The sequence below is a fragment of the Leucopleurus acutus genome (genome assembly GCF_964270905.1).
Source record: "Leucopleurus acutus genome assembly, chromosome: 1".
NCBI classification, from domain to species: Eukaryota; Metazoa; Chordata; class Mammalia; order Artiodactyla; family Delphinidae; genus Leucopleurus; species Leucopleurus acutus.
This window is the reverse complement of record NC_139142.1, coordinates 102,471,582-102,543,670: the sequence shown is the minus strand read 5'-3', so window position 1 is coordinate 102,543,670 and position 72,089 is coordinate 102,471,582.

Sequence of the window (72,089 nt, the reverse complement as noted above, 5' to 3'; positions counted from 1 at the left end):
ACAGCTATTGTCCAAAAATATATTGAAGTAAGGCTGCCAAGAGGACTTGAAAGCGGGGCAGAATTGCAGGAAACCGATTTCAGGAGGTAGACGGGAATTGCATGTAAAGCATAGGAAAAGAGGCAGAACGTCCACAATGATGCACTTGGCCAAAAAGGGTGTATGTGTTCTTTCTTGAATATATTCAGGAAAAAACGCATACGCACTTTTTGGCCAACCAAGCAGGCTTGCAAAGGAAATCTACACTACAATGAAGTCTCACTGCCCCCCGGTCAAAAGGGCCATCTGAAAAAAGTGTAATATCCAGAAAGGCAGGACAGGACATGGAGAACTGGGAGCCTTGTTATGCTGATGGGCGGGATGTAAATTGCCAACAGCCACTCTGGAGAAGTGTATGGTGTTTCCTGAAACATCTAAAAAAAAAAGCAACACAGCCTAGGGCACTTCCACTTATGGTCCTATAGCTTAGGGAAATTAAAATCAAAAAGACACAGCCTCCCCAAACTTTGGGACGGCTCTGTTTACAAGAACCTCGTTTACGGTACAAGTTCAATATCACAGAAAGCGAAAAATGGATACAGAAGTTGTGGTACTTACGTACAATGCAATATCACTCAGCAATGAAATCTATGTCATCAGGCCCGTAGCAGCATAATGAGTGGATTCAGGTATGATGATTCTAAGTGAAATAAGTCACACAGAAAAAGAAACATCATAAGATATCAGTACTACACGGAATGTAAACTTGGCTACACAGGAACTGAATTACAAAACAGAACAGGGTGTCAAATGTAGAAAACCAACTTATGCTTGCTTAAGGGGAAAGGTGAGTTGGGGTGCTGCATGAAACCAGAGATTGAAATTAGCACAGATACCGCTCCATAAGCCAAATATGTAATAGACAACAGCTACACCTTGCTCAACGAAGTGGACTCAACACCCCATATTAAACGCCTAAGAATATACCTGACTAGAAATAATCTTAAAACCTACGGATTTATATGTCTCCGAAAGAGAATCAAGCGTGTGTACAGCGGCATAAACACAGCAGTGATAGGATTGGTGAGGTTCGGTGAGCAAATGCAGACCCTTTGAAGTCATATTGCATGGTACCCATTCCATGGGTCTCAACTCTCCAAGTTTAAGGGATTCTTCCTTCAGCTAAAACATGCATGTGGAACACAGAGTATGATCCACCGTGTGATCAGGAAACGTGTTCAAATATGTCTCAGTTTTCGTCCCCTGGTACTCGGGTGCAACACTCCAGACGCTTTACTAACACTCTCTCCACTTGGAGAGTCAGTGCCTTTAACCTCCTGTATGGCCCAGTTTGCAATTTCTGCGGAAAATGTACAGGAATAGGGAGAACCAATGATAAACTAGCTGGAGGTGTCTGGACTGGCAAATTTAACTCTCATTTCCCACCAGGAAGAGGAATTAACCAAAGGCTCAGCGTGCCGTGCCGGATCCACACTAGGGCCTGAAGCAATCCTGCGGTGTTGCGGCCAGCTCACAAAAAAGCGAGTTGAAGAAAGGAGCTCAGGGGCACTGTAATTCACAAACCTGCAGAGTTATAAATGACAGCTATCGTCCAAAAATATATTGAAGTAAGGCTGCCAAGAGGACTTGAAAGTGGTGCAGAATTGCACGAAACCGATTTCAGGAGGTAGACAGGAATTGCATGTAAAGCATAGGAAAAGAGGCAGAACGTCCACAACGATGCACTTGGCCAAAAAGGGCGTATGCGTTTTTTCCTGAATATATTCAGGAAAAAACGCATATGCCCTTTTTGGCGAACCAAGAAAGCTTGCAAAGGAAATCTGCACTACAATGAAGTCTCACTGCCGCCCAGTCAAAAGGGCCATCTGAAAAATGTGTAAAATCCAGAAAGGCAGGACAGGCCATGGACAACTGGGAGCCTTGTTATGCTGATGGGCGGGATGTAAATTGCCAACAGCCACTCTGGAGAAGTGTATGGTGTTTCCTGAAACATCTAAAAAACAAAGCAACAGAGCCTAGGGCACTTCCACTTATGGTCCGATAGCTTAGGGAAATTAAAATAAAAAAGACACAGCCACCCCAAAGTTTGGGACGGCTCTGTTTACAAGAACCTCGTTTATGGTACAAGTTCAATATCACAGAAAGCGAAAAATGGATAAAGAAGTTGTGGTACTTACGTACAATGCAATATCACTCAGCAATGAAATCTATGTCATCAGGCCCGTAGCAGCATAATGAGTGGATTCAGGTATGATGATTCTAAGTGAAATAAGTCACACAGAAAAAGAAACATCATAAGATATCACCAATACACGGAATGTAAACTTGGCTACACAGGAACTGAATTACAAAACAGAACAGGGTCTCAAATGTAGAAAACCAACTTATGCTTGCTTAAGGGGAAAGGTGAGTTGGGGTGCTGCATGAAACCAGAGATTGAAATTAGCACAGATACCGTTCCATAAGCCAAATATGCAATAGACAAGAGCTACTCCTTGCTGAACGAAGTGGACTCAACACCCCATATTAAACGCCTAAGAATATACCTGACTAGAAATAATCTTAAAACCTACGGATTTATATGTCTCCGAAAGAGAATCAAGCGTGTGTACAGCGGCATAAACGCAGCAGTGATAGGATTGGTGAGGTTCGGTGAGCAAATGCAGACCCTTTGAAGTCATATTGCATGGTACCCATTCCATGGGTCTCAACTCTCCAGGTTTAAGGGATTCTTCCTTCAGCTAAAACATGCATGTGGAACCCAGAGTATGATCCACCGTGTGATCGGGAAACGTGTTCAAATGTGTCTCGTTTTCGTCCCCTGGTACTCGGGTGCAACATTCCAGATGCTTTACTAACACTCTCCCCACTTGGAGAGTCAGTGCCTTTAACCTCCTGTTTGGCCCAGTTTGTAATTTCTGTGGAAAATGAACAGGAATAGGCAGAACGAAAGAGAGACTAGCTGGAGGTGTCTGGACGGGCAAATTTAACTCTCATTTCCCACCAGGAAGAGGAATTAACCAAAGGCTCAGCGTGCCGTGCCGGAACTACACTAGGGCCTGAAGCAATCCTGCGGTGTTGCGGCCAGCTCACAAGAAAGCGAGTTGAAGAAACGAGCTCAGGGGCAGTGTAATTCACAAACCTGCAGAGTTATAAAAGACAGCTATCGTCCAAAAATATATTGAAGTAAGGCTGCCAAGAGGACTTGAAAGCGGGGCAGAATTGCAGGAAACCGATTTCAGGAGGTAGACGGGAATTGCATGTAAAGCATAGGAAAAGAGGCAGAACGTCCACAATGATGCACTTGGCCAAAAAGGGTGTATGTGTTCTTTCTTGAATATATTCAGGAAAAAACGCATACGCCCTTTTTGGCCAACCAAGCAGGCTTGCAAAGGAAATCTACACTACAATGAAGTCTCACTGCCCCCCGGTCAAAAGGGCCATCTGAAAAAAGTGTAATATCCAGAAAGGCAGGACAGGGCATGGAGAACTGGGAGCCTTGTTATGCTGATGGGCGGGATGTAAATTGCCAACAGCCACTCTGGAGAAGTGTATGGTGTTTCCTGAAACATCTAAAAAACAAAGCAACACAGCCTAGGACACTTCCACTTATGGTCCTATAGCTTAGGGAAATTAAAATCAAAAAGACACAGCCTCCCCAAACTTTGGGACGGCTCTGTTTACAAGAACCTCGTTTACGGTACAAGTTCAATATCACAGAAAGCGAAAAATGGATACAGAAGTTGTGGTACTTACGTACAATGCAATATCACTCAGCAATGAAATCTATGTCATCAGGCCCGTAGCAGCATAATGAGTGGATTCAGGTATGATGATTCTAAGTGAAATAAGTCACACAGAAAAAGAAACATCATAAGATATCAGTACTACACGGAATGTAAACTTGGCTACACAGGAACTGAATTACAAAACAGAACAGGGTGTCAAATGTAGAAAACCAACTTATGCTTGCTTAAGGGGAAAGGTGAGTTGGGGTGCTGCATGAAACCAGAGATTGAAATTAGCACAGATACCGCTCCATAAGCCAAATATGTAATAGACAACAGCTACACCTTGCTCAACGAAGTGGACTCAACACCCCATATTAAACGCCTAAGAATATACCTGACTAGAAATAATCTTAAAACCTACGGATTTATATATCTCCGAAAGAGAATCAAGCGTGTGTACAGCGGCATAAACACAGCAGTGATAGGATTGGTGAGGTTCGGTGAGCAAATGCAGACCCTTTGAAGTCATATTGCATGGTACCCATTCCATGGGTCTCAACTCTCCAAGTTTAAGGGATTCTTCCTTCAGCTAAAACATGCATGTGGAACACAGAGTATGATCCACCGTGTGATCAGGAAACGTGTTCAAATATGTCTCAGTTTTCGTCCCCTGGTACTCGGGTGCAACACTCCAGACGCTTTACTAACACTCTCTCCACTTGGAGAGTCAGTGCCTTTAACCTCCTGTATGGCCCAGTTTGCAATTTCTGCGGAAAATGTACAGGAATAGGGAGAACCAATGATAAACTAGCTGGAGGTGTCTGGACGGGCAAATTTAACTCTCATTTCCCACCAGGAAGAGGAATTAACCAAAGGCTCAGCGTGCCGTGCCGGATCCACACTAGGGCCTGAAGCAATCCTGCGGTGTTGCGGCCAGCTCACAAAAAAGCGAGTTGAAGAAAGGAGCTCAGGGGCACTGTAATTCACAAACCTGCAGAGTTATAAATGACAGCTATCGTCCAAAAATATATTGAAGTAAGGCTGCCAAGAGGACTTGAAAGTGGTGCAGAATTGCACGAAACCGATTTCAGGAGGTAGACAGGAATTGCATGTAAAGCATAGGAAAAGAGGCAGAACGTCCACAACGATGCACTTGGCCAAAAAGGGCGTATGCGTTTTTTCCTGAATATATTCAGGAAAAAACGCATACGCCCTTTTTGGCCAACCAAGAAAGCTTGCAAAGGAAATCTGCACTACAATGAAGTCTCACTGCCGCCCAGTCAAAAGGGCCATCTGAAAAATGTGTAAAATCCAGAAAGGCAGGACAGGCCATGGACAACTGGGAGCCTTGTTATGCTGATGGGCGGGATGTAAATTGCCAACAGCCACTCTGGAGAAGTGTATGGTGTTTCCTGAAACATCTAAAAAACAAAGCAACAGAGCCTAGGGCACTTCCACTTATGGTCCGATAGCTTAGGGAAATTAAAATAAAAAAGACACAGCCACCCCAAAGTTTGGGACGGCTCTGTTTACAAGAACCTCGTTTATGGTACAAGTTCAATATCGCAGAAAGCGAAAAATGGATAAAGAAGTTGTGGTACTTACGTACAATGCAATATCACTCAGCAATGAAATCTATGTCATCAGGCCCGTAGCAGCATAATGAGTGGATTCAGGTATGATGATTCTAAGTGAAATAAGTCACACAGAAAAAGAAACATCATAAGATATCACCAATACACGGAATGTAAACTTGGCTACACAGGAACTGAATTACAAAACAGAACAGGGTCTCAAATGTAGAAAACCAACTTATGCTTGCTTAAGGGGAAAGGTGAGTTGGGGTGCTGCATGAAACCAGAGATTGAAATTAGCACAGATACCGTTCCATAAGCCAAATATGCAATAGACAAGAGCTACTCCTTGCTGAACGAAGTGGACTCAACACCCCATATTAAACGCCTAAGAATATACCTGACTAGAAATAATCTTAAAACCTACGGATTTATATGTCTCCGAAAGAGAATCAAGCGTGTGTACAGCGGCATAAACGCAGCAGTGATAGGATTGGTGAGGTTCGGTGAGCAAATGCAGACCCTTTGAAGTCATATTGCATGGTACCCATTCCATGGGTCTCAACTCTCCAGGTTTAAGGGATTCTTCCTTCAGCTAAAACATGCATGTGGAACCCAGAGTATGATCCACCGTGTGATCGGGAAACGTGTTCAAATGTGTCTCGTTTTCGTCCCCTGGTACTCGGGTGCAACATTCCAGATGCTTTACTAACACTCTCCCCACTTGGAGAGTCAGTGCCTTTAACCTCCTGTTTGGCCCAGTTTGTAATTTCTGTGGAAAATGAACAGGAATAGGCAGAACGAAAGAGAGACTAGCTGGAGGTGTCTGGACGGGCAAATTTAACTCTCATTTCCCACCAGGAAGAGGAATTAACCAAAGGCTCAGCGTGCCGTGCCGGAACTACACTAGGGCCTGAAGCAATCCTGCGGTGTTGCGGCCAGCTCACAAGAAAGCGAGTTGAAGAAACGAGCTCAGGGGCAGTGTAATTCACAAACCTGCAGAGTTATAAAAGACAGCTATCGTCCAAAAATATATTGAAGTAAGGCTGCCAAGAGGACTTGAAAGCGGGGCAGAATTGCAGGAAACCGATTTCAGGAGGTAGACGGGAATTGCATGTAAAGCATAGGAAAAGAGGCAGAACGTCCACAATGATGCACTTGGCCAAAAAGGGTGTATGTGTTCTTTCTTGAATATATTCAGGAAAAAACGCATACGCCCTTTTTGGCCAACCAAGCAGGCTTGCAAAGGAAATCTACACTACAATGAAGTCTCACTGCCCCCCGGTCAAAAGGGCCATCTGAAAAAAGTGTAATATCCAGAAAGGCAGGACAGGGCATGGAGAACTGGGAGCCTTGTTATGCTGATGGGCGGGATGTAAATTGCCAACAGCCACTCTGGAGAAGTGTATGGTGTTTCCTGAAACATCTAAAAAACAAAGCAACACAGCCTAGGGCACTTCCACTTATGGTCCTATAGCTTAGGGAAATTAAAATCAAAAAGACACAGCCTCCCCAAACTTTGGGACGGCTCTGTTTACAAGAACCTCGTTTACGGTACAAGTTCAATATCACAGAAAGCGAAAAATGGATACAGAAGTTGTGGTACTTACGTACAATGCAATATCACTCAGCAATGAAATCTATGTCATCAGGCCCGTAGCAGCATAATGAGTGGATTCAGGTATGATTATTCTAAGTGAAATAAGTCACACAGAAAAAGAAACATCATAAGATATCACTACTACACGGAATGTAAACTTGGCTATACAGGAACTGAATTACAAAACAGAACAGGGTGTCAAATGTAGAAAACCAACTTATGCTTGCTTAAGGGGAAAGGTGAGTTGGGGTGCTGCATGAAACCAGAGATTGAAATTAGCACAGATACCGCTCCATAAGCCAAATATGTAATAGACAACAGCTACACCTTGCTCAACGAAGTGGACTCAACACCCCATATTAAACGCCTAAGAATATACCTGACTAGAAATAATCTTAAAACCTACGGATTTATATGTCTCCGAAAGAGAATCAAGCGTGTGTACAGCGGCATAAACGCAGCAGTGATAGGATTGGTGAGGTTCGGTGAGCAAATGCAGACCCTTTGAAGTCATATTGCATGGTACCCATTCCATGGGTCTCAACTCTCCAAGTTTAAGGGATTCTTCCTTCAGCTAAAACATGCATGTGGAACACAGAGTATGATCCACCGTGTGATCAGGAAACGTGTTCAAATGTGTCTCAGTTTTCGTCCCCTGGTACTCGGGTGCAACACTCCAGACGCTTTACTAACACTCTCTCCACTTGGAGAGTCAGTGCCTTTAACCTCCTGTATGGCCCAGTTTGCAATTTCTGGGGAAAATGTACAGGAATAGGGAGAACCAATGATAAACTAGCTGGAGGTGTCTGGACGGGCAAATTTAACTCTCATTTCCCACCAGGAAGAGGAATTAACCAAAGGCTCAGCGTGCCGTGCCGGATCCACACTAGGGCCTGAAGCAATCCTGCGGTGTTGCGGCCAGCTCACAAAAAAGCGAGTTGAAGAAAGGAGCTCAGGGGCACTGTAATTCACAAACCTGCAGAGTTATAAATGACAGCTATCGTCCAAAAATATATTGAAGTAAGGCTGCCAAGAGGACTTGAAAGTGGTGCAGAATTGCACGAAACCGATTTCAGGAGGTAGACAGGAATTGCATGTAAAGCATAGGAAAAGAGGCAGAACGTCCACAACGATGCACTTGGCCAAAAAGGGCGTATGCGTTTTTTCCTGAATATATTCAGGAAAAAACGCATACGCACTTTTTGGCCAACCAAGAAAGCTTGCAAAGGAAATCTGCACTACAATGAAGTCTCACTGCCACCCAGTCAAAAGGGCCATCTGAAAAATGTGTAAAATCCAGAAAGGCAGGACAGGCCATGGACAACTGGGAGCCTTGTTATGCTGATGGGCGGGATGTAAATTGCCAACAGCCACTCTGGAGAAGTGTATGGTGTTTCCTGAAACATCTAAAAAACAAAGCAACAGAGCCTAGGGCACTTCCACTTATGGTCCGATAGCTTAGGGAAATTAAAATAAAAAAGACACAGCCACCCCAAAGTTTGGGACGGCTCTGTTTACAAGAACCTCGTTTATGGTACAAGTTCAATATCACAGAAAGCGAAAAATGGATAAAGAAGTTTTGGTACTTACGTACAATGCAATATCACTCAGCAATGAAATCTATGTCATCAGGCCCGTAGCAGCATAATGAGTGGATTCAGGTATGATGATTCTAAGTGAAATAAGTCACACAGAAAAAGAAACATCATAAGATATCACCAATACACGGAATGTAAACTTGGCTACACAGGAACTGAATTACAAAACAGAACAGGGTCTCAAATGTAGAAAACCAACTTATGCTTGCTTAAGGGGAAAGGTGAGTTGGGGTGCTGCATGAAACCAGAGATTGAAATTAGCACAGATACCGTTCCATAAGCCAAATATGCAATAGACAAGAGCTACTCCTTGCTGAACGAAGTGGACTCAACACCCCATATTAAACGCCTAAGAATATACCTGACTAGAAATAATCTTAAAACCTACGGATTTATATGTCTCTGAAAGAGAATCAAGCGTGTGTACAGCGGCATAAACGCAGCAGTGATAGGATTGGTGAGGTTCGGTGAGCAAATGCAGACCCTTTGAAGTCATATTGCATGGTACCCATTCCATGGGTCTCAACTCTCCAGGTTTAAGGGATTCTTCCTTCAGCTAAAACATGCATGTGGAACCCAGAGTATGATCCACCGTGTGATCGGGAAACGTGTTCAAATGTGTCTCGTTTTCGTCCCCTGGTACTCGGGTGCAACATTCCAGATGCTTTACTAACACTCTCCCCACTTGGAGAGTCAGTGCCTTTAACCTCCTGTTTGGCCCAGTTTGTAATTTCTGTGGAAAATGAACAGGAATAGGCAGAACGAAAGAGAGACTAGCTGGAGGTGTCTGGACGGGCAAATTTAACTCTCATTTCCCACCAGGAAGAGGAATTAACCAAAGGCTCAGCGTGCCGTGCCGGAACTACACTAGGGCCTGAAGCAATCCTGCGGTGTTGCGGCCAGCTCACAAGAAAGCGAGTTGAAGAAACGAGCTCAGGGGCAGTGTAATTCACAAACCTGCAGAGTTATAAAAGACAGCTATCGTCCAAAAATATATTGAAGTAAGGCTGCCAAGAGGACTTGAAAGCGGGGCAGAATTGCAGGAAACCGATTTCAGGAGGTAGACGGGAATTGCATGTAAAGCATAGGAAAAGAGGCAGAACGTCCACAATGATGCACTTGGCCAAAAAGGGTGTATGTGTTCTTTCTTGAATATATTCAGGAAAAAACGCATACGCCCTTTTTGGCCAACCAAGCAGGCTTGCAAAGGAAATCTACACTACAATGAAGTCTCACTGCCCCCCGGTCAAAAGGGCCATCTGAAAAAAGTGTAATATCCAGAAAGGCAGGACAGGGCATGGAGAACTGGGAGCCTTGTTATGCTGATGGGCGGGATGTAAATTGCCAACAGCCACTCTGGAGAAGTGTATGGTGTTTCCTGAAACATCTAAAAAACAAAGCAACAGAGCCTAGGGCACTTCCACTTATGGTCCGATAGCTTAGGGAAATTAAAATAAAAAAGACACAGCCACCCCAAAGTTTGGGACGGCTCTGTTTACAAGAACCTCGTTTATGGTACAAGTTCAATATCACTGAAAGCGAAAAATGGATAAAGAAGTTGTGGTACTTACGTACAATGCAATATCACTCAGCAATGAAATCTATGTCATCAGGCCCGTAGCAGCATAATGAGTGGATTCAGGTATGATGATTCTAAGTGAAATAAGTCACACAGAAAAAGAAACATCATAAGATATCACCAATACACGGAATGTAAACTTGGCTACACAGGAACTGAATTACAAAACAGAACAGGGTCTCAAATGTAGAAAACCAACTTATGCTTGCTTAAGGGGAAAGGTGAGTTGGGGTGCTGCATGAAACCAGAGATTGAAATTAGCACAGATACCGTTCCATAAGCCAAATATGCAATAGACAAGAGCTACTCCTTGCTGAACGAAGTGGACTCAACACCCCATATTAAACGCCTAAGAATATACCTGACTAGAAATAATCTTAAAACCTACGGATTTATATGTCTCCGAAAGAGAATCAAGCGTGTGTACAGCGGCATAAACGCAGCAGTGATAGGATTGGTGAGGTTCGGTGAGCAAATGCAGACCCTTTGAAGTCATATTGCATGGTACCCATTCCATGGGTCTCAACTCTCCAGGTTTAAGGGATTCTTCCTTCAGCTAAAACATGCATGTGGAACCCAGAGTATGATCCACCGTGTGATCGGGAAACGTGTTCAAATGTGTCTCGTTTTCGTCCCCTGGTACTCGGGTGCAACATTCCAGATGCTTTACTAACACTCTCCCCACTTGGAGAGTCAGTGCCTTTAACCTCCTGTTTGGCCCAGTTTGTAATTTCTGTGGAAAATGAACAGGAATAGGCAGAACGAAAGAGAGACTAGCTGGAGGTGTCTGGACGGGCAAATTTAACTCTCATTTCCCACCAGGAAGAGGAATTAACCAAAGGCTCAGCGTGCCGTGCCAGAACTACACTAGGGCCTGAAGCAATCCTGCGGTGTTGCGGCCAGCTCACAAGAAAGCGAGTTGAAGAAACGAGCTCAGGGGCAGTGTAATTCACAAACCTGCAGAGTTATAAAAGACAGCTATCGTCCAAAAATATATTGAAGTAAGGCTGCCAAGAGGACTTGAAAGCGGGGCAGAATTGCAGGAAACCGATTTCAGGAGGTAGACGGGAATTGCATGTAAGCATAGGAAAAGAGGCAGAACGTCCACAATGATGCACTTGGCCAAAAAGGGTGTATGTGTTCTTTCTTGAATATATTCAGGAAAAAACGCATACGCCCTTTTTGGCCAACCAAGCAGGCTTGCAAAGGAAATCTACACTACAATGAAGTCTCACTGCCCCCCGGTCAAAAGGGCCATCTGAAAAAAGTGTAATATCCAGAAAGGCAGGACAGGGCATGGAGAACTGGGAGCCTTGTTATGCTGATGGGCGGGATGTAAATTGCCAACAGCCACTCTGGAGAAGTGTATGGTGTTTCCTGAAACATCTAAAAAACAAAGCAACACAGCCTAGGGCACTTCCACTTATGGTCCTATAGCTTAGGGAAATTAAAATCAAAAAGACACAGCCTCCCCAAACTTTGGGACGGCTCTGTTTACAAGAACCTCGTTTACGGTACAAGTTCAATATCACAGAAAGCGAAAAATGGATACAGAAGTTGTGGTACTTACGTACAATGCAATATCACTCAGCAATGAAATCTATGTCATCAGGCCCGTAGCAGCATAATGAGTGGATTCAGGTATGATTATTCTAAGTGAAATAAGTCACACAGAAAAAGAAACATCATAAGATATCACTACTACACGGAATGTAAACTTGGCTATACAGGAACTGAATTACAAAACAGAACAGGGTGTCAAATGTAGAAAACCAACTTATGCTTGCTTAAGGGGAAAGGTGAGTTGGGGTGCTGCATGAAACCAGAGATTGAAATTAGCACAGATACCGCTCCATAAGCCAAATATGTAATAGACAACAGCTACACCTTGCTCAACGAAGTGGACTCAACACCCCATATTAAACGCCTAAGAATATACCTGACTAGAAATAATCTTAAAACCTACGGATTTATATGTCTCCGAAAGAGAATCAAGCGTGTGTACAGCGGCATAAACGCAGCAGTGATAGGATTGGTGAGGTTCGGTGAGCAAATGCAGACCCTTTGAAGTCATATTGCATGGTACCCATTCCATGGGTCTCAACTCTCCAAGTTTAAGGGATTCTTCCTTCAGCTAAAACATGCATGTGGAACACAGAGTATGATCCACCGTGTGATCAGGAAACGTGTTCAAATGTGTCTCAGTTTTCGTCCCCTGGTACTCGGGTGCAACACTCCAGACGCTTTACTAACACTCTCTCCACTTGGAGAGTCAGTGCCTTTAACCTCCTGTATGGCCCAGTTTGCAATTTCTGCGGAAAATGTACAGGAATAGGGAGAACCAATGATAAACTAGCTGGAGGTGTCTGGACGGGCAAATTTAACTCTCATTTCCCACCAGGAAGAGGAATTAACCAAAGGCTCAGCGTGCCGTGCCGGATCCACACTAGGGCCTGAAGCAATCCTGCGGTGTTGCGGCCAGCTCACAAAAAAGCGAGTTGAAGAAAGGAGCTCAGGGGCACTGTAATTCACAAACCTGCAGAGTTATAAATGACAGCTATCGTCCAAAAATATATTGAAGTAAGGCTGCCAAGAGGACTTGAAAGTGGTGCAGAATTGCACGAAACCGATTTCAGGAGGTAGACAGGAATTGCATGTAAAGCATAGGAAAAGAGGCAGAACGTCCACAACGATGCACTTGGCCAAAAAGGGCGTATGCGTTTTTTCCTGAATATATTCAGGAAAAAACGCATACGCACTTTTTGGCCAACCAAGAAAGCTTGCAAAGGAAATCTGCACTACAATGAAGTCTCACTGCCACCCAGTCAAAAGGGCCATCTGAAAAATGTGTAAAATCCAGAAAGGCAGGACAGGCCATGGACAACTGGGAGCCTTGTTATGCTGATGGGCGGGATGTAAATTGCCAACAGCCACTCTGGAGAAGTGTATGGTGTTTCCTGAAACATCTAAAAAACAAAGCAACAGAGCCTAGGGCACTTCCACTTATGGTCCGATAGCTTAGGGAAATTAAAATAAAAAAGACACAGCCACCCCAAAGTTTGGGACGGCTCTGTTTACAAGAACCTCGTTTATGGTACAAGTTCAATATCACAGAAAGCGAAAAATGGATAAAGAAGTTGTGGTACTTACGTACAATGCAATATCACTCAGCAATGAAATCTATGTCATCAGGCCCGTAGCAGCATAATGAGTGGATTCAGGTATGATGATTCTAAGTGAAATAAGTCACACAGAAAAAGAAACATCATAAGATATCACCAATACACGGAATGTAAACTTGGCTACACAGGAACTGAATTACAAAACAGAACAGGGTCTCAAATGTAGAAAACCAACTTATGCTTGCTTAAGGGGAAAGGTGAGTTGGGGTGCTGCATGAAACCAGAGATTGAAATTAGCACAGATACCGTTCCATAAACCAAATATGCAATAGACAAGAGCTACTCCTTTCTGAACGAAGTGGACTCAACACCCCATATTAAACGCCTAAGAATATACCTGACTAGAAATAATCTTAAAACCTACGGATTTATATGTCTCCGAAAGAGAATCAAGCGTGTGTACAGCGGCATAAACGCAGCAGTGATAGGATTGGTGAGGTTCGGTGAGCAAATGCAGACCCTTTGAAGTCATATTGCATGGTACCCATTCCATGGGTCTCAACTCTCCAGGTTTAAGGGATTCTTCCTTGAGCTAAAACATGCATGTGGAACCCAGAGTATGATCCACCGTGTGATCGGGAAACGTGTTCAAATGTGTATCGTTTTCGTCCCCTGGTACTCGGGTGCAACATTCCAGATGCTTTACTAACACTCTCCCCACTTGGAGAGTCAGTGCCTTTAACCTCCTGTTTGGCCCAGTTTGTAATTTCTGTGGAAAATGAACAGGAATAGGCAGAACGAAAGAGAGACTAGCTGGAGGTGTCTGGACGGTCAAATTTAACTCTCATTTCCCACCAGGAAGAGGAATTAACCAAAGGCTCAGCGTGCCGTGCCGGAACTACACTAGGGCCTGAAGCAATCCTGCGGTGTTGCGGCCAGCTCACAAGAAAGCGAGTTGAAGAAACGAGCTCAGGGGCAGTGTAATTCACAAACCTGCAGAGTTATAAAAGACAGCTATCGTCCAAAAATATATTGAAGTAAGGCTGCCAAGAGGACTTGAAAGCGGGGCAGAATTGCAGGAAACCGATTTCAGGAGGTAGACGGGAATTGCATGTAAAGCATAGGAAAAGAGGCAGAACGTCCACAATGATGCACTTGGCCAAAAAGGGTGTATGTGTTCTTTCTTGAATATATTCAGGAAAAAACGCATACGCCCTTTTTGGCCAACCAAGCAGGCTTGCAAAGGAAATCTACACTACAATGAAGTCTCACTGCCCCCCGGTCAAAAGGGCCATCTGAAAAAAGTGTAATATCCAGAAAGGCAGGACAGGCCATGGACAACTGGGAGCCTTGTTATGCTGATGGGCGGGATGTAAATTGCCAACAGCCACTCTGGAGAAGTGTATGGTGTTTCCTGAAACATCTAAAAAACAAAGCAACAGAGCCTAGGGCACTTCCACTTATGGTCCGATAGCTTAGGGAAATTAAAATAAAAAAGACACAGCCACCCCAAAGTTTGGGACGGCTCTGTTTACAAGAACCTCGTTTATGGTACAAGTTCAATATCACAGAAAGCGAAAAATGGATAAAGAAGTTGTGGTACTTACGTACAATGCAATATCACTCAGCAATGAAATCTATGTCATCAGGCCCGTAGCAGCATAATGAGTGGATTCAGGTATGATGATTCTAAGTGAAATAAGTCACACAGAAAAAGAAACATCATAAGATATCACCAATACACGGAATGTAAACTTGGCTACACAGGAACTGAATTACAAAACAGAACAGGGTCTCAAATGTAGAAAACCAACTTATGCTTGCTTAAGGGGAAAGGTGAGTTGGGGTGCTGCATGAAACCAGAGATTGAAATTAGCACAGATACCGTTCCATAAACCAAATATGCAATAGACAAGAGCTACTCCTTTCTGAACGAAGTGGACTCAACACCCCATATTAAACGCCTAAGAATATACCTGACTAGAAATAATCTTAAAACCTACGGATTTATATGTCTCCGAAAGAGAATCAAGCGTGTGTACAGCGGCATAAACGCAGCAGTGATAGGATTGGTGAGGTTCGGTGAGCAAATGCAGACCCTTTGAAGTCATATTGCATGGTACCCATTCCATGGGTCTCAACTCTCCAGGTTTAAGGGATTCTTCCTTGAGCTAAAACATGCATGTGGAACCCAGAGTATGATCCACCGTGTGATCGGGAAACGTGTTCAAATGTGTATCGTTTTCGTCCCCTGGTACTCGGGTGCAACATTCCAGATGCTTTACTAACACTCTCCCCACTTGGAGAGTCAGTGCCTTTAACCTCCTGTTTGGCCCAGTTTGTAATTTCTGTGGAAAATGAACAGGAATAGGCAGAACGAAAGAGAGACTAGCTGGAGGTGTCTGGACGGGCAAATTTAACTCTCATTTCCCACCAGGAAGAGGAATTAACCAAAGGCTCAGCGTGCCGTGCCGGAACTACACTAGGGCCTGAAGCAATCCTGCGGTGTTGCGGCCAGCTCACAAGAAAGCGAGTTGAAGAAACGAGCTCAGGGGCAGTGTAATTCACAAACCTGCAGAGTTATAAAAGACAGCTATCGTCCAAAAATATATTGAAGTAAGGCTGCCAAGAGGACTTGAAAGCGGGGCAGAATTGCAGGAAACCGATTTCAGGAGGTAGACGGGAATTGCATGTAAAGCATAGGAAAAGAGGCAGAACGTCCACAATGATGCACTTGGCCAAAAAGGGTGTATGTGTTCTTTCTTGAATATATTCAGGAAAAAACGCATACGCCCTTTTTGGCCAACCAAGCAGGCTTGCAAAGGAAATCTACACTACAATGAAGTCTCACTGCCCCCCGGTCAAAAGGGCCATCTGAAAAAAGTGTAATATCCAGAAAGGCAGGACAGGGCATGGAGAACTGGGAGCCTTGTTATGCTGATGGGCGGGATGTAAATTGCCAACAGCCACTCTGGAGAAGTGTATGGTGTTTCCTGAAACATCTAAAAAACAAAGCAACAGAGCCTAGGGCACTTCCACTTATGGTCCGATAGCTTAGGGAAATTAAAATAAAAAAGACACAGCCACCCCAAAGTTTGGGACGGCTCTGTTTACAAGAACCTCGTTTATGGTACAAGTTTAATATCACAGAAAGCGAAAAATGGATAAAGAAGTTGTGGTACTTACGTACAATGCAATATCACTCAGCAATGAAATCTATGTCATCAGGCCCGTAGCAGCATAATGAGTGGATTCAGGTATGATGATTCTAAGTGAAATAAGTCACACAGAAAAAGAAACATCATAAGATATCACCAATACACGGAATGTAAACTTGGCTACACAGGAACTGAATTACAAAACAGAACAGGGTCTCAAATGTAGAAAACCAACTTATGCTTGCTTAAGGGGAAAGGTGAGTTGGGGTGCTGCATGAAACCAGAGATTGAAATTAGCACAGATACCGTTCCATAAGCCAAATATGCAATAGACAAGAGCTACTCCTTGCTGAACGAAGTGGACTCAACACCCCATATTAAACGCCTAAGAATATACCTGACTAGAAATAATCTTAAAACCTACGGATTTATATGTCTCCGAAAGAGAATCAAGCGTGTGTACAGCGGCATAAACGCAGCAGTGATAGGATTGGTGAGGTTCGGTGAGCAAATGCAGACCCTTTGAAGTCATATTGCATGGTACCCATTCCATGGGTCTCAACTCTCCAGGTTTAAGGGATTCTTCCTTGAGCTAAAACATGCATGTGGAACCCAGAGTATGATCCACCGTGTGATCGGGAAACGTGTTCAAATGTGTCTCGTTTTCGTCCCCTGGTACTCGGGTGCAACATTCCAGATGCTTTACTAACACTCTCCCCACTTGGAGAGTCAGTGCCTTTAACCTCCTGTTTGGCCCAGTTTGTAATTTGTGTGGAAAATGAACAGGAATAGGCAGAACGAAAGAGAGACTAGCTGGAGGTGTCTGGACGGGCAAATTTAACTCTCATTTCCCACCAGGAAGAGGAATTAACCAAAGGCTCAGCGTGCCGTGCCGGAACTACACTAGGGCCTGAAGCAATCCTGCGGTGTTGCGGCCAGCTCACAAGAAAGCGAGTTGAAGAAACGAGCTCAGGGGCACTGTAATTCACAAACCTGCAGAGTTATAAATGACAGCTATCGTCCAAAAATATATTGAAGTAAGGCTGCCAAGAGGACTTGAAAGCGGGGCAGAATTGCAGGAAATCGATTTCAGGAGGTAGACGGGAATTGCATGTAAAGCATTGGAAAAGAGGCAGAACGTCCACAATGATGCACTTGGCCAAAAAGGGCGTATGCATTTTTTCCAGAATATATTCAGGAAAAAACGCATACGCCCTTTTTGGCCAACCAAGCAAGCTTGCAAAGGATATCTGCACTACAATGAAGTCTCACTGCCGCCCGGTTAAAAGGGCCATCTGAAAAAAGTGTAAAATCCAGAAAGGCAGGACAGGCCATGGAGAACTGGGAGCCTTGTTATGCTGATGGGCGGGATGTAAATTGCCAACAGCCACTCTGGAGAAGTGTATGGTGTTTCCTGAAACATCTAAAAAACAAAGCAACAGAGCCTAGGGCACTTCCACTTATGGTCCTATAGCTTAGGGAAATTAAAATCAAAAAGACACAGCCACCCCAAAGTTTGGGACGGCTCTGTTTACAAGAATCTTGTTTACGGTACAAGTTCAATAGCACAAAAGCGAAAAATGGATAAAGAAGTTGTGGTACTTAAGTACAATGCAATATCACTCAGCAAAGAAATCTTGTCATCAGGCCCGTAGCAGCATAATGAGTGGATTCAGGTACGATGATTCTAAGTGAAATAAGTCACACAGAAAAAGAAACATCATAAGATATCACTACTACACGGAATATAAACTTGGCTACACAGGAACTGAATTACAAAACAGAACAGGGTCTCAAATGTAGAACACCAACTTATGCTTGCTTAAGGGGAAAGGTGAGTTGGGGTGCTGCATGAAACCAGTGATTGAAATTAGCACAGATACCGTTCTATAAGCCAAATATGCAATAGACAATAGCTACTCCTTGCTGAACGAAGTGGACTCAACACCCCATATTAAACGCCTAAGAATATACCTGTCTAGAAATAATCCTAAAACCTACGGATTTATGTGTCTCTGAAAGAGAATCAAGCGTGTGTACGGCGGCATAAACGCAGCAGTGATAGGATTGGGGAGGTTTGGTGAGCAAATGCAGATCCTTTGAAGTCATATTGCATGGTACCCATTCCATGGGTCTCAACTCTCCAGGTTTAAGGGATTCTTCCTTCAGCTAAAACATGCATGTGGAACCCAGAGTATGATCCACCGTGTGATCAGGCAACGTGTTAAAATGTGTCTCAGTTTTCGTCCCCTGGTACTCGGGTGCAACATTCAAGACGCTTTACTAACACTCTCCCCACTTGGAGAGTCATTGCCTTTAAACTCCTGTTTGGCCCAGTTTGCAATTTCTGCGGAAAATGTACAGGAATAGGGAGAACCAATGAGAGACTAGCTGGAGGTGTGTGGACAGGCAAATTTAACTCTCATTTCCCACCAGGAAGAGGAATTAACCAAAGGCTCAGCGTGCCGTGCCGGAACCACACTAGGGCCTGAAGCAATCCTGCGGTGTTGCGGCCAGCTCACAAGAAAGCGAGTTGAAGAAAGGAGCTCAGGGGCACTGTAATTCACAAACCTGCAGAGTTATAAATGACAGCTATCGTCCAAAAATATATTGAAATAAGGCTGCCAAGAGGACTTGAAAGTGGTGCAGAATTGCACGAAACCGATTTCAGGAGGTAGACTGGAATTGCATGTAAAGCATAGGAAAAGAGGCAGAACGTCCACAACGATGCACTTGGCCAAAAAGGGCGTATGCGTTTTTTCCTGAATATATTCAGGAAAAAACGCATACGCCCTTTTTGGCCAACCAAGAAAGCTTGCAAAGGAAATCTGCACTACAATGAAGTCTCATTGCCCCCCGGTCAAAAGGGCCATCTGAAAAAAGTGTAAAATCCAGAAAGGCAGGACAGGCCATGGAGAACTGGGAGCCTTGTTATGCTGATGGGCGGGATGTAAATTGCCAACAGCCACTCTGGAGAAGTGTATGGTGTTTCCTGAAACATCTAAAAAACAAAGCAACAGAGCCTAGGGCACTTCCACTTATGGTCCTATAGCTTAGGGAAATTAAAATCAAAAAGACACAGCCACCCCAAAGTTTGGGACGGCTCTGTTTACAAGAACCTCGTTTACGGTACAAGTTCAATATCACAGAAAGCGAAAAATGGATAAAGAAGTTGTGGTACTTACGTACAATGCAATATCACTCAGCAATGAAATCTGTGTCATCTGGCCCGTCGCAGCATAATGAGTGGATTCAGGTACGATGATTCTAAGTGAAATAAGTCACACAGAAAAAGAAACATCATAAGATATCACCAATACACGGAATGTAAACTTGGCTACACAGGAACTGAATTACAAAACAGAACAGGGTCTCAAATGTAAAAAACCAACTTATGCTTGCTTAAGGGGAAAGGTGAGTTGGGGTGCTGCATGAAACCAGAGATTGAAATTAGCACAGATACCGTTCCATAAGCCAAATATGCAATAGACAAGAGCTACTCCTTGCTGAACGAAGTGGACTCAACACCCCATATTAAACGCCTAAGAATATACCTGACTAGAAATAATCTTAAAACCTACGGATTTATATGTCTCTGAAAGAGAATCAAGCGTGTGTACAGCGGCATAAACGCAGCAGTGATAGGATTGGTGAGGTTCGGTGAACAAATGCAGACCCTTTGAAGTCATATTGCATGGTACCCATTCCATGGGTCTTAACTCTCCAGGTTTAAGGGATTCTTCCTTCAGGTAAAACATGCATGTGGAACCCAGAGTATGATCCACCTTGTGATCGGGAAACGTGTTCAAATGTGTCTCGTTTTCGTCCCCTGGTACTCGGGTGCAACATTCCAGAGGCTTTACTAACACTCTCCCCACTTGGAGAGTCAGTGCCTTTAACCTCCTGTTTGGCCCAGTTTGTAATTTCTGTGGAAAATGAACAGGAATAGGGAGAACGAAAGAGAGACTAGCTGGAGGTGTCTGGACGGGCAAATTTAACTCTCATTTCCCACCAGGAAGAGGAATTAACCAAAGGCTCAGCGTGCCGTGCCGGAACTACACTAGTGCCTGAAGCAATCCTGCGGTATTGCGGCCAGCTCACAAGAAAGCGAGTTGAAGAAACAAGCTCAAGGACACTGTAATTCACAAACCTGCAGAGTTATAAATGACAGCTATCGTCCAAAAATATATTGAAGTAAGGCTGCCAAGAGGACTTGAAAGCGGGGCAGAATTGCAGGAAATCGATTTCAGGAGGTACACTGGAATTGCATGTAAAGCATAGGAAAAGAGGCAGAACGTCCACAATGATGCACTTGGCCAAAAAGGGCGTATGCGTTTTTTCCTGAATATATTCAGGAAAAAACGCATACGCCCTTTTTGGCCAAACAAGCAAGCTTTCAAATGAAATCTGCACTACAATGAAGTCTCACTGCTGCCCAGTCAAAAGGGCCATCTGAAAAATGTGTAAAATCCAGAAAGGCAGGACAGGCCATGGAGAACTGGGAGCCTTGTTATGCTGATGGGCGGGATGTAAATTGCCAACAGCCACTCTGGAGAAGTGTATGGTGTTTCCTGAAACATCTAAAAAACAAAGCAACAGAGCCTAGGGCACTTCCACGTATGGTCCTATAGCTTTGGGAAATTAAAATCAAAAAGACAGAGCCACCCAAAAGTTTGGGACGGCTCTGTTTACAAGAACCTCGTTTATGGTACAAGTTCAATATCACAGAAAGCGAAAAATGGATAAAGAAGTTGTGGTACTTACGTACAATGCAATATCACTCAGCAATGAAATCTATGTCATCAGGCCCGTAGCAGCATAATGAGTGGATTCAGGTACGATGATTCTAAGTGAAATAAGTCACACAGAAAAAGAAACATCATAAGATATCACTACTACACGGAATGTAAACTTGGCTACACAGGAACTGAATTACAAAACAGAACAGGGTGTCAAATGTAGAAAACCAACTTATGCTTGCTTAAGGGGAAAGGTGAGTTGGGGTGCTGCATGAAACCAGAGATTGAAATTAGCACAGATACCGCTCCATAAGACAAATATGTAATAGACAACAGCTACACCTTGCTCAACGAAGTGGACTCAACACCCCATATTAAACGCCTAAGAATATACCTGACTAGAAATAATCTTAAAACCTACGGATTTATATGTCTCCGAAAGAGAATCAAGCGTGTGTACAGCGGCATAAACGCAGCAGTGATAGGATTGGTGAGGTTCGGTGAGCAAATGCAGACCCTTTGAAGTCATATTGCATGGTACCCATTCCATGGGTCTCAACTCTCCAAGTTTAAGGGATTCTTCCTTCAGCTAAAACATGCATGTGGAACACAGAGTATGATCCACCGTGTGATCAGGAAACGTGTTCAAATGTGTCTCAGTTTTCGTCCCCTGGTACTCGGGTGCAACACTCCAGACGCTTTACTAACACTCTCTCCACTTGGAGAGTCAGTGCCTTTAACCTCCTGTATGGCCCAGTTTGCAATTTCTGGGGAAAATGTACAGGAATAGGGAGAACCAATGATAAACTAGCTGGAGGTGTCTGGACGGGCAAATTTAACTCTCATTTCCCACCAGGAAGAGGAATTAACCAAAGGTTCAGCGTGCCGTGCTGGATCCACACTAGGGCCTGAAGCAATCCTGCGGTGTTGCGGCCAGCTCACAAAAAAGCGAGTTGAAGAAAGGAGCTCAGGGGCACTGTAATTCACAAACCTGCAGAGTTATAAATGACAGCTATCGTCCAAAAATATATTGAAGTAAGGCTGCCAAGAGGACTTGAAAGTGGTGCAGAATTGCAGGAAACCGATTTCAGGAGGTAGACTGGAATTGCATGTAAAGCATAGGAAAAGAGGCAGAACGTCCACAACGATGCACTTGGCCAAAAAGGGCGTATGCGTTTTTTCCTGAATATATTCAGGAAAAAACGCATACGCCCTTTTTGGCCAACCAAGCAAGCTTGCAAAGGAAATCTGCACTACAATGAAGTCTCACTGCCGCCCAGTCAAAAGGGCCATCTGAAAAATGTGTAAAATCCAGAAAGGCTGGACAGGCCATGGACAACTGGGAGCCTTGTTATGCTGATGGGCGGGATGTAAATTGCCAACAGCCACTCTGGAGAAGTGTATGGTGTTTCCTGAAACATCTAAAAAACAAAGCAACAGAGCCTAGGGCACTTCCACTTATGGTCCTATAGCTTAGGGAAATTAAAATCAAAAAGACACAGCCACCCCAAAGTTTGGGATGGCTCTGTTTACAAGAACCTCGTTTATGGTACAAGTTCAATATCACAGAAAGCGAAAAATGGATAAAGAAGTTGTGGTACTTACGTACAATGCAATATCACTCAGCAATGAAATCTATGTCATCAGGCCCGTAGCAGCATAATGAGTGGATTCAGGTACGATGATTCTAAGTGAAATAAGTCACACAGAAAAAGAAACATCATAAGATATCACCAATACACGGAATGTAAACTTGGCTACACAGGAACTGAATTACAAAACAGAACAGGGTCTCAAATGTAGAAAACCAACTTATGCTTGCTTAAGGGGAAAGGTGAGTTGGGGTGCTGCATGAAACCAGAGATTGAAATTAGCACAGATACCGTTCCATAAGCCAAATATGCAATAGACAAGAGCTACTCCTTGCTGAACGAAGTGGACTCAACACCCCATATTAAACGCCTAAGAATATACCTGACTAGAAATAATCTTAAAACCTACGGATTTATATGTCTCCAAAAGAGAATCAATCGTGTGTACAGCGACATAAACGCAGCAGTGATAGGACTGGTGAGGTTCGGTGAGCAAATGCAGACCCTTTGAAGTCATATTGCATGGTACCCATTCCATGGGTCTCAACTCTCCAGGTTTAAGGGATTCTTCCTTCAGCTAAAACATGCATGTGGAACCCAGAGTATGATCCACCGTGTGATCGGGAAACGTGTTCAAATGTGTCTCGTTTTCATCCCCTGGTACTCGGGTGCAACATTCCAGATGCTTTACTAACACTCTCCCCACTTGGAGAGTCAGTGCCTTTAACCTCCTGTTTGGCCCAGTTTGTAATTTCTGTGGAAAATGAACAGGAATAGGGAGAACGAAAGAGAGACTAGCTGGAGGTGTCTGGACGGGCAAATTTAACTCTCATTTCCCACCAGGAAGAGGAATTAACCAAAGGCTCAGCGTGCCGTGCTGGAACTACACTAGGGCCTGAAGCAATCCTGCGGTGTTGCGGCCAGCTCACAAGAAAGCGAGTTGAAGAAACGAGCTCAGGGGCAGTGTAATTCACAAACCTGCAGAGTTATAAATGACAGCGATCGTCCAAAAATATATTGAAGTAAGGCTGCCAAGAGGACTTGAAAGCGGGGCAGAATGGCAGGAAATCGATTTCAGGAGGTACACTGGAATTGCATGTAAAGCATAGGAAAAGAGGCAGAACGTCCACAATGATGCACTTGGCCAAAAAGGGCGTATGTGTTTTTTCCTGAATATATTCAGGAAAAAACGCATACGCCCTTTTTGGCCAACCAAGCAAGCTTGCAAAGATATCTGCACTACAATGAAGTCTCACTGCCCCCCGGTCAAAAGGGCTATCTGAAAAAAGTGTAAAATCCAGAAAGGCAGGACAGGCCATGGAGAACTGGGAGCCTTGTTATGCTGATGGGCGGGATGTAAATTGCCAACAGCCACTCTGGAGAAGTGTATGGTGTTTCCTGAAACATCTAAAAAACAAGCAACAGAGCCTAGGGCACTTCCACTTATGGTCCTATAGCTTAGGGAAATTAAAATCAAAAAGACACAGCCACCCCAAAGTTTGGGACGGCTCTGTTTACAAGAATCTTGTTTACGGTACAAGTTCAATAGCACAAAAGCGAAAAATGGATAAAGAAGTTGTGGTACTTAAGTACAATGCAATATCACTCAACAATGAAATCTTGTCATCAGGCCCGTCGCAGCATAATGAGTGGATTCAGGTATGATGATTCTAAGTGAAATAAGTCACACAGAAAAAGAAACATCATAAGATATCACTACTACACGGAATATAAACTTGGCTACACAGGATCTGAATTACAAAACAGAACAGGGTCTCAAATGTAGAAAACCAACTTATGCTTGCTTAAGGGGAAAGGTGAGTTGGGGTGCTGCATGAAACCAGAGATTGAAATTAGCACAGACACCGTTTTATAAGCCAAATATGCAATAGACAAGAGCTACTCCTTGCTGAACGAAGTGGACTCAACACCCCATATTAAACGCCTAAGAATATACCTGACTAGAAATAATCTTAAAACCTACGGATTTATATGTCTCCGAAAGAGAATCAAGCGTGTGTACGGCGGCATAAACGCAGCAGTGATAGGATTGGGGAGGTTCGGTGAGCAAATGCAGACCCTTTGAAGTCATATTGCATGGTACCCATTCCATGGGTCTCAACTCTCCAGGTTTAAGGGATTCTTCCTTCAGCTAAAACATGCATGTGGAACCCAGAGTATGATCCACCGTGTGATCGGGAAACGTGTTCAAATGTGTCTCGTTTTCATCCCCTGGTACTCGGGTGCAACATTCCAGATGCTTTACTAACACTCTCCCCACTTGGAGAGTCAGTGCCTTTAACCTCCTGTTTGGCCCAGTTTGTAATTTCTGTGGAAAATGAACAGGAATAGGGAGAACGAAAGAGAGACTAGCTGGAGGTGTCTGGACGGGCAAATTTAACTCTCATTTCCCACCAGGAAGAGGAATTAACCAAAGGCTCAGCATGCCGTGCCGGAACTACACTAGGGCCTGAAGCAATCCTGCGGTGTTGCGGCCAGCTCACAAGAAAGCGAGTTGAAGAAACGAGCTCAGGGGCAGTGTAATTCACAAACCTGCAGAGTTATAAATGACAGCGATCGTCCAAAAATATATTGAAGTAAGGCTGCCAAGAGGACTTGAAAGCGGGGCAGAATGGCAGGAAATCGATTTCAGGAGGTACACTGGAATTGCATGTAAAGCATAGGAAAAGAGGCAGAACGTCCACAATGATGCACTTGGCCAAAAAGTGCGTATGTGTTTTTTCCTGAATATATTCAGGAAAAAACGCATACGCCCTTTTTGGCCAACCAAGCAAGCTTGCAAAGATATCTGCACTACAATGAAGTCTCACTGCCCCCCGGTCAAAAGGGCTATCTGAAAAAAGTGTAAAATCCAGAAAGGCAGGACAGGCCATGGAGAACTGGGAGCCTTGTTATGCTGATGGGCGGGATGTAAATTGCCAACAGCCACTCTGGAGAAGTGTATGGTGTTTCCTGAAACATCTGAAAAACAAGCAACAGAGCCTAGGGCACTTCCACTTATGGTCCTATAGCTTAGGGAAATTAAAATCAAAAAGACACAGCCACCCCAAAGTTTGGGACGGCTCTGTTTACAAGAATCTTGTTTACGGTACAAGTTCAATAGCACAAAAGCGAAAAATGGATAAAGGAGTTGTGGTACTTAAGTACAATGCAATATCACTCAGCAATGAAATCTTGTCATCAGGCCCGTCGCAGCATAATGAGTGGATTCAGGTACGATGATTCTAAGTGAAATAAGTCACACAGAAAAAGAAACATCATAAGATATCACTACTACACGGAATATAAACTTGGCTACACAGGAACTGAATTACAAAACAGAACAGTGTCTGAAATGTAGAACACCAACTTATGCTTGCTTAAGGGGAAAGGTGAGTTGGGGTGCTGCATGAAACCAGAGATTGAAATTAGCACAGACACCGTTTTATAAGCCAAATATGCAATAGACAAGAGCTACTCCTTGCTGAACGAAGTGGACTCAACACGCCATATTAAACGCCTAAGAATATACCTGACTAGAAATAATCTTAAAACCTACGGATTTATATGTCTCCGAAAGAGAATCAAGCGTGTGTACGGCGGCATAAACGCAGCAGTGATAGGATTGGGGAGGTTCGGTGAGCAAATGCAGACCCTTTGAAGTCATATTGCATGGTACCCATTCCATGGGTCTCAACTCTCCAGGTTTAAGGGATTCTTCCTTCAGCTGAAACATGCATGTGGAACACAGAGTATGATCCACCGTGTGATCAGGAAACGTGTTCAAATGTGTCTCAGTTTTCGTCCCCTGGTACTCGGGTGCAACATTCAAGACGCTTTACTAACACTCTCCCCACTTGGAGAGTCAGTGCCTTTAACCTCCTGTTTGGCCCAGTTTGCAATTTCTTCGGAAAATGTACAGGAATAGGGAGAACCAATGAGAGACTAGCTGGAGGTGTGTGGACGGGCAAATTTAACTCTCATTTCCCACCAGGAAGAGGAATTAACCAAAGGCTCAGCGTGCCGTGCCGGATCCACACTAGGGCCTGAAGCAATCCTGCGGTGTTGCGGCCAGCTCACAAAAAAGCGAGTTGAAGAAAGGAGCTCAGGGGCAGTGTAATTCACAAACCTGCAGAGTTATAAATGACAGCTATCGTCCAAAAATATATTGAAGTAAGGCTGCCAAGAGGACTTGAAAGTGGTGCAGAATTGCACGAAACCGATTTCAGGAGGTAGACTGGAATTGCATGTAAAGCATAGGAATAGAGGCACAACGTCCACAAGGATGCACTTGGCCAAAAAGGGCGTATGCGTTTTTTCCTGAATATATTCAGGAAAAAACGTATACGCCCTTTTTGGCCAACCAAGAAAGCTTGCAAAGGAAATCTGCACTACAATGAAGTCTCACTGCCGCCCAGTCAAAAGGGCCATCTGAAAAATGTGTAAAATCCAGAAAGGCAGGACAGGCCATGGACAACTGGGAGCCTTGTTATGCTGATGGGCGGGATGTAAATTGCCAACAGCCACTCTGGAGAAGTGTATGGTGTTTCCTGAAACATCTAAAAAACAAAGCAACAGAGCCTAGGGCACTTCCACTTATGGTCCTATAGCTTAGGGAAATTAAAATCAAAAAGACACAGCCACCCCAAAGTTTGGGATGGCTCTGTTTACAAGAACCTCGTTTATGGTACAAGTTCAATATCACAGAAAGCGAAAAATGGATAAAGAAGTTGTGGTACTTACGTACAATGCAATATCACTCAGCAATGAAATCTATGTCATCAGGCCCGTAGCAGCATAATGAGTGGATTCAGGTACGATGATTCTAAGTGAAATAAGTCACACAGAAAAAGAAACATCATAAGATATCACCAATACACGGAATGTAAACTTGGCTACACAGGAACTGAATTAAAAAACAGAACAGGGTCTCAAATGTAGAAAACCAACTTATGTTTGCTTAAGGGGAAAGGTGAGTTGGGGTGCTGCATGAAACCAGAGATTGAAATTAGCACAGATACCGTTCCATAAGCCAAATATGCAATAGACAAGAGCTACTCCTTGCTGAACGGAGTGGACTCAACACCCCATATTAAACGCCTAAGAATATACCTGACTAGAAATAATCTTAAAACCTACGGATTTATATGTCTCCGAAAGAGAATCAATCGTGTGTACAGCGGCATAAACGCAGCAGTGATAGGATTGGTGAGGTTCGGTGAGCAAATGCAGACCCTTTGAAGTCATATTGCATGGTACCCATTCCATGGGTCTCAACTCTCCAGGTTTAAGGGATTCTTCCTTCAGCTAAAACATGCATGTGGAACCCAGAGTATGATCCACCGTGTGATCGGGAAACGTGTTCAAATGTGTCTCGTTTTCATCCCCTGGTACTCGGGTGCAACATTCCAGATGCTTTACTAACACTCTCCCCACTTGGAGAGTCAGTGCCTTTAACCTCCTGTTTGGCCCAGTTTGTAATTTCTGTGGAAAATGAACAGGAATAGGGAGAACGAAAGAGAGACTAGCTGGAGGTGTCTGGACGGGCAAATTTAACTCTCATTTCCCACCAGGAAGAGGAATTAACCAAAGGCTCAGCGTGCCGTGCTGGAACTACACTAGGGCCTGAAGCAATCCTGCGGTGTTGCGGCCAGCTCACAAGAAAGCGAGTTGAAGAAACGAGCTCAGGGGCAGTGTAATTCACAAACCTGCAGAGTTATAAATGACAGCGATCGTCCAAAAATATATTGAAGTAAGGCTGCCAAGAGGACTTGAAAGCGGGGCAGAATGGCAGGAAATCGATTTCAGGAGGTACACTGGAATTGCATGTAAAGCATAGGAAAAGAGGCAGAACGTGCACAATGATGCACTTGGCCAAAAAGGGCGTATGTGTTTTTTCCTGAATATATTCAGGAAAAAACGCATACGCCCGTTTGGGCCAACCAAGCAAGCTTGCAAAGATATCTGCACTACAATGAAGTCTCACTGCCCCCCGGTCAAAAGGGCTATCTGAAAAAAGTGTAAAATCCAGAAAGGCAGGACAGGCCATGGAGAACTGGGAGCCTTGTTATGCTGATGGGCGGGATGTAAATTGCCAACAGCCACTCTGGAGAAGTGTATGGTGTTTCCTGAAACATCTAAAAAACAAGCAACAGAGCCTAGGGCACTTCCACTTATGGTTCTATAGCTTAGGGAAATTAAAATCAAAAAGACACAGCCACCCCAAAGTTTGGGACGGCTCTGTTTACAAGAATCTTGTTTACGGTACAAGTTCAATAGCACAAAAGCGAAAAATGGATAAAGAAGTTGTGGTACTTACGTACAATGCAATATCACTCAGCAATGAAATCTTGTCATCAGGCCCGTCGCAGCATAATGAGTGGATTCAGGTACGATGATTCTAAGTGAAATAAGTCACACAGAAAAAGAAACATCATAAGATATCACTACTACACGGAATATAAACTTGGCTACACAGGATCTGAATTACAAAACAGAACAGGGTCTCAAATGTAGAAAACCAACTTATGCTTGCTTAAGGGGAAAGGTGAGTTGGGGTGCTGCATGAAACCAGAGATTGAAATTAGCACAGACACCGTTTTATAAGCCAAATATGCAATAGACAAGAGCTACTCCTTGCTGAACGAAGTGGACTCAACACCCCATATTAAACGCCTAAGAATATACCTGACTAGAAATAATCTTAAAACCTACGGATTTATATGTCTCCGAAAGAGAAACAAGCGTGTGTACGGCGGCATAAACGCAGCAGTGATAGGATTGGGGAGGTTCGGTGAGCAAATGCAGACCCTTTGAAGTCATATTGCATGGTACCCATTCCATGGGTCTCAACTCTCCAGGTTTAAGGGATTCTTCCTTCAGCTGAAACATGCATGTGGAACACAGAGTATGATCCACCGTGTGATCAGGAAACGTGTTCAAATGTGTCTCAGTTTTCGTCCCCTGGTACTCGGGTGCAACATTCAAGACGCTTTACTAACACTCTCCCCACTTGGAGAGTCAGTGCCTTTAACCTCCTGTTTGGCCCAGTTTGCAATTTCTTCGGAAAATGTACAGGAATAGGGAGAACCAATGAGAGACTAGCTGGAGGTGTGTGGACGGGCAAATTTAACTCTCATTTCCCACCAGGAAGAGGAATTAACCAAAGGCTCAGCGTGCCGTGCCGGATCCACACTAGGGCCTGAAGCAATCCTGCGGTGTTGCGGCCAGCTCACAAAAAAGCGAGTTGAAGAAAGGAGCTCAGGGGCACTGTAATTCACAAACCTGCAGAGTTATAAATGACAGCTATCGTCCAAAAATATATTGAAGTAAGGCTGCCAAGAGGACTTGAAAGTGGTGCAGAATTGCAGGAAACCGATTTCAGGAGGTAGACTGGAATTGCATGTAAAGCATAGGAATAGAGGCACAACGTCCACAAGGATGCACTTGGCCAAAAAGGGCGTATGCGTTTTTTCCTGAATATATTCAGGAAAAAACGTATACGCCCTTTTTGGCCAACCAAGAAAGCTTGCAAAGGAAATCTGCACTACAATGAAGTCTCACTGCCGCCCAGTCAAAAGGGCCATCTGAAAAATGTGTAAAATCCAGAAAGGCAGGACAGGCCATGGACAACTGGGAGCCTTGTTATGCTGATGGGCGGGATGTAAATTGCCAACAGCCACTCTGGAGAAGTGTATGGTGTTTCCTGAAACATCTAAAAAACAAAGCAACAGAGCCTAGGGCACTTCCACTTATGGTCCTATAGCTTAGGGAAATTAAAATCAAAAAGACACAGCCACCCCAAAGTTTGGGATGGCTCTGTTTACAAGAACCTCGTTTATGGTACAAGTTCAATATCACAGAAAGCGAAAAATGGATAAAGAAGTTGTGGTACTTACGTACAATGCAATATCACTCAGCAATGAAATCTATGTCATCAGGCCCGTAGCAGCATAATGAGTGGATTCAGGTACGATGATTCTAAGTGAAATAAGTCACACAGAAAAAGAAACATCATAAGATATCACCAATACACGGAATGTAAACTTGGCTACACAGGAACTGAATTACAAAACAGAACAGGGTCTCAAATGTAGAAAACCAACTTATGCTTGCTTAAGGGGAAAGGTGAGTTGGGGTGCTGCATGAAACCAGAGATTGAAATTAGCACAGATACCGTTCCATAAGCCAAATATGCAATAGACAAGAGCTACTCCTTGCTGAACGGAGTGGACTCAACACCCCATATTAAACGCCTAAGAATATACCTGACTAGAAATAATCTTAAAACCTACGGATTTATATGTCTCCGAAAGAGAATCAATTGTGTGTACAGCGGCATAAACGCAGCAGTGATAGGATTGGTGAGGTTCGGTGAGCAAATGCAGACCCTTTGAAGTCATATTGCATGGTACCCATTCCATGGGTCTCAACTCTCCAGGTTTAAGGGATTCTTCCTTCAGCTAAAACATGCATGTGGAACCCAGAGTATGATCCACCGTGTGATCGGGAAACGTGTTCAAATGTGTCTCGTTTTCATCCCCTGGTACTCGGGTGCAACATTCCAGATGCTTTACTAACACTCTCCCCACTTGGAGAGTCAGTGCCTTTAACCTCCTGTTTGGCCCAGTTTGTAATTTCTGTGGAAAATGAACAGGAATAGGGAGAACGAAAGAGAGACTAGCTGGAGGTGTCTGGACGGGCAAATTTAACTCTCATTTCCCACCAGGAAGAGGAATTAACCAAAGGCTCAGCGTGCCGTGCCGGAACTACACTAGGGCCTGAAGCAATCCTGCGGTGTTGCGGCCAGCTCACAAGAAAGCGAGTTGAAGAAACGAGCTCAGGGGCAGTGTAATTCACAAACCTGCAGAGTTATAAATGACAGCGATCGTCCAAAAATATATTGAAGTAAGGCTGCCAAGAGGACTTGAAAGCGGGGCAGAATGGCAGGAAATCGATTTCAGGAGGTACACTGGAATTGCATGTAAAGCATAGGAAAAGAGGCAGAACGTGCACAATGATGCACTTGGCCAAAAAGTGCGTATGTGTTTTTTCCTGAATATATTCAGGAAAAAACGCATACGCCCTTTTTGGCCAACCAAGCAAGCTTGCAAAGATATCTGCACTACAATGAAGTCTCACTGCCCCCCGGTCAAAAGGGCTATCTGAAAAAAGTGTAAAATCCAGAAAGGCAGGACAGGCCATGGAGAACTGGGAGCCTTGTTATGCTGATGGGCGGGATGTAAATTGCCAACAGCCACTCTGGAGAAGTGTATGGTGTTTCCTGAAACATCTAAAAAACAAGCAACAGAGCCTAGGGCACTTCCACTTATGGTCCTATAGCTTAGGGAAATTAAAATCAAAAAGACACAGCCACCCCAAAGTTTGGGACGGCTCTGTTTACAAGAATCTTGTTTACGGTACAAGTTCAATAGCACAAAAGCGAAAAATGGATAAAGGAGTTGTGGTACTTAAGTACAATGCAATATCACTCAGCAATGAAATCTTGTCATCAGGCCCGTCGCAGCATAATGAGTGGATTCAGGTACGATGATTCTAAGTGAAATAAGTCACACAGAAAAAGAAACATCATAAGATATCACTACTACACGGAATATAAACTTGGCTACACAGGATCTGAATTACAAAACAGAACAGGGTCTCAAATGTAGAAAACCAACTTATGCTTGCTTAAGGGGAAAGGTGAGTTGGGGTGCTGCATGAAACCAGAGATTGAAATTAGCACAGACACCGTTTTATAAGCCAAATATGCAATAGACAAGAGCTACTCCTTGCTGAACGAAGTGGACTCAACACCCCATATTAAACGCCTAAGAATATACCTGACTAGAAATAATCTTAAAACCTACGGATTTATATGTCTCCGAAAGAGAATCAAGCGTGTGTACGGCGGCATAAACGCAGCAGTGATAGGATTGGGGAGGTTCGGTGAGCAAATGCAGACCCTTTGAAGTCATATTGCATGGTACCCATTCCATGGGTCTCAACTCTCCAGGTTTAAGGGATTCTTCCTTCAGCTGAAACATGCATGTGGAACACAGAGTATGATCCACCGTGTGATCAGGAAACGTGTTCAAATGTGTCTCAGTTTTCGTCCCCTGGTACTCGGGTGCAACATTCAAGACGCTTTACTAACACTCTCCCCACTTGGAGAGTCAGTGCCTTTAACCTCCTGTTTGGCCCAGTTTGCAATTTCTTCGGAAAATGTACAGGAATAGGGAGAACCAATGAGAGACTAGCTGGAGGTGTGTGGACGGGCAAATTTAACTCTCATTTCCCACCAGGAAGAGGAATTAACCAAAGGCTCAGCGTGCCGTGCCGGATCCACACTAGGGCCTGAAGCAATCCTGCGGTGTTGCGGCCAGCTCACAAAAAAGCGAGTTGAAGAAAGGAGCTCAGGGGCACTGTAATTCACAAACCTGCAGAGTTATAAATGACAGCTATCGTCCAAAAATATATTGAAGTAAGGCTGCCAAGAGGACTTGAAAGTGGTGCAGAATTGCACGAAACCGATTTCAGGAGGTAGACTGGAATTGCATGTAAAGCATAGGAATAGAGGCACAACGTCCACAAGGATGCACTTGGCCAAAAAGGGCGTATGCGTTTTTTCCTGAATATATTCAGGAAAAAACGTATACGCCCTTTTTGGCCAACCAAGAAAGCTTGCAAAGGAAATCTGCACTACAATGAAGTCTCACTGCCGCCCAGTCAAAAGGGCCATCTGAAAAATGTGTAAAATCCAGAAAGGCAGGACAGGCCATGGACAACTGGGAGCCTTGTTATGCTGATGGGCGGGATGTAAATTGCCAACAGCCACTCTGGAGAAGTGTATGGTGTTTCCTGAAACATCTAAAAAACAAAGCAACAGAGCCTAGGGCACTTCCACTTATGGTCCTATAGCTTAGGGAAATTAAAATCAAAAAGACACAGCCACCCCAAAGTTTGGGATGGCTCTGTTTACAAGAACCTCGTTTATGGTACAAGTTCAATATCACAGAAAGCGAAAAATGGATAAAGAAGTTGTGGTACTTACGTACAATGCAATATCACTCAGCAATGAAATCTATGTCATCAGGCCCGTAGCAGCATAATGAGTGGATTCAGGTACGATGATTCTAAGTGAAATAAGTCACACAGAAAAAGAAACATCATAAGATATCACCAATACACGGAATGTAAACTTGGCTACACAGGAACTGAATTACAAAACAGAACAGGGTCTCAAATGTAGAAAACCAACTTATGTTTGCTTAAGGGGAAAGGTGAGTTGGGGTGCTGCATGAAACCAGAGATTGAAATTAGCACAGATACCATTCCATAAGCCAAATATGCAATAGACAAGAGCTACTCCTTGCTGAACGGAGTGGACTCAACACCCCATATTAAACGCCTAAGAATATACCTGACTAGAAATAATCTTAAAACCTACGGATTTATATGTCTCCGAAAGAGAATCAATCGTGTGTACAGCGGCATAAACGCAGCAGTGATAGGATTGGTGAGGTTCGGTGAGCAAATGCAGACCCTTTGAAGTCATATTGCATGGTACCCATTCCATGGGTCTCAACTCTCCAGGTTTAAGGGATTCTTCCTTCAGCTAAAACATGCATGTGGAACCCAGAGTATGATCCACCGTGTGATCGGGAAACGTGTTCAAATGTGTCTCGTTTTCATCCCCTGGTACTCGGGTGCAACATTCCAGATGCTTTACTAACACTCTCCCCACTTGGAGAGTCAGTGCCTTTAACCTCCTGTTTGGCCCAGTTTGTAATTTCTGTGGAAAATGAACAGGAATAGGGAGAACGAAAGAGAGACTAGCTGGAGGTGTCTGGACGGGCAAATTTAACTCTCATTTCCCACCAGGAAGAGGAATTAACCAAAGGCTCAGCGTGCCGTGCTGGAACTACACTAGGGCCTGAAGCAATCCTGCGGTGTTGCGGCCAGCTCACAAGAAAGCGAGTTGAAGAAACGAGCTCAGGGGCAGTGTAATTCACAAACCTGCAGAGTTATAAATGACAGCGATCGTCCAAAAATATATTGAAGTAAGGCTGCCAAGAGGACTTGAAAGCGGGGCAGAATGGCAGGAAATCGATTTCAGGAGGTACACTGGAATTGCATGTAAAGCATAGGAAAAGAGGCAGAACGTCCACAATGATGCACTTGGCCAAAAAGGGCGTATGTGTTTTTTCCTGAATATATTCAGGAAAAAACGCATACGCCCTTTTTGGCCAACCAAGCAAGCTTGCAAAGATATCTGCACTACAATGAAGTCTCACTGCCCCCCGGTCAAAAGGGCTATCTGAAAAAAGTGTAAAATCCAGAAAGGCAGGACAGGCCATGGAGAACTGGGAGCCTTGTTATGCTGATGGGCGGGATGTAAATTGCCAACAGCCACTCTGGAGAAGTGTATGGTGTTTCCTGAAACATCTAAAAAACAAGCAACAGAGCCTAGGGCACTTCCACTTATGGTCCTATAGCTTAGGGAAATTAAAATCAAAAAGACACAGCCACCCCAAAGTTTGGGACGGCTCTGTTTACAAGAATCTTGTTTACGGTACAAGTTCAATAGCACAAAAGCGAAAAATGGATAAAGAAGTTGTGGTACTTAAGTACAATGCAATATCACTCAGCAATGAAATCTTGTCATCAGGCCCGTCGCAGCATAATGAGTGGATTCAGGTACGATGATTCTAAGTGAAATAAGTCACACAGAAAAAGAAACATCATAAGATATCACTACTACACGGAATATAAACTTGGCTACACAGGATCTGAATTACAAAACAGAACAGGGTCTCAAATGTAGAAAACCAACTTATGCTTGCTTAAGGGGAAAGGTGAGTTGGGGTGCTGCATGAAACCAGAGATTGAAATTAGCACAGACACCGTTTTATAAGCCAAATATGCAATAGACAAGAGCTACTCCTTGCTGAACGAAGTGGACTCAACACCCCATATTAAACGCCTAAGAATATACCTGACTAGAAATAATCTTAAAACCTACGGATTTATATGTCTCCGAAAGAGAATCAAGCGTGTGTACGGCGGCATAAACGCAGCAGTGATAGGATTGGGGAGGTTCGGTGAGCAAATGCAGACCCTTTGAAGTCATATTGCATGGTACCCATTCCATGGGTCTCAACTCTCCAGGTTTAAGGGATTCTTCCTTCAGCTGAAACATGCATGTGGAACACAGAGTATGATCCACCGTGTGATCAGGAAACGTGTTCAAATGTGTCTCAGTTTTCGTCCCCTGGTACTCGGGTGCAACATTCAAGACGCTTTACTAACACTCTCCCCACTTGGAGAGTCAGTGCCTTTAACCTCCTGTTTGGCCCAGTTTGCAATTTCTTCGGAAAATGTACAGGAATAGGGAGAACCAATGAGAGACTAGCTGGAGGTGTGTGGACGGGCAAATTTAACTCTCATTTCCCACCAGGAAGAGGAATTAACCAAAGGCTCAGCGTGCCGTGCCGGATCCACACTAGGGCCTGAAGCAATCCTGCGGTGTTGCGGCCAGCTCACAAAAAAGCGAGTTGAAGAAAGGAGCTCAGGGGCAGTGTAATTCACAAACCTGCAGAGTTATAAATGACAGCTATCGTCCAAAAATATATTGAAGTAAGGCTGCCAAGAGGACTTGAAAGTGGTGCAGAATTGCACGAAACCGATTTCAGGAGGTAGACTGGAATTGCATGTAAAGCATAGGAATAGAGGCACAACGTCCACAAGGATGCACTTGGCCAAAAAGGGCGTATGCGTTTTTTCCTGAATATATTCAGGAAAAAACGTATACGCCCTTTTTGGCCAACCAAGAAAGCTTGCAAAGGAAATCTGCACTACAATGAAGTCTCACTGCCGCCCAGTCAAAAGGGCCATCTGAAAAATGTGTAAAATCCAGAAAGGCAGGACAGGCCATGGACAACTGGGAGCCTTGTTATGCTGATGGGCGGGATGTAAATTGCCAACAGCCACTCTGGAGAAGTGTATGGTGTTTCCTGAAACATCTAAAAAACAAAGCAACAGAGCCTAGGGCACTTCCACTTATGGTCCTATAGCTTAGGGAAATTAAAATCAAAAAGACACAGCCACCCCAAAGTTTGGGATGGCTCTGTTTACAAGAACCTCGTTTATGGTACAAGTTCAATATCACAGAAAGCGAAAAATGGATAAAGAAGTTGTGGTACTTACGTACAATGCAATATCACTCAGCAATGAAATCTATGTCATCAGGCCCGTAGCAGCATAATGAGTGGATTCAGGTACGATGATTCTAAGTGAAATAAGTCACACAGAAAAAGAAACATCATAAGATATCACCAATACACGGAATGTAAACTTGGCTACACAGGAACTGAATTACAAAACAGAACAGGGTCTCAAATGTAGAAAACCAACTTATGTTTGCTTAAGGGGAAAGGTGAGTTGGGGTGCTGCATGAAACCAGAGATTGAAATTAGCACAGATACCGTTCCATAAGCCAAATATGCAATAGACAAGAGCTACTCCTTGCTGAACGGAGTGGACTCAACACCCCATATTAAACGCCTAAGAATATACCTGACTAGAAATAATCTTAAAACCTACGGATTTATATGTCTCCGAAAGAGAATCAATCGTGTGTACAGCGGCATAAACGCAGCAGTGATAGGATTGGTGAGGTTCGGTGAGCAAATGCAGACCCTTTGAAGTCATATTGCATGGTACCCATTCCATGGGTCTCAACTCTCCAGGTTTAAGGGATTCTTCCTTCAGCTAAAACATGCATGTGGAACCCAGAGTATGATCCACCGTGTGATCGGGAAACGTGTTCAAATGTGTCTCGTTTTCATCCCCTGGTACTCGGGTGCAACATTCCAGATGCTTTACTAACACTCTCCCCACTTGGAGAGTCAGTGCCTTTAACCTCCTGTTTGGCCCAGTTTGTAATTTCTGTGGAAAATGAACAGGAATAGGGAGAACGAAAGAGAGACTAGCTGGAGGTGTCTGGACGGGCAAATTTAACTCTCATTTCCCACCAGGAAGAGGAATTAACCAAAGGCTCAGCGTGCCGTGCCGGAACTACACTAGGGCCTGAAGCAATCCTGCGGTGTTGCGGCCAGCTCACAAGAAAGCGAGTTGAAGAAACGAGCTCAGGGGCAGTGTAATTCACAAACCTGCAGAGTTATAAATGACAGCGATCGTCCAAAAATATATTGAAGTAAGGCTGCCAAGAGGACTTGAAAGCGGGGCAGAATGGCAGGAAATCGATTTCAGGAGGTACACTGGAATTGCATGTAAAGCATAGGAAAAGAGGCAGAACGTGCACAATGATGCACTTGGCCAAAAAGTGCGTATGTGTTTTTTCCTGAATATATTCAGGAAAAAACGCATACGCCCTTTTTGGCCAACCAAGCAAGCTTGCAAAGATATCTGCACTACAATGAAGTCTCACTGCCCCCCGGTCAAAAGGGCTATCTGAAAAAAGTGTAAAATCCAGAAAGGCAGGACAGGCCATGGAGAACTGGGAGCCTTGTTATGCTGATGGGCGGGATGTAAATTGCCAACAGCCACTCTGGAGAAGTGTATGGTGTTTCCTGAAACATCTAAAAAACAAGCAACAGAGCCTAGGGCACTTCCACTTATGGTCCTATAGCTTAGGGAAATTAAAATCAAAAAGACACAGCCACCCCAAAGTTTGGGACGGCTCTGTTTACAAGAATCTTGTTTACGGTACAAGTTCAATAGCACAAAAGCGAAAAATGGATAAAGGAGTTGTGGTACTTAAGTACAATGCAATATCACTCAGCAATGAAATCTTGTCATCAGGCCCGTCGCAGCATAATGAGTGGATTCAGGTACGATGATTCTAAGTGAAATAAGTCACACAGAAAAAGAAACATCATAAGATATCACTACTACACGGAATATAAACTTGGCTACACAGGATCTGAATTACAAAACAGAACAGGGTCTCAAATGTAGAAAACCAACTTATGCTTGCTTAAGGGGAAAGGTGAGTTGGGGTGCTGCATGAAACCAGAGATTGAAATTAGCACAGACACCGTTTTATAAGCCAAATATGCAATAGACAAGAGCTACTCCTTGCTGAACGAAGTGGACTCAACACCCCATATTAAACGCCTAAGAATATACCTGACTAGAAATAATCTTAAAACCTACGGATTTATATGTCTCCGAAAGAGAATCAAGCGTGTGTACGGCGGCATAAACGCAGCAGTGATAGGATTGGGGAGGTTCGGTGAGCAAATGCAGACCCTTTGAAGTCATATTGCATGGTACCCATTCCATGGGTCTCAACTCTCCAGGTTTAAGGGATTCTTCCTTCAGCTGAAACATGCATGTGGAACACAGAGTATGATCCACCGTGTGATCAGGAAACGTGTTCAAATGTGTCTCAGTTTTCGTCCCCTGGTACTCGGGTGCAACATTCAAGACGCTTTACTAACACTCTCCCCACTTGGAGAGTCAGTGCCTTTAACCTCCTGTTTGGCCCAGTTTGCAATTTCTTCGGAAAATGTACAGGAATAGGGAGAACCAATGAGAGACTAGCTGGAGGTGTGTGGACGGGCAAATTTAACTCTCATTTCCCACCAGGAAGAGGAATTAACCAAAGGCTCAGCGTGCCGTGCCGGATCCACACTAGGGCCTGAAGCAATCCTGCGGTGTTGCGGCCAGCTCACAAAAAAGCGAGTTGAAGAAAGGAGCTCAGGGGCACTGTAATTCACAAACCTGCAGAGTTATAAATGACAGCTATCGTCCAAAAATATATTGAAGTAAGGCTGCCAAGAGGACTTGAAAGTGGTGCAGAATTGCAGGAAACCGATTTCAGGAGGTAGACTGGAATTGCATGTAAAGCATAGGAATAGAGGCACAACGTCCACAAGGATGCACTTGGCCAAAAAGGGCGTATGCGTTTTTTCCTGAATATATTCAGGAAAAAACGTATACGCCCTTTTTGGCCAACCAAGAAAGCTTGCAAAGGAAATCTGCACTACAATGAAGTCTCACTGCCGCCCAGTCAAAAGGGCCATCTGAAAAATGTGTAAAATCCAGAAAGGCAGGACAGGCCATGGACAACTGGGAGCCTTGTTATGCTGATGGGCGGGATGTAAATTGCCAACAGCCACTCTGGAGAAGTGTATGGTGTTTCCTGAAACATCTAAAAAACAAAGCAACAGAGCCTAGGGCACTTCCACTTATGGTCCTATAGCTTAGGGAAATTAAAATCAAAAAGACACAGCCACCCCAAAGTTTGGGATGGCTCTGTTTACAAGAACCTCGTTTATGGTACAAGTTCAATATCACAGAAAGCGAAAAATGGATAAAGAAGTTGTGGTACTTACGTACAATGCAATATCACTCAGCAATGAAATCTATGTCATCAGGCCCGTAGCAGCATAATGAGTGGATTCAGGTACGATGATTCTAAGTGAAATAAGTCACACAGAAAAAGAAACATCATAAGATATCACCAATACACGGAATGTAAACTTGGCTACACAGGAACTGAATTACAAAACAGAACAGGGTCTCAAATGTAGAAAACCAACTTATGTTTGCTTAAGGGGAAAGGTGAGTTGGGGTGCTGCATGAAACCAGAGATTGAAATTAGCACAGATACCGTTCCATAAGCCAAATATGCAATAGACAAGAGCTACTCCTTGCTGAACGGAGTGGACTCAACACCCCATATTAAACGCCTAAGAATATACCTGACTAGAAATAATCTTAAAACCTACGGATTTATATGTCTCCGAAAGAGAATCAATCGTGTGTACAGCGGCATAAACGCAGCAGTGATAGGATTGGTGAGGTTCGGTGAGCAAATGCAGACCCTTTGAAGTCATATTGCATGGTACCCATTCCATGGGTCTCAACTCTCCAGGTTTAAGGGATTCTTCCTTCAGCTAAAACATGCATGTGGAACCCAGAGTATGATCCACCGTGTGATCGGGAAACGTGTTCAAATGTGTCTCGTTTTCATCCCCTGGTACTCGGGTGCAACATTCCAGATGCTTTACTAACACTCTCCCCACTTGGAGAGTCAGTGCCTTTAACCTCCTGTTTGGCCCAGTTTGTAATTTCTGTGGAAAATGAACAGGAATAGGGAGAACGAAAGAGAGACTAGCTGGAGGTGTCTGGACGGGCAAATTTAACTCTCATTTCCCACCAGGAAGAGGAATTAACCAAAGGCTCAGCGTGCCGTGCCGGAACTACACTAGGGCCTGAAGCAATCCTGCGGTGTTGCGGCCAGCTCACAAGAAAGCGAGTTGAAGAAACGAGCTCAGGGGCAGTGTAATTCACAAACCTGCAGAGTTATAAATGACAGCGATCGTCCAAAAATATATTGAAGTAAGGCTGCCAAGAGGACTTGAAAGCGGGGCAGAATGGCAGGAAATCGATTTCAGGAGGTACACTGGAATTGCATGTAAAGCATAGGAAAAGAGGCAGAACGTGCACAATGATGCACTTGGCCAAAAAGTGCGTATGTGTTTTTTCCTGAATATATTCAGGAAAAAACGCATACGCCCTTTTTGGCCAACCAAGCAAGCTTGCAAAGATATCTGCACTACAATGAAGTCTCACTGCCCCCCGGTCAAAAGGGCTATCTGAAAAAAGTGTAAAATCCAGAAAGGCAGGACAGGCCATGGAGAACTGGGAGCCTTGTTATGCTGATGGGCGGGATGTAAATTGCCAACAGCCACTCTGGAGAAGTGTATGGTGTTTCCTGAAACATCTAAAAAACAAGCAACAGAGCCTAGGGCACTTCCACTTATGGTCCTATAGCTTAGGGAAATTAAAATCAAAAAGACACAGCCACCCCAAAGTTTGGGACGGCTCTGTTTACAAGAATCTTGTTTACGGTACAAGTTCAATAGCACAAAAGCGAAAAATGGATAAAGGAGTTGTGGTACTTAAGTACAATGCAATATCACTCAGCAATGAAATCTTGTCATCAGGCCCGTCGCAGCATAATGAGTGGATTCAGGTACGATGATTCTAAGTGAAATAAGTCACACAGAAAAAGAAACATCATAAGATATCACTACTACACGGAATATAAACTTGGCTACACAGGATCTGAATTACAAAACAGAACAGGGTCTCAAATGTAGAAAACCAACTTATGCTTGCTTAAGGGGAAAGGTGAGTTGGGGTGCTGCATGAAACCAGAGATTGAAATTAGCACAGACACCGTTTTATAAGCCAAATATGCAATAGACAAGAGCTACTCCTTGCTGAACGAAGTGGACTCAACACCCCATATTAAACGCCTAAGAATATACCTGACTAGAAATAATCTTAAAACCTACGGATTTATATGTCTCCGAAAGAGAATCAAGCGTGTGTACGGCGGCATAAACGCAGCAGTGATAGGATTGGGGAGGTTCGGTGAGCAAATGCAGACCCTTTGAAGTCATATTGCATGGTACCCATTCCATGGGTCTCAACTCTCCAGGTTTAAGGGATTCTTCCTTCAGCTGAAACATGCATGTGGAACACAGAGTATGATCCACCGTGTGATCAGGAAACGTGTTCAAATGTGTCTCAGTTTTCGTCCCCTGGTACTCGGGTGCAACATTCAAGACGCTTTACTAACACTCTCCCCACTTGGAGAGTCAGTGCCTTTAACCTCCTGTTTGGCCCAGTTTGCAATTTCTTCGGAAAATGTACAGGAATAGGGAGAACCAATGAGAGACTAGCTGGAGGTGTGTGGACGGGCAAATTTAACTCTCATTTCCCACCAGGAAGAGGAATTAACCAAAGGCTCAGCGTGCCGTGCCGGATCCACACTAGGGCCTGAAGCAATCCTGCGGTGTTGCGGCCAGCTCACAAAAAAGCGAGTTGAAGAAAGGAGCTCAGGGGCACTGTAATTCACAAACCTGCAGAGTTATAAATGACAGCTATCGTCCAAAAATATATTGAAGTAAGGCTGCCAAGAGGACTTGAAAGTGGTGCAGAATTGCAGGAAACCGATTTCAGGAGGTAGACTGGAATTGCATGTAAAGCATAGGAATAGAGGCACAACGTCCACAAGGATGCACTTGGCCAAAAAGGGCGTATGCGTTTTTTCCTGAATATATTCAGGAAAAAACGTATACGCCCTTTTTGGCCAACCAAGAAAGCTTGCAAAGGAAATCTGCACTACAATGAAGTCTCACTGCCGCCCAGTCAAAAGGGCCATCTGAAAAATGTGTAAAATCCAGAAAGGCAGGACAGGCCATGGACAACTGGGAGCCTTGTTATGCTGATGGGCGGGATGTAAATTGCCAACAGCCACTCTGGAGAAGTGTATGGTGTTTCCTGAAACATCTAAAAAACAAAGCAACAGAGCCTAGGGCACTTCCACTTATGGTCCTATAGCTTAGGGAAATTAAAATCAAAAAGACACAGCCACCCCAAAGTTTGGGATGGCTCTGTTTACAAGAACCTCGTTTATGGTACAAGTTCAATATCACAGAAAGCGAAAAATGGATAAAGAAGTTGTGGTACTTACGTACAATGCAATATCACTCAGCAATGAAATCTATGTCATCAGGCCCGTAGCAGCATAATGAGTGGATTCAGGTACGATGATTCTAAGTGAAATAAGTCACACAGAAAAAGAAACATCATAAGATATCACCAATACACGGAATGTAAACTTGGCTACACAGGAACTGAATTACAAAACAGAACAGGGTCTCAAATGTAGAAAACCAACTTATGTTTGCTTAAGGGGAAAGGTGAGTTGGGGTGCTGCATGAAACCAGAGATTGAAATTAGCACAGATACCATTCCATAAGCCAAATATGCAATAGACAAGAGCTACTCCTTGCTGAACGGAGTGGACTCAACACCCCATATTAAACGCCTAAGAATATACCTGACTAGAAATAATCTTAAAACCTACGGATTTATATGTCTCCGAAAGAGAATCAATCGTGTGTACAGCGGCATAAACGCAGCAGTGATAGGATTGGTGAGGTTCGGTGAGCAAATGCAGACCCTTTGAAGTCATATTGCATGGTACCCATTCCATGGGTCTCAACTCTCCAGGTTTAAGGGATTCTTCCTTCAGCTAAAACATGCATGTGGAACCCAGAGTATGATCCACCGTGTGATCGGGAAACGTGTTCAAATGTGTCTCGTTTTCATCCCCTGGTACTCGGGTGCAACATTCCAGATGCTTTACTAACACTCTCCCCACTTGGAGAGTCAGTGCCTTTAACCTCCTGTTTGGCCCAGTTTGTAATTTCTGTGGAAAATGAACAGGAATAGGGAGAACGAAAGAGAGACTAGCTGGAGGTGTCTGGACGGGCAAATTTAACTCTCATTTCCCACCAGGAAGAGGAATTAACCAAAGGCTCAGCGTGCCGTGCTGGAACTACACTAGGGCCTGAAGCAATCCTGCGGTGTTGCGGCCAGCTCACAAGAAAGCGAGTTGAAGAAACGAGCTCAGGGGCAGTGTAATTCACAAACCTGCAGAGTTATAAATGACAGCGATCGTCCAAAAATATATTGAAGTAAGGCTGCCAAGAGGACTTGAAAGCGGGGCAGAATGGCAGGAAATCGATTTCAGGAGGTACACTGGAATTGCATGTAAAGCATAGGAAAAGAGGCAGAACGTCCACAATGATGCACTTGGCCAAAAAGGGCGTATGTGTTTTTTCCTGAATATATTCAGGAAAAAACGCATACGCCCTTTTTGGCCAACCAAGCAAGCTTGCAAAGATATCTGCACTACAATGAAGTCTCACTGCCCCCCGGTCAAAAGGGCTATCTGAAAAAAGTGTAAAATCCAGAAAGGCAGGACAGGCCATGGAGAACTGGGAGCCTTGTTATGCTGATGGGCGGGATGTAAATTGCCAACAGCCACTCTGGAGAAGTGTATGGTGTTTCCTGAAACATCTAAAAAACAAGCAACAGAGCCTAGGGCACTTCCACTTATGGTCCTATAGCTTAGGGAAATTAAAATCAAAAAGACACAGCCACCCCAAAGTTTGGGACGGCTCTGTTTACAAGAATCTTGTTTACGGTACAAGTTCAATAGCACAAAAGCGAAAAATGGATAAAGAAGTTGTGGTACTTAAGTACAATGCAATATCACTCAGCAATGAAATCTTGTCATCAGGCCCGTCGCAGCATAATGAGTGGATTCAGGTACGATGATTCTAAGTGAAATAAGTCACACAGAAAAAGAAACATCATAAGATATCACTACTACACGGAATATAAACTTGGCTACACAGGATCTGAATTACAAAACAGAACAGGGTCTCAAATGTAGAAAACCAACTTATGCTTGCTTAAGGGGAAAGGTGAGTTGGGGTGCTGCATGAAACCAGAGATTGAAATTAGCACAGACACCGTTTTATAAGCCAAATATGCAATAGACAAGAGCTACTCCTTGCTGAACGAAGTGGACTCAACACCCCATATTAAACGCCTAAGAATATACCTGACTAGAAATAATCTTAAAACCTACGGATTTATATGTCTCCGAAAGAGAATCAAGCGTGTGTACGGCGGCATAAACGCAGCAGTGATAGGATTGGGGAGGTTCGGTGAGCAAATGCAGACCCTTTGAAGTCATATTGCATGGTACCCATTCCATGGGTCTCAACTCTCCAGGTTTAAGGGATTCTTCCTTCAGCTGAAACATGCATGTGGAACACAGAGTATGATCCACCGTGTGATCAGGAAACGTGTTCAAATGTGTCTCAGTTTTCGTCCCCTGGTACTCGGGTGCAACATTCAAGACGCTTTACTAACACTCTCCCCACTTGGAGAGTCAGTGCCTTTAACCTCCTGTTTGGCCCAGTTTGCAATTTCTTCGGAAAATGTACAGGAATAGGGAGAACCAATGAGAGACTAGCTGGAGGTGTGTGGACGGGCAAATTTAACTCTCATTTCCCACCAGGAAGAGGAATTAACCAAAGGCTCAGCGTGCCGTGCCGGATCCACACTAGGGCCTGAAGCAATCCTGCGGTGTTGCGGCCAGCTCACAAAAAAGCGAGTTGAAGAAAGGAGCTCAGGGGCAGTGTAATTCACAAACCTGCAGAGTTATAAATGACAGCTATCGTCCAAAAATATATTGAAGTAAGGCTGCCAAGAGGACTTGAAAGTGGTGCAGAATTGCACGAAACCGATTTCAGGAGGTAGACTGGAATTGCATGTAAAGCATAGGAATAGAGGCACAACGTCCACAAGGATGCACTTGGCCAAAAAGGGCGTATGCGTTTTTTCCTGAATATATTCAGGAAAAAACGTATACGCCCTTTTTGGCCAACCAAGAAAGCTTGCAAAGGAAATCTGCACTACAATGAAGTCTCACTGCCGCCCAGTCAAAAGGGCCATCTGAAAAATGTGTAAAATCCAGAAAGGCAGGACAGGCCATGGACAACTGGGAGCCTTGTTATGCTGATGGGCGGGATGTAAATTGCCAACAGCCACTCTGGAGAAGTGTATGGTGTTTCCTGAAACATCTAAAAAACAAAGCAACAGAGCCTAGGGCACTTCCACTTATGGTCCTATAGCTTAGGGAAATTAAAATCAAAAAGACACAGCCACCCCAAAGTTTGGGATGGCTCTGTTTACAAGAACCTCGTTTATGGTACAAGTTCAATATCACAGAAAGCGAAAAATGGATAAAGAAGTTGTGGTACTTACGTACAATGCAATATCACTCAGCAATGAAATCTATGTCATCAGGCCCGTAGCAGCATAATGAGTGGATTCAGGTACGATGATTCTAAGTGAAATAAGTCACACAGAAAAAGAAACATCATAAGATATCACCAATACACGGAATGTAAACTTGGCTACACAGGAACTGAATTACAAAACAGAACAGGGTCTCAAATGTAGAAAACCAACTTATGTTTGCTTAAGGGGAAAGGTGAGTTGGGGTGCTGCATGAAACCAGAGATTGAAATTAGCACAGATACCGTTCCATAAGCCAAATATGCAATAGACAAGAGCTACTCCTTGCTGAACGGAGTGGACTCAACACCCCATATTAAACGCCTAAGAATATACCTGACTAGAAATAATCTTAAAACCTACGGATTTATATGTCTCCGAAAGAGAATCAATCGTGTGTACAGCGGCATAAACGCAGCAGTGATAGGATTGGTGAGGTTCGGTGAGCAAATGCAGACCCTTTGAAGTCATATTGCATGGTACCCATTCCATGGGTCTCAACTCTCCAGGTTTAAGGGATTCTTCCTTCAGCTAAAACATGCATGTGGAACCCAGAGTATGATCCACCGTGTGATCGGGAAACGTGTTCAAATGTGTCTCGTTTTCATCCCCTGGTACTCGGGTGCAACATTCCAGATGCTTTACTAACACTCTCCCCACTTGGAGAGTCAGTGCCTTTAACCTCCTGTTTGGCCCAGTTTGTAATTTCTGTGGAAAATGAACAGGAATAGGGAGAACGAAAGAGAGACTAGCTGGAGGTGTCTGGACGGGCAAATTTAACTCTCATTTCCCACCAGGAAGAGGAATTAACCAAAGGCTCAGCGTGCCGTGCTGGAACTACACTAGGGCCTGAAGCAATCCTGCGGTGTTGCGGCCAGCTCACAAGAAAGCGAGTTGAAGAAACGAGCTCAGGGGCAGTGTAATTCACAAACCTGCAGAGTTATAAATGACAGCGATCGTCCAAAAATATATTGAAGTAAGGCTGCCAAGAGGACTTGAAAGCGGGGCAGAATGGCAGGAAATCGATTTCAGGAGGTACACTGGAATTGCATGTAAAGCATAGGAAAAGAGGCAGAACGTCCACAATGATGCACTTGGCCAAAAAGGGCGTATGTGTTTTTTCCTGAATATATTCAGGAAAAAACGCATACGCCCGTTTTGGCCAACCAAGCAAGCTTGCAAAGATATCTGCACTACAATGAAGTCTCACTGCCCCCCGGTCAAAAGGGCTATCTGAAAAAAGTGTAAAATCCAGAAAGGCAGGACAGGCCATGGAGAACTGGGAGCCTTGTTATGCTGATGGGCGGGATGTAAATTGCCAACAGCCACTCTGGAGAAGTGTATGGTGTTTCCTGAAACATCTAAAAAACAAGCAACAGAGCCTAGGGCACTTCCACTTATGGTTCTATAGCTTAGGGAAATTAAAATCAAAAAGACACAGCCACCCCAAAGTTTGGGACGGCTCTGTTTACAAGAATCTTGTTTACGGTACAAGTTCAATAGCACAAAAGCGAAAAATGGATAAAGAAGTTGTGGTACTTACGTACAATGCAATATCACTCAGCAATGAAATCTTGTCATCAGGCCCGTCGCAGCATAATGAGTGGATTCAGGTACGATGATTCTAAGTGAAATAAGTCACACAGAAAAAGAAACATCATAAGATATCACTACTACACGGAATATAAACTTGGCTACACAGGATCTGAATTACAAAACAGAACAGGGTCTCAAATGTAGAAAACCAACTTATGCTTGCTTAAGGGGAAAGGTGAGTTGGGGTGCTGCATGAAACCAGAGATTGAAATTAGCACAGACACCGTTTTATAAGCCAAATATGCAATAGACAAGAGCTACTCCTTGCTGAACGAAGTGGACTCAACACCCCATATTAAACGCCTAAGAATATACCTGACTAGAAATAATCTTAAAACCTACGGATTTATATGTCTCCGAAAGAGAAACAAGCGTGTGTACGGCGGCATAAACGCAGCAGTGATAGGATTGGGGAGGTTCGGTGAGCAAATGCAGACCCTTTGAAGTCATATTGCATGGTACCCATTCCATGGGTCTCAACTCTCCAGGTTTAAGGGATTCTTCCTTCAGCTGAAACATGCATGTGGAACACAGAGTATGATCCACCGTGTGATCAGGAAACGTGTTCAAATGTGTCTCAGTTTTCGTCCCCTGGTACTCGGGTGCAACATTCAAGACGCTTTACTAACACTCTCCCCACTTGGAGAGTCAGTGCCTTTAACCTCCTGTTTGGCCCAGTTTGCAATTTCTTCGGAAAATGTACAGGAATAGGGAGAACCAATGAGAGACTAGCTGGAGGTGTGTGGACGGGCAAATTTAACTCTCATTTCCCACCAGGAAGAGGAATTAACCAAAGGCTCAGCGTGCCGTGCCGGATCCACACTAGGGCCTGAAGCAATCCTGCGGTGTTGCGGCCAGCTCACAAAAAAGCGAGTTGAAGAAAGGAGCTCAGGGGCACTGTAATTCACAAACCTGCAGAGTTATAAATGACAGCTATCGTCCAAAAATATATTGAAGTAAGGCTGCCAAGAGGACTTGAAAGTGGTGCAGAATTGCAGGAAACCGATTTCAGGAGGTAGACTGGAATTGCATGTAAAGCATAGGAATAGAGGCACAACGTCCACAAGGATGCACTTGGCCAAAAAGGGCGTATGCGTTTTTTCCTGAATATATTCAGGAAAAAACGTATACGCCCTTTTTGGCCAACCAAGAAAGCTTGCAAAGGAAATCTGCACTACAATGAAGTCTCACTGCCGCCCAGTCAAAAGGGCCATCTGAAAAATGTGTAAAATCCAGAAAGGCAGGACAGGCCATGGACAACTGGGAGCCTTGTTATGCTGATGGGCGGGATGTAAATTGCCAACAGCCACTCTGGAGAAGTGTATGGTGTTTCCTGAAACATCTAAAAAACAAAGCAACAGAGCCTAGGGCACTTCCACTTATGGTCCTATAGCTTAGGGAAATTAAAATCAAAAAGACACAGCCACCCCAAAGTTTGGGATGGCTCTGTTTACAAGAACCTCGTTTATGGTACAAGTTCAATATCACAGAAAGCGAAAAATGGATAAAGAAGTTGTGGTACTTACGTACAATGCAATATCACTCAGCAATGAAATCTATGTCATCAGGCCCGTAGCAGCATAATGAGTGGATTCAGGTACGATGATTCTAAGTGAAATAAGTCACACAGAAAAAGAAACATCATAAGATATCACCAATACACGGAATGTAAACTTGGCTACACAGGAACTGAATTACAAAACAGAACAGGGTCTCAAATGTAGAAAACCAACTTATGCTTGCTTAAGGGGAAAGGTGAGTTGGGGTGCTGCATGAAACCAGAGATTGAAATTAGCACAGATACCGTTCCATAAGCCAAATATGCAATAGACAAGAGCTACTCCTTGCTGAACGGAGTGGACTCAACACCCCATATTAAACGCCTAAGAATATACCTGACTAGAAATAATCTTAAAACCTACGGATTTATATGTCTCCGAAAGAGAATCAATTGTGTGTACAGCGGCATAAACGCAGCAGTGATAGGATTGGTGAGGTTCGGTGAGCAAATGCAGACCCTTTGAAGTCATATTGCATGGTACCCATTCCATGGGTCTCAACTCTCCAGGTTTAAGGGATTCTTCCTTCAGCTAAAACATGCATGTGGAACCCAGAGTATGATCCACCGTGTGATCGGGAAACGTGTTCAAATGTGTCTCGTTTTCATCCCCTGGTACTCGGGTGCAACATTCCAGATGCTTTACTAACACTCTCCCCACTTGGAGAGTCAGTGCCTTTAACCTCCTGTTTGGCCCAGTTTGTAATTTCTGTGGAAAATGAACAGGAATAGGGAGAACGAAAGAGAGACTAGCTGGAGGTGTCTGGACGGGCAAATTTAACTCTCATTTCCCACCAGGAAGAGGAATTAACCAAAGGCTCAGCGTGCCGTGCCGGAACTACACTAGGGCCTGAAGCAATCCTGCGGTGTTGCGGCCAGCTCACAAGAAAGCGAGTTGAAGAAACGAGCTCAGGGGCAGTGTAATTCACAAACCTGCAGAGTTATAAATGACAGCGATCGTCCAAAAATATATTGAAGTAAGGCTGCCAAGAGGACTTGAAAGCGGGGCAGAATGGCAGGAAATCGATTTCAGGAGGTACACTGGAATTGCATGTAAAGCATAGGAAAAGAGGCAGAACGTCCACAATGATGCACTTGGCCAAAAAGTGCGTATGTGTTTTTTCCTGAATATATTCAGGAAAAAACGCATACGCCCTTTTTGGCCAACCAAGCAAGCTTGCAAAGATATCTGCACTACAATGAAGTCTCACTGCCCCCCGGTCAAAAGGGCTATCTGAAAAAAGTGTAAAATCCAGAAAGGCAGGACAGGCCATGGAGAACTGGGAGCCTTGTTATGCTGATGGGCGGGATGTAAATTGCCAACAGCCACTCTGGAGAAGTGTATGGTGTTTCCTGAAACATCTAAAAAACAAGCAACAGAGCCTAGGGCACTTCCACTTATGGTCCTATAGCTTAGGGAAATTAAAATCAAAAAGACACAGCCACCCCAAAGTTTGGGACGGCTCTGTTTACAAGAATCTTGTTTACGGTACAAGTTCAATAGCACAAAAGCGAAAAATGGATAAAGGAGTTGTGGTACTTAAGTACAATGCAATATCACTCAGCAATGAAATCTTGTCATCAGGCCCGTCGCAGCATAATGAGTGGATTCAGGTACGATGATTCTAAGTGAAATAAGTCACACAGAAAAAGAAACATCATAAGATATCACTACTACACGGAATATAAACTTGGCTACACAGGAACTGAATTACAAAACAGAACAGTGTCTCAAATGTAGAACACCAACTTATGCTTGCTTAAGGGGAAAGGTGAGTTGGGGTGCTGCATGAAACCAGAGATTGAAATTAGCACAGACACCGTTTTATAAGCCAAATATGCAATAGACAAGAGCTACTCCTTGCTGAACGAAGTGGACTCAACACGCCATATTAAACGCCTAAGAATATACCTGACTAGAAATAATCTTAAAACCTACGGATTTATATGTCTCTGAAAGAGAATCAAGCGTGTGTACGGCGGCATAAACGCAGCAGTGATAGGATTGGGGAGGTTCGGTGAGCAAATGCAGACCCTTTGAAGTCATATTGCATGGTACCCATTCCATGGGTCTCAACTCTCCAGGTTTAAGGGATTCTTCCTTCAGCTGAAACATGCATGTGGAACACAGAGTATGATCCACCGTGTGATCAGGAAACGTGTTCAAATGTGTCTCAGTTTTCGTCCCCTGGTACTCGGGTGCAACATTCAAGACGCTTTACTAACACTCTCCCCACTTGGAGAGTCAGTGCCTTTAAACTCCTGTTTGGCCCAGTTTGCAATTTCTGCGGAAAATGTACAGGAATAGGGAGAACCAATGAGAGACTAGCTGGAGGTGTGTGGACGGGCAAATTTAACTCTCATTTCCCACCAGGAAGAGGAATTAACCAAAGGCTCAGCGTGCCGTGCCGGATCCACACTAGGGCCTGAAGCAATCCTGCGGTGTTGTGGCCAGCTCACAAAACAGCGAGTTGAAGAAAGGAGCTCAGGGGCACTGTAATTCACAAACCTGCAGAGTTATAAATGACAGCTATCGTCCAAAAATATATTGAAGTAAGGCTGCCAAGAGGACTTGAAAGTGGTGCAGAATTGCAGGAAACCGATTTCAGGAGGTAGACTGGAATTGCATGTAAAGCATAGGAATAGAGGCACAACGTCCACAAGGATGCACTTGGCCAAAAAGGGCGTATGCGTTTTTTCCTGAATATATTCAGGAAAAAACGCATACGCCCTTTTTGGCCAACCAAGAAAGCTTGCAAAGGAAATCTGCACTACAATGAAGTCTCACTGCCGCCCAGTCAAAAGGGCCATCTGAAAAATGTGTAAAATCCAGAAAGGCAGGACAGGCCATGGACAACTGGGAGCCTTGTTATGCTGATGGGCGGGATGTAAATTGCCAACAGCCACTCTGGAGAAGTGTATGGTGTTTCCTGAAACATCTAAAAAACAAAGCAACAGAGCCTAGGGCACTTCCACTTATGGTCCTATAGCTTAGGGAAATTAAAATCAAAAAGACACAGCCACCCCAAAGTTTGGGATGGCTCTGTTTACAAGAACCTCGTTTATGGTACAAGTTCAATATCACAGAAAGCGAAAAATGGATAAAGAAGTTGTGGTACTTACGTACAATGCAATATCACTCAGCAATGAAATCTATGTCATCAGGCCCGTAGCAGCATAATGAGTGGATTCAGGTACGATGATTCTAAGTGAAATAAGTCACACAGAAAAAGAAACATCATAAGATATCACCAATACACGGAATGTAAACTTGGCTACACAGGAACTGAATTACAAAACAGAACAGGGTCTCAAATGTAGAAAACCAACTTATGCTTGCTTAAGGGGAAAGGTGAGTTGGGGTGCTGCATGAAACCAGAGATTGAAATTAGCACAGATACCGTTCCATAAGCCAAATATGCAATAGACAAGAGCTACTCCTTGCTGAACGGAGTGGACTCAACACCCCATATTAAACGCCTAAGAATATACCTGACTAGAAATAATCTTAAAACCTACGGATTTATATGTCTCCGAAAGAGAATCAATCGTGTGTACAGCGGCATAAATGCAGCAGTGATAGGATTGGTGAGGTTCGGTGAGCAAATGCAGACCCTTTGAAGTCATATTGCATGGTACCCATTCCATGGGTCTCAACTCTCCAGGTTTAAGGGATTCTTCCTTCAGCTAAAACATGCATGTGGAACCCAGAGTATGATCCACCGTGTGATCGGGAAACGTGTTCAAATGTGTCTCGTTTTCATCCCCTGGTACTCGGGTGCAACATTCCAGATGCTTTACTAACACTCTCCCCACTTGGAGAGTCAGTGCCTTTAACCTCCTGTTTGGCCCAGTTTGTAATTTCTGTGGAAAATGAACAGGAATAGGGAGAACGAAAGAGAGACTAGCTGGAGGTGTCTGGACGGGCAAATTTAACTCTCATTTCCCACCAGGAAGAGGAATTAACCAAAGGCTCAGCGTGCCGTGCCGGAACTACACTAGGGCCTGAAGCAATCCTGCGGTGTTGCGGCCAGCTCACAAGAAAGCGAGTTGAAGAAACGAGCTCAGGGGCAGTGTAATTCACAAACCTGCAGAGTTATAAATGACAGCGATCGTCCAAAAATATATTGAAGTAAGGCTGCCAAGAGGACTTGAAAGCGGGGCAGAATGGCAGGAAATCGATTTCAGGAGGTACACTGGAATTGCATGTAAAGCATAGGAAAAGAGGCAGAACGTCCACAATGATGCACTTGGCCAAAAAGTGCATATGTGTTTTTTCCTGAATATATTCAGGAAAAAACGCATACGCCCTTTTTGGCCAACCAAGCAAGCTTGCAAAGATATCTGCACTACAATGAAGTCTCACTGCCCCCCGGTCAAAAGGGCTATCTGAAAAAAGTGTAAAATCCAGAAAGGCAGGACAGGCCATGGAGAACTGGGAGCCTTGTTATGCTGATGGGCGGGATGTAAATTGCCAACAGCCACTCTGGAGAAGTGTATGGTGTTTCCTGAAACATCTAAAAAACAAGCAACAGAGCCTAGGGCACTTCCACTTATGGTCCTATAGCTTAGGGAAATTAAAATCAAAAAGACACAGCCACCCCAAAGTTTGGGACGGCTCTGTTTACAAGAATCTTGTTTACGGTACAAGTTCAATAGCACAAAAGCGAAAAATGGATAAAGGAGTTGTGGTACTTAAGTACAATGCAATATCACTCAGCAATGAAATCTTGTCATCAGGCCCGTCGCAGCATAATGAGTGGATTCAGGTACGATGATTCTAAGTGAAATAAGTCACACAGAAAAAGAAACATCATAAGATATCACTACTACACGGAATATAAACTTGGCTACACAGGAACTGAATTACAAAACAGAACAGTGTCTCAAATGTAGAACACCAACTTATGCATGCTTAAGGGGAAAGGTGAGTTGGGGTGCTGCATGAAACCAGAGATTGAAATTAGCACAGACACCGTTTTATAAGCCAAATATGCAATAGACAAGAGCTACTCCTTGCTGAACGAAGTGGACTCAACACGCCATATTAAACGCCTAAGAATATACCTGACTAGAAATAATCTTAAAACCTACGGATATATATGTCTCTGAAAGAGAATCAAGCGTGTGTACGGCGGCATAAACGCAGCAGTGATAGGATTGGGGAGGTTCGGTGAGCAAATGCAGACCCTTTGAAGTCATATTGCATGGTACCCATTCCATGGGTCTCAACTCTCCAGGTTTAAGGGATTCTTCCTTCAGCTGAAACATGCATGTGGAACACAGAGTATGATCCACCGTGTGATCAGGAAACGTGTTCAAATGTGTCTCAGTTTTCGTCCCCTGGTACTCGGGTGCAACATTCAAGAAGCTTTACTAACACTCTCCCCACTTGGAGAGTCAGTGCCTTTAAACTCCTGTTTGGCCCAGTTTGCAATTTCTGCGGAAAATGTACAGGAATAGGGAGAACCAATGAGAGACTAGCTGGAGGTGTGTGGACGGGCAAATTTAACTCTCATTTCCCACCAGGAAGAGGAATTAACCAAAGGCTCAGCGTGCCGTGCCGGATCCACACTAGGGCCTGAAGCAATCCTGCGGTGTTGTGGCCAGCTCACAAAACAGCGAGTTGAAGAAAGGAGCTCAAGGGCACTGTAATTCACAAACCTGCAGAGTTATAAATGACAGCTATCGTCCAAAAATATATTGAAGTAAGGCTGCCAAGAGGACTTGAAAGTGGTGCAGAATTGCAGGAAACCGATTTCAGGAGGTAGACTGGAATTGCATGTAAAGCATAGGAATAGAGGCACAACGTCCACAAGGATGCACTTGGCCAAAAAGGGCGTATGCGTTTTTTCCTGAATATATTCAGGAAAAAACGCATACGCCCTTTTTGGCCAACCAAGAAAGCTTGCAAAGGAAATCTGCACTACAATGAAGTCTCACTGCAGCCCAGTCAAAAGGGCCATCTGAAAAATGTGTAAAATCCAGAAAGGCAGGACAGGCCATGGACAACTGGGAGCCTTGTTATGCTGATGGGCGGGATGTAAATTGCCAACAGCCACTCTGGAGAAGTGTATGGTGTTTCCTGAAACATCTAAAAAACAAAGCAACAGAGCCTAGGGCACTTCCACTTATGGTCCTATAGCTTAGGGAAATTAAAATCAAAAAGACACAGCCACCCCAAAGTTTGGGATGGCTCTGTTTACAAGAACCTCGTTTATGGTACAAGTTCAATATCACAGAAAGCGAAAAATGGATAAAGAAGTTGTGGTACTTACGTACAATGCAATATCACTCAGCAATGAAATCTATGTCATCAGGCCCGTAGCAGCATAATGAGTGGATTCAGGTACGATGATTCTAAGTGAAATAAGTCACACAGAAAAAGAAACATCATAAGATATCACCAATACACGGAATGTAAACTTGGCTACACAGGAACTGAATTACAAAACAGAACAGGGTCTCAAATGTAGAAAACCAACTTATGCTTGCTTAAGGGGAAAGGTGAGTTGGGGTGCTGCATGAAACCAGAGATTGAAATTAGCACAGATACCGTTCCATAAGCCAAATATGCAATAGACAAGAGCTACTCCTTGCTGAACGGAGTGGACTCAACACCCCATATTAAACGCCTAAGAATATACCTGACTAGAAATAATCTTAAAACCTACGGATTTATATGTCTCCGAAAGAGAATCAATTGTGTGTACAGCGGCATAAACGCAGCAGTGATAGGATTGGTGAGGTTCGGTGAGCAAATGCAGACCCTTTGAAGTCATATTGCATGGTACCCATTCCATGGGTCTCAACTCTCCAGGTTTAAGGGATTCTTCCTTCAGCTAAAACATGCATGTGGAACCCAGAGTATGATCCACCGTGTGATCGGGAAACGTGTTCAAATGTGTCTCGTTTTCATCCCCTGGTACTCGGGTGCAACATTCCAGATGCTTTACTAACACTCTCCCCACTTGGAGAGTCAGTGCCTTTAACCTCCTGTTTGGCCCAGTTTGTAATTTCTGTGGAAAATGAACAGGAATAGGGAGAACGAAAGAGAGACTAGCTGGAGGTGTCTGGACGGGCAAATTTAACTCTCATTTCCCACCAGGAAGAGGAATTAACCAAAGGCTCAGCGTGCCGTGCCGGAACTACACTAGGGCCTGAAGCAATCCTGCGGTGTTGCGGCCAGCTCACAAGAAAGCGAGTTGAAGAAACGAGCTCAGGGGCAGTGTAATTCACAAACCTGCAGAGTTATAAATGACAGCGATCGTCCAAAAATATATTGAAGTAAGGCTGCCAAGAGGACTTGAAAGCGGGGCAGAATGGCAGGAAATCGATTTCAGGAGGTACACTGGAATTGCATGTAAAGCATAGGAAAAGAGGCAGAACGTCCACAATGATGCACTTGGCCAAAAAGGGCGTATGTGTTTTTTCCTGAATATATTCAGGAAAAAACGCATACGCCATTTTTGGCCAACCAAGCAAGCTTGCAAAGATATCTGCACTACAATGAAGTCTCACTGCCCCCCGGTCAAAAGGGCTATCTGAAAAAAGTGTAAAATCCAGAAAGGCAGGACAGGCCATGGAGAACTGGGAGCCTTGTTATGCTGATGGGCGGGATGTAAATTGCCAACAGCCACTCTGGAGAAGTGTATGGTGTTTCCTGAAACATCTAAAAAACAAGCAACAGAGCCTAGGGCACTTCCACTTATGGTCCTATAGCTTAGGGAAATTAAAATCAAAAAGACACAGCCACCCCAAAGTTTGGGACGGCTCTGTTTACAAGAATCTTGTTTACGGTACAAGTTCAATAGCACAAAAGCGAAAAATGGATAAAGAAGTTGTGGTACTTAAGTACAATGCAATATCACTCAGCAATGAAATCTTGTCATCAGGCCCGTCGCAGCATAATGAGTGGATTCAGGTACGATGATTCTAAGTGAAATAAGTCACACAGAAAAAGAAACATCATAAGATATCACTACTACACGGAATGTAAACTTGGCTACACAGGAACTGAATTACAAAACAGAACAGGGTCTCAAATGTAGAAAACCAACTTATGCTTGCTTAAGGGGAAAGGTGAGTTGGGGTGCTGCATAAAACCAGAGATTGAAATTAGCACAGATACCGTTCCATAAGCCAAATATGTAATAGACAAGAGCTACTCCTTGCTCAACGCAGTGGACTCAACACCCCATATTAAACGCCTAAGAATATACCTGACTATAAATAATCTTAAAACCTACGGATTTATATGTCTCCGAAAGAGAATCAAGCGTGTGTACAGCGGCATAAACGCAGCAGTGATAGGATTGGTGAGGTTCGGTGAGCAAATGCAGACCCTTTGAAGTCATATTGCATGGTACCCATTCCATGGGTCTCAACTCTCCAGGTTTAAGGGATTCTTCATTCAGCTAAAACATGCATGTGGAACCCAGAGTATGATCCACCGTGTGATCGGGAAACGTGTTCAAATGTGTCTCGTTTTCGTCCCCTGGTACTCGGGTGCAACATTCCAGATGCTTTACTAACACTCTCCCCACTTGGAGAGTCAGTGCCTTTAACCTCCTGTTTGGCCCAGTTTGTAATTTCTGTGGAAAATGAACAGGAATAGGGAGAACGAAAGAGAGACTAGCTGGAGGTGTCTGGACGGGCAAATTTAACTCTCATTTCCCACCAGGAAGAGGAATTAACCAAAGGCTCAGCGTGCCGTGCCGGAACTACACTAGGGACTGAAGCAATCCTGCGGTGTTGCGGCCAGCTTACAAAAAAGCGAGTTGAAGAAACGAGCTCAGGGGCAGTGTAATTCACAAACCTGCAGAGTTATAAATGACAGCGATCGTCCAAAAATATATTGAAGTAAGGCTGCCAAGAGGACTTGAAAGCGGGGCAGAATGGCAGGAAATCGATTTCAGGAGGTACACTGGAATTGCATGTAAAGCATAGGAAAAGAGGCAGAACGTCCACAATGATGCACTTGGCCAAAAAGTGCGTATGTGTTTTTTCCTGAATATATTCAGGAAAAAACGCATACGCCCTTTTTGGCCAACCAAGCAAGCTTGCAAAAATATCTGCACTACAATGAAGTCTCACTGCCCCCCGGTCAAAAGGGCTATCTGAAAAAAGTGTAAAATCCAGAAAGGCAGGACAGGCCATGGAGAACTGGGAGCCTTGTTATGCTGATGGGCGGGATGTAAATTGCCAACAGCCACTCTGGAGAAGTGTATGGTGTTTCCTGAAACATCTAAAAAACAAAGCAACAGAGCCTAGGGCACTTCCACTTATGGTCCTATAGCTTAGGTAAATTAAAATCAAAAAGACACAGTCACCCCAAAGATTGGGACGGCTCTGTTTACAAGAACCTCGTTTACGGTACAAGTTCAATATCGCAAAAAGCGAGAAATGGATAAAGAAGTTGTGGTACTTACGTACAATGTAATATCACTCAGTAATGAAATCTATGTCATCAGGCTCGTAGCAGCATAATGAGTGGATTCAGGTATGATGATTCTAAGTGAAATAAGTCACACAGAAAAAGCAACACCATAAGATATCACTACTACACGGAAGGTAAACTTGGCTACACAAGAACTGAATTACAAAACAGAACAGGGTCTCAAATGTAGAAAACCAACTTATGCTTGCTTAAGGGGAAAGGTGAGTTGGGGTGCTGCATGAAACCAGAGATTGAAATTAGCACAGATACCGTTCCATAAGCCAAATATGTAATAGACAAGAGCTACTCCTTGCTGAACGAAGTGGACTCAACACCCCATATTAAACGCCTAAGAATATACCTGACTAGTAAGAATATTAAAACCTACCGATTTATATGTCTCTGAAAAATAATCAAGCGTGTGTACGGCGGCATAAACGCAGCAGTGATAGGATTGGTGAAGTTCGGTGAGCAAATGCAGACCCTTTGAAGTCATATTGCATGGTACCCATTCCATGGGTCTCAACTCTCCAGGTTTAAGGGATTCTTCCTTCAGCTGAAACATGCATGTGGAACACAGAGTATGATCCACCGTGTGATCAGGAAACGTGTTCAAATGTGTCTCAGTTTTCGTCCCCTGGTACTCGGGTGCAACATTCAAGACGCTTTACTAACACTCTCCCCACTTGGAGAGTCAGTGTCTTTAAACTCCTGTTTGGCCCAGTTTGCAATTTCTGCGGAAAATGTACAGGAATAGGGAGATCCAATGAGACACTAGCTGGAGGTGTGTGGACGGGCAAATTTAACTCTCATTTCCCACCAGGAAGAGGAATTAACCAAAGGCTCAGCGTGCCGTGCCGGAACCACACTAGGGCCTGAAGCAATCCTGCGGTGTTGCGGCCAGCTCACAAGAAAGCGAGTTGAAGAAAGGAGCTCAGGGGCACTGTAATTCACAAACCTGCAGAGTTATAAATGACAGCTATTGTCCAAAAATATATTGAAGTAAGGCTGCCAAGAGGACTTGAAAGCGGGGCAGAATTGCAGGAAACCGATTTCAGGAGGTAGACGGGAATTGCATGTAAAGCATAGGAAAAGAGGCAGAACGTCCACAATGATGCACTTGGCCAAAAAGGGCGTATGCGTTTTTTCCTGAATATATTCAGGAAAAAATGCATACGCCCTTTTTGGCCAACCAAGCAAGCTTGCAAAGGATATCTGCACTACAATGAAGTCTCACTGCCCCCCGGTCAAAAGGGCCATCTGAAAAAAGTGTAAAATCCAGAAAGGCAGGACAGGCCATGGAGAACTGGGAGCCTTGTTATGCTGATGGGCGGGATGTAAATTGCCAACAGCCACTCTGGAGAAGTGTATGGTGTTTCCTGAAACATCTAAAAAACAAGCAACAGAGCCTAGGGCACTTCCACTTATGGTCCTATAGCTTAGGGAAATTAAAATCAAAAAGACACAGCCACCCCAAAGTTTGGGACGGCTCTGTTTACAAGAATCTTGTTTACGGTACAAGTTCAATAGCACAAAAGCGAAAAATGGATAAAGAAGTTGTGGTACTTAAGTACAATGCAATATCACTCAGCAATGAAATCTTGTCATCAGGCCCGTCGCAGCATAATGAGTGGATTCAGGTACGATGATTCTAAGTGAAATAAGTCACACAGAAAAAGAAACATCATAAGATATCACTACTACACGGAAAATAAACTTGGCTACACAGGAACTGAATTACAAAACAGAACAGGGTCTCAAATGTAGAAAACCAACTTATGCTTGCTTAAGGGGAAAGGTGAGTTGGGGTGCTGCATAAAACCAGAGATTGAAATTAGCACAGATACCGTTCCATAAGCCAAATATGCAATAGACAAGAGCTACTCCTTGCTCAACGAAGTGGACTCAACACCCCATATTAAACGCTTAAAAATACACCTGACTAGAAATAATCTTAAAACCTACGGATTTATATGTATCCGAAAGAGAATCAAGCGTGTGTACAGCGGCATAAACGCAGCAGTGATAGGATTGGTGAGGTTCGGTGAGCAAATGCAGACCCTTTGAAGTCATATTGCATGGTACCCATTCCATGGGTCTCAACTCTCCAGGTTTAAGGGATTCTTCATTCAGCTAAAACATGCATGTGGAACCCAGAGTATGATCCACCGTGTGATCGGGAAACGTGTTCAAATGTGTCTCGTTTTCGTCCCCTGGTACTCGGGTGCAACATTCCAGATGCTTTACTAACACTCTCCCCACTTGGAGAGTCAGTGCCTTTAACCTCCTGTTTGGCCCAGGTTGTAATTTCTGTGGAAAATGAACAGGAATAGGGAGAACGAAAGAGAGACTAGCTGGAGGTGTCTGGACGGGCAAATTTAACTCTCATTTCCCACCAGGAAGAGGAATTAACCAAAGGCTCAGCGTGCCGTGCCGGAACTACACTAGGGACTGAAGCAATCCTGCGGTGTTGCGGCCAGCTCACAAGAAAGCAAGTTGAAGAAAGGAACTCAGGGGTACTGTAATTCACAAACCTACAGAGTTATAAATGACAGCCCTCGTCCAAAAATATATTGAAGTAAGGCTGCCAAGAGGACTTGAAAGTGGGGCAGAATTGCAGGAAACCGATTTCAGGAGGTAGACTGGAATTGCATGTAAAGCATAGGAAAAGAGGCAGAACGTGCACAGTGATGCACTTGGCCAAAAAGGGCGTATGCGTTTTTTCCTGAATATATTCAGGAAAAAATGCATACGCCCTTTTTGGCCAACCAAGCAAGCTTGCAAAGGAAATCTGCACTACAATGAAGTCTTACTGCTGCCCAGTCAAAAGGCTATCTGAAAAAAGTGTAAAATCCAGAAAGGCAGGACAGGCCATGGACAACTGGGAGCATTTTTATGCTGATGGGCGGGATGTAAATTGCCAACAGCCACTCTGGAGAAGTGTATGGTGTTTCCTGAAACATCCAAAAAACAAAGCAACAGAGCTTAGGGCACTTCCACTTATGGTCCTATAGATTAGGGAATTAAAATCAAAAAGACACAGCCACCCCAAAGCTTGGGACGGCTCTGTTTACAAGAACCTCGTTTACGGTACAAGTTCAATATCACAGAAAGCGAAAAATGGATAAAGAAGTTGTGGTACTTACGTACAATGCAATATCAATCAGCAATGATATCTATGTCATCAGGCCCGTAGCAGAATAATGAGTGGATGCAGGTATGATGATTCTAAGTGAAATAAGTCACACAGAAAAAGAAACACCATAAGATATCACTACTACACGGAAGGAAAACTTGGCTACACAAGAACTGAATTACAAAACAGAACAGGGTCTCAAATGTAGAAAACCAACTTATGCTTGCTTGAGGGGAAAGGTGAGTTGGGGTGCTGCATGAAACCAGAGATTGAAATTAGCACAGATACCATTCCATAAGCCAAATATGTAATAGACAAGAGCTACTCCTTGCTCAATGCAGTGGACTCAACACCCCATATTAAACGCCTAAGAATATACCTGACTAGAAATAATCTTAAAACCTACGGATTTATATGTCTCCGAAAGAGAATCAAGCGTGTGTACAGCGGCATAAACGCAGCAGTGATAGGATTGGTGAGGTTCGGTGAGCAAATGCAGACCCTTTGAAGTCATATTGCATGGTACCCATTCCATGGGTCTCAACTCTCCAGGTTTAAGGGATTCTTCCTTCAGCTGAAACATGCATGTGGAACACAGAGTATGATCCACCGTGTGATCAGGATACGTGTTCAAATGTGTCTCAGTTTTCGTCCCCTGGTACTCGGGTGCAACATTCAAGACGCTTTACTAACACTCTCCCCACTTGGAGAGTCAGTGCCTTTAAACTCCTGTTTGGCCCAGTTTGCAATTTCTGCGGAAAATGTACAGGAATAGGGAGAACCAATGAGAGACTAGCTGGAGGTGTGTGGACGGGCAAATTTAACTCTCATTTCCCACCAGGAAGAGGAATTAACCAAAGGCTCAGCGTTCCGTGCCGGAACCACACTAGGGCCTGAAGCAATCCTGCGGTGTTGCGGCCAGCTCACAAGAAAGCGAGTTGAAGAAAGGAGCTCAGGGGCACTGTAATTCACAAACCTGCAGAGTTATAAATGACAGCTATCGTCCAAAAATATATTGAAGTAAGGCTGCCAAGAGGACTTGAAAGCGGGGCAGAATTGCAGGAAACCGATTTCAGGAGGTAGACGGGAATTGCATGTAAAGCATAGGAAAAGAGGCAGAACGTCCACAATGATGCACTTGGCCAAAAAGGGCGTATGCGTTTTTTCCTGAATATATTCAGGAAAAAACGCATACGCCCTTTTTGGCCAACCAAGCAAGCTTGCAAAGGAAATCTGCACTACAATGAAGTCTCACTGCCCCCTGGTCAAAAGGGCCATCTGAAAAAACTGTAAAATCCAGAAAGGCAAGACAGGACATGGAGAATTGGGAGCCTTGTTATGCTGATGGGCGGGATGTAAATTGCCAACAGCCACTCTGGAGAAGTGTATGCTGTTTCCTGAAACATCTAAAAAACAAAGCAACAGAGCCTAGGGCACTTCCACTTATGGTCCTATAGCTTAGGGAAATTAAAATCAAAAAGACACAGCCACCCCAAAGTTTGGGATGGCTCTGTTTACAAGAACCTTGTTTACGGTACAAGTTCAATATCACAGAAAGCGAAAAATGGATAAAGAAGTTGTGGTACTTACGTACAATGCAATATCACTCAGCAATGAAATCTATGTCATCAGGCCCGTAGCAGCATAATGAGTGGATTAAGGTACGATGATTGTAAGTGAAATAAGTCACACAGAAAAAGAAACATCATAAGATATCACTACTACACGGAATGTAAACTTGGCTACACAGGAACTGAATTTCAAAACAGAACAGGGTCTCAAATGTAGAAAACCAACTTACGCTAGCTTAAGGTGAAAGGTGAGTTGGGTTGCTGCATGAAACCAGAGATTGAAATTAGCACAGATACCGTGCCATAAGCCAAATATGTAATAGACAAGAGCTACTCCTTGCTCAACGAAGTGGACTCAACACCCCATATTAAACGCCTAAGAATATACCTGACTAGAAATAATCTTAAAACCTACGGAATTATATGTCTCCGAAAGACAATCAAGCATGTGTACAGCGGCATAAACGCAGCAGTGATAGGATTGGTGAGGTTCGGTGAGCAAATGCAGACCCTTTGAAGTCATATTGCATGGTACCCATTCCATGGGTCTCAACTCTCCAGGTTTAAGGGATTCTTCCTTCAGCTAAAACATGCATGTGGAACCCAGAGTATGATCCACCGTGTGATCGGGAAACGTGTTCAAATGTGTCTCAGTTTTCGTCCCCTGGTACTCAGGTGCAAACTCCAGACGCTTTACTAACACTCTCCCCACTTGGAGAGTCAGTGCCTTTAACCTCCTGTTTGGCCCAGTTTGCAATTTCTGCGGAAAATGTACAGGAATAGGGAGAACCAATGAGAGACTAGCTGGGGGTGTCTGGACGGGCAAATTTAACTCTCATTTCCCACCAGGAAGAGGAATTAACCAAAGGCTCAGCGTGCCGTGCCGGAACCACACTAGGGCCTGAAGCAATCCTGCGGTGTTGCGGCCAGCTCACAAGAAAGCGAGTTGAAGAAAGGAGCTCAGGGGCACTGTAATTCACAAACCTGCAGAGTTATAAATGACAGCTATCGTCCAAAAATATATTGAAGTAAGGCTGCCAAGAGGACTTGAAAGCGGGGCAGAATTGCAGGAAACCGATTTCAGGAGGTAGACGGGAATTGCATGTAAAGCATAGGAAAAGAGGCAGAACGTCCACAATGATGCACTTGGCCAAAAAGGGCGTATGCGTTTTTTCCTGAATATATTCAGGAAAAAACGCATACGCCCTTTTTGGCCAACCAAGCAAGCTTGCAAAGGAAATCTGCACTACAATGAAGTCTCACTGCCCCCCGGTCAAAAGGGCCATCTGAAAAAAGTGTAAAATCCAGAAAGGCAAGACAGGACATGGAGAATTGGGAGCCTTGTTATGCTGATGGGCGGGATGTAAATTGCCAACAGCCACTCTGGAGAAGTGTATGCTGTTTCCTGAAACATCTAAAAAACAAAGCAACAGAGCCTAGGGCACTTCCACTTATGGTCCTATAGCTTAGGGAAATTAAAATCAAAAAGACACAGCCACCCCAAAGTTTGGGACGGCTCTGTTTACAAGAACCTTGTTTACGGTACAAGTTCAATATCACAGAAAGCGAAAAATGGATAAAGAAGTTGTGGTACTTACGTACAATGCAATATCACTCAGCAATGAAATCTATGTCATCAGGCCCGTAGCAGCATAATGAGTGGATTAAGGTACGATGATTGTAAGTGAAATAAGTCACACAGAAAAAGAAACATCATAAGATATCACTACTACACGGAATGTAAACTTGGCTACACAGGAACTGAATTACAAAACAGAACAGGGTCTCAAATGTAGAAAACCAACTTACGCTAGCTTAAGGGGAAAGGTGAGTTGGGGTGCTGCATGAAACCAGAGATTGAAATTAGCACAGATACCGTTCCATAAGCCAAATATGTAATAGACAAGAGCTACTCCTTGCTCAACGAAGTGGACTCAACACCCCATATTAAACGCCTAAGAATATACCTGACTAGAAATAATCTTAAAACCTACGGATTTATATGTCTCCGAAAGACAATCAAGCGTGTGTACAGCGGCATAAACGCAGCAGTGATAGGATTGGTGAGGTTCGGTGAGCAAATGCAGACCCTTTGAAGTCATATTGCATGGTACCCATTCCATGGGTCTCAACTCTCCAGGTTTAAGGGATTCTTCCTTCAGCTAAAACATGCATGTGGAACCCAGAGTATGATCCACCGTGTGATTGGGAAACGTGTTCAAATGTGTCTCAGTTTTCGTCCCCTGGTACTCGGGTGCAACATTCAAGACGCTTTACTAACACTCTCCCCACTTGGAGAGTCAGTGCCTTTAAACTCCTGTTTGGCCCAGTTTGCAATTTCTGTGGAAAATGTACAGGAATAGGGAGAACCAATGAGAGACTAGCTGGAGGTGTCTGGACGGGCAAATTTAACTCTCATTTCCCACCAGGAAGAGGAATTAACCAAAGGCTCAGCGTGCCGTGCCGGAACCACACTAGGGCCTGAAGCAATCCTGCGGTGTTGCGGCCAGCTCACAAGAAAGCGAGTTGAAGAAAGGAGCTCAGGGGCACTGTAATTCACAAACCTGCAGAGTTATAAATGACAGCTATCGTCCAAAAATATATTGAAGTAAGGCTGCCAAGAGGACTTCAAAGCGGGGCAGAATTGCAGGAAACCGATTTCAGGAGGTAGACGGGAATTGCATGTAAAGCATAGGAAAAGAGGCAGAACGTCCACAATGATGCACTTGGCCAAAAAGGGCGTATGCGTTTTTTCCTGAATATATTCAGGAAAAAACGCATACGCCCTTTTTGGCCAACCAAGCAAGCTTGCAAAGGAAATCTGCACTAAAATGAAGTCTCACTGCCCCCCGGTCAAAAGGGCCATCTGAAAAAAGTGTAAAATCCAGAAAGGCAGGACAGGCCATGGAGAACTGGGAGCTTTGTTATGCTGATGGGCGGGATGTCAATTGCCAACAGCCACTCTGGAGAAGTGTATGGTGTTTCCTGAAACATCTAAAAAACAAATCAACAGAGCCTAGGGCACTTCCACTTATGGTCCTATAGCTTAGGGAAATTAAAATCAAAAAGACACAGCCACCCCAAAATTTGGGACGGCTCTGTTTACAAGAACCTCGTTTACGGTACAAGTTCAATATCACAGAAAGCGAAAAATGGATAAAGAAGTTGTGGTACTTACGTACAATGCAATATCACTCAGCAATGAAATCTATGTCATCAGGCCCGTAGCAGCATAATGAGTGGATTCAGGTACGATGATTCTAAGTGAAATAAGTCACACAGAAAAAGAAACATCGTAAGATATCACTACTACACGGAATGTAAACTTGGCTACACAGGAACTGAATTACAAAACAGAACAGGGTCTCAAATGTAGAAAACCAACTTATGCTTGCTTAAGGGGAAAGGTGAGTTGGGGTGCTGCATGAAACCAGAGATTGAAATTAGCACAGATACCGTGCCATAAGCCAAATATGTAATAGACAAGAGCTACTCCTTGCTAAACGAAGTGTACTCAACACCCCATATTAAACGCCTAAGAATACACCTGACTAGTAAGAATCTTAAAACCTGTGGATTTATATGTCTCCGAAAGAGAATCAAGCGTGTGTACAGCGGCATAAACGCAGCAGTGATAGGATTGGCGAGGTTCGGTGAGCAAATGCAGACCCTTTGAAGTCATATTGCATGGTACCCATTCCATGGGTCTCAACTCTCCAGGTTTAAGGGATTCTTCCTTCAGCTAAAACATGCATGTGGAACCCAGAGTATGATCCACCGTGTGATCGGGAAACGTGTTCAAATGTGTCTCAGTTTTCGTCCCCTGGTACTCGGGTGCAACATTCAAGACGCTTTACTAACACTCTCCCCACTTGGAGAGTCAGTGCCTTTAAACTCCTGTTTGGCCCAGTTTGCAATTTCTGCGGAAAATGTACAGGAATAGGGAGAACCAATGAGAGACTAGCTGGAGGTGTCTGGACGGGCAAATTTAACTCTCATTTCCCACCAGGAAGAGGAATTAACCAAAGGTTCAGCGTGCCGTGCCGGAACCACACTAGGGCCTGAAGCAATCCTGCGGTGTTGCGGCCAGCTCACAAGAAAGCGAGTTGAAGAAAGGAGCTCAGGGGCACTGTAATTCACAAACCTGCAGAGTTATAAATGACAGCTATCGTCCAAAAATATATTGAAGTAAGGCTGCCAAGAGGACTTGAAAGCGGGGCAGAATTGCAGGAAACCGATTTCAGGAGGTAGACGGGAATTGCATGTAAAGCATAGGAAAAGAGGCAGAACGTCCACAATGATGCACTTGGCCAAAAAGGGCGTATGCGTTTTTTCCTGAATATATTCAGGAAAAAACGCATACGCCCTTTTTGGCCAACCAAGCAAGCTTGCAAAGGAAATCTGCACTACAATGAAGTCTCACTGCCCCCCGGTCAAAAGGGCCATCTGAAAAATGTGTAAAATCCAGAAAGGCAAGACAGGACATGGAGAATTGGGAGCCTTGTTATGCTGATGGGCGGGATGTAAATTGCCAACAGCCACTCTGGAGAAGTGTATGCTGTTTCCTGAAACATCTAAAAAACAAAGCAACAGAGCCTAGGGCACTTCCACTTATGGTCCTATAGCTTAGGGAAATTAAAATCAAAAAGACACAGCCACCCCAAAGTTTGGGATGGCTCTGTTTACAAGAACCTTGTTTACGGTACAAGTTCAATATCACAGAAAGCGAAAAATGGATAAAGAAGTTGTGGTACTTACGTACAATGCAATATCACTCAGCAATGAAATCTATGTAATCAGGCCCGTAGCAGCATAATGAGTGGATTAAGGTACGATGATTGTAAGTGAAATAAGTCACACAGAAAAAGAAACATCATAAGATATCACTACTACACGGAATGTAAACTTGGCTACACAGGAACTGAATTTCAAAACAGAACAGGGTCTCAAATGTAGAAAACCAACTTATGCTTGCTTAAGGGGAAAGGTGAGTTGGGGTGCTGCATGAAACCAGAGATTGAAATTAGCACAGATACCGTTCCATAAGCCAAATATGTAATAGACAAGAGCTACTCCTTGCTCAACGAAGTGGACTCAACACCCCATATTAAACGCTTAAGAATATACCTGACTAGAAATAATCTTAAAAACTACGAATTTATATATCTCCGATAGACAATCAAGCGTGTGTACAGCGGCATAAACGCAGCAGTGGTAGGATTGGTGAGGTTCGGTGAGCAAATGCAGACCCTTTGAAGTCATATTGTATGGTACCCATTCCATGGGTCTCAACTCTCCAGGTTTAAGGGATTCTTCCTTCAGCTAAAACATGCATGTGGAACCCAGAGTATGATCCACCGTGTGATCGGGAAACGTGTTCAAATGTGTCTCAGTTTCCGTCCCCTGGTACTCGGGTGCAACACTCCAGACGCTTTACTAACACTCTCCCCACTTGGAGAGTCAGTGCCTTTAACCTCCTGTTTGGCCCAGTTTGCAATTTCTGCGGAAAATGTACAGGAATAGGGAGAACCAATGAGAAACTAGCTGGAGGTGTCTGGACGGGCAAATTTAACTCTCATTTCCCACCAGGAAGAGGAATTAACCAAAGGCTCAGCGTGCCGTGCCGGAACCACACTAGGGCCTGAAGCAATCCTGCGGTGTTGCGGCCAGCTCACAAGAAAGCGAGTTGAAGAAAGGAGCTCAGGGGCACTGTAATTCACAAACCTGCAGAGTTATAAATGACAGCTATCGTCCAAAAATATATTGAAGTAAGGCTGCCAAGAGGACTTGAAAGCGGGGCAGAATTGCAGGAAACCGATTTCAGGAGGTACACTGGAATTGCATGTAAAGCATAGAAAAGAGGCAGAACGTCCACAATGATGCACTTGGCCAAAAAGGGCGTATGCGTTTTTTCCTGAATATATTCAGGAAAAAACGCATACGCCCTTTTTGGCCAACCAAGCAAGCTTGCAAAGGATATCTGAACTACAATGAAGTCTCACTGCCCCCCGGTCAAAAGGGCCATCTGAAAAAAGTGTAAAATCCAGAAAGGCAGGACAGGCCATGGAGAACTGGGAGCCTTGTTATGCTGATGGGCGGGATGTAAATTGCCAACAGCCACTCTGAAGAAGTGTATGGTGTTTCCTGAAACATCTAAAAAACAAAGCAACAGAGCCTAGGGCACTTCCACTTATGGTCCTATAGCTTAGGGAAATTAAAATCAAAAAGACACGGTCACCCCAAAGTTTGGGACGGCTCTGTTTACAAGAACCTCGTTTACGGAACAAGTTCAATATCACAGAAAGCGAAAAATGGATAAAGAAGTTGTGGTACTTACGTACAATGCAATATCACTCAGCAATGAAATCTATGTCATCAGGCCCGTAGCAGCATAATGAGTGGATGCAGGTATGATGAGTCTAAGTGAAATAAGTCACACAGAAAAAGAAACATCATAAGATATCACTACTACACGGAATGTAAACTTGGCTACACAGGAACTGAATTACAAAACAGAACAGGGTCTGAAATGTAGAAAACCAACTTATGCTTGCTTAAGGGGAAAGGTGAGTTGGGGTGCTGCATGAAACCAGAGATTGAAATTAGCACAGATACCGTGCCATAAGCCAAAAATGTAATAGACAAGAGCTACTCCTTGCTAAACGAAGTGTACTCAACACCCCATATTAAACGCCTAAGAATACACCTGACTAGTAAGAATCTTAAAACCTGTGGATTTATATGTCTCCGAAAGAGAACCAAGCGTGTGTACGGCGGCATAAACGCAGCAGTGATAGGATTGGTGAGGTTCGGTGAGCAAATGCAGACCCTTTGAAGTCATATTGCATGGTACCCATTCCATGGGTCTCAACTCTCCAGGTTTAAGGGATTCTTCCTTCAGCTAAAACATGCATGTGGAACCCAGAGTATGATCCACCGTGTGATCGGGAAACGTGTTCAAATGTGTCTCAGTTTTCGTCCCCTGGTACTCGGGTGCAACATTCAAGACGCTTTACTAACACTCTCCCAACTTGGAGAGTCAGTGCCTTTAAACTCCTATTTGGCCCAGTTTGCAATTTCTGCGGAAAATGTACAGGAATAGGGAGAACCAATGAGAGACTAGCTGGAGGTGTCTGGACGGGCAAATTTAACTCTCATTTCCCACCAGGAAGAGGAATTAACCAAAGGTTAGCGTGCCGTGCCGGAACCACACTAGGGCCTGAAGCAATCCTGCGGTGTTGCGGCCAGCTCACAAGAAAGCGAGTTGAAGAAAGGAGCTCAGGGGCACTGTAATTCACAAACCTGCAGAGTTATAAATGACAGCTATCGTCCAAAAATATATTGAAGTAAGGCTGCCAAGAGGACTTGAAAGCGGGGCAGAATTGCAGGAAACCGATTTCAGGAGGTAGACGGGAATTGCATGTAAAGCATAGGAAAAGAGGCAGAACGTCCACAATGATGCACTTGGCCAAAAAGGGCGTATGCATTTTTTCCTGAATATATTCAGGAAAAAACGCATACGCCCTTTTTGGCCAACCAAGCAAGCTTGCAAAGGAAATCTGCACTACAATGAAGTCTCACTGCCCCCCGGTCAAAAGGTCCATCTGAAAAAAGTGTAAAATCCAGAAAGGCAGGACAGGCCATGGAGAACTGGGAGCTTTGTTATGCTGATGGGTGGGATGTAAATTGCCAACAGCCACTCTGGAGAAGTGTATGCTGTTTCCTGAAACATCTAAAAAACAAAGCAACAGAGCCTAGGGCACTTCCACTTATGGTCCTATAGCTTAGGGAAATTAAAATCAAAAAGACACAGCCACCCCAAAGTTTGGGACGGCTCTGTTTACAAGAACCTCGTTTACGGTACAAGTTCAATATCACAGAAAGCGAAAAATGGATAAAGAAGTTGTGGTACTTACGTACAATGCAATATCACTCAGCAATGAAATCTATGTCATCAGGCCCGTCGCAGCATAATGAGTGGATTCAGGTACGATGATTCTAAGTGAAATAAGTCCCACAGAAAAAGAAACATCATAAGATATCACTACTACACGGAATGTAAACTTGGCTACACAGGAACTGAATTACAAAACAGAACAGGGTCTCAAATGTAGAAAACCAACTTATGTTTGCTTAAGGGGAAAGGTGAGTTGGGGTGCTGCATGAAACCAGAGATTGAAATTAGCACAGATACCGTGCCATAAGCCAAATATGTAATAGACAAGAGCTACTCCTTGCTCAACGAAGTGTACTCAACACCCCATATTAAACGCCTAAGAATACACCTGACTAGTAAGAATCTTAAAACCTACGGATTTATATGTCTCCGAAAGAGAATCAAGCGTGTGTACGGCGGCATAAACGCAGCAGTGATAGGATTGGTGAGGTTC